Genomic DNA, 72,089 nt, shown 5'->3' with positions numbered 1-72,089 from the left:
AGTCGGTGGCGGCTCTGCCCTTCAATCCTCAACCAACGGCGGCAAACAAGAGAGCACTGTTTTCGATCACCGGGACTAAGAGACTGAAAAATGCAAGCTAAGCAGTCGTCAGGTAGATCCGAGATGAAATCAGATAATCCATCTATGCTACCTCGGTCAAGCTCTTCAGCTTCCTCAGCTTGCATCGGACAGATCAGAGCCGTTGGTTTCGATTTTAAACGTTGGCTATGGCTACAATCTCGACGGCTCATGAGTTTCGCCGTCGAAACTGATTGGCCCATCAACAACAACAAACTAAACCTAAAGAAGAAAAAAAAAAAAAGAAGGAAACAGCCACAGGGTTATTATCCTGGGCGAAACCGTAGAGGAATACTAAAGCAGAGGTCTAACTCAGTTCCGTTTTGTTCTTCTTGGAGATGTCCAGACCGATGGACTTCAAAATCTGATTTAACTTGGCTTTTCCTCAACTTTGTTTGCTTTTTCGTCTTCCTATTTTGAACAACAAAATAGCATTCCGGCTCCACTCTTAAGTTTTTATACGCCGTTCCCATGCTCATAATACTTTTGTTGAGCCCACTTCTTGATTTTCGTTGGTGATGGAGTCAAAGCTAAAGTCAAAGAAAATTAAAAATCAGAAAGCAAATTAAAGGGATTCAATAAAAAAAAAAAAAAACCTAAATCGGGCAGGGTGAGGTTAGGCACAGGAGATGCTTTCTTTCCAGCATTATCCTTAAATTTGTTTACTTATCTTAGAATGTAACCAATTTATATTTAGTACTATATACATATAAATTTTTTTTCATTTTGGACACGCTGTCTATATTAGATAGTGATAAGGTGACTGAGACGATGCTGATTAGTGTTAATGACGCCACCGAGCCAGAGGGAGCCAAGGGGTTGCTGCCATTGCCGTTGGACTGACAAGTGCGTTTTTTATGTTTATTAAAAGAGGAATTCATTTTTTATGATGTTTGTTTGTGAAAGAAAATTGATTGGATATGCAAATTTTGTGGTAAAATAATGCCCGTTGACATTAGTGATAATTACCACCACCAACGGTGATTTTGAGGTTTTGGCATTTAAAACGGAAAGCTTTGGTTTATTTGGTGGCTGAGCTTACGAAAACGAGTGGTTTATCCATTACGTGGGTTAAGGGCAAATATTGGACTTTGTCTTGATATTTTTTGGATTTGATCAAAAAATTCAAAATTAACGCATTACAAATTTGACGCTTAATGGCCTTCGTTTTTTCTTATAAAAAAGAAAAAAAAAAAAAAAAAAAACAAGATTCAACTCACTATAATGATCAATTATTTGATTAATGGTTTGACCATTCGCAATATTTTAAAAAATTTCTTGGCATGGACAAATTCACAGTTAAGGATTAAGAATTCTTTAATCTCATCAATGACAAGCTTGAATAATACAATTAGAATAGCTTTTGATGTGATCGAATATACGATACACTGACGTGTACTTCCCTTCTCATAATAACTAGTAATTGAGGTCCGGTTTCGTTTAATTTATTGTATTAATTTTTTATATTTTATTAAAATAATATTTGATTGAGTTAAAAATTAGAATAAGTGGGTAAATTTTTTTAAAATAGTTGAGAAAAGAAAGTAATTATGATATTAAATAAAAAATATTAATTATTAAATAAAAATGTAAAATATAATTTGTTAACAAAAATATTAAATAAAAATTGTCATCGAATTGATTTTCAAACAATCATTTAATAGAGGCATGAGAAAATAACAGCTCAACGAAAATCCAACATTTGATCCCAACTAGAAACACGTCAACAAGAAAAAAATTTAACTCCGACTAAAATTAAGAAAACTTGGCTCTCTTTTTACCACTATTACATTGGTGAAGCTCACTTAAGAACACGTGGCTCTCTCTCTCTCCATAAACCCCAAAAAATAAAAAACAGGTTGCAAGTATATAAATACTATGTTTGAATTGAAGAAAAAAAAAGTAATAGAAACAAAAAAATTATTTTGTTGTTTGAATAAATTTCTAATTAAAAAAAAATTCAATAATTTTTTATTTCTCTTATAATTTTTACTTTTTAACACCTTAATTTGAAGAAAAAATAAAAAAATTAAAGTTGAAAATTTTTTGTTTTTATGAAAAGGCTATTATATCAATATTTTATAAAGATAATTTTTTTTATAAGTATTTTATATAACATCACAATTTATAAAATATTTTATGATTTTTCAAGTTTTAATAATAAAACAAATCAAATTATTATTAAAATAAATTAAAATTTTGAATTAAACATAAAATTAAAAATAAATTAATAACTAATTAATATATCTTATCATATTAAACATATTCAATTTTATTTAAAAAAATTTGTTTATATAAGTTAAGTAGTATATAGATATATTTGTATATTATATGTTATTTTATTAAAAAAATATTATAATAATTTATTTTTTTCATTATTAATCCAAATAATGATTATTAATTTTATTTTTTATTAATTTTAATTGTTCAAAAAATAGATATATGTATAATTAAAAAAATTATTAATATTTATCCTAACAGATAATTTTATATAGGATATATTGATATGAATATAGATACCTCATAGGTTCGTGAATGTCTCGGTGGCACTCCCTCTTACACTATTTCCATTATTCAATTATTCATTGACAACCATGCCCAATATATATATATATATATATATATATTTATGATATTATTCTTGCAAAACAAGTAAGCTATTTTATTTATGTTTTATGTTTGGAGCGAGAAATTTTTTTTTCACTCGTAAGAATAAATAAAAAGGTCAATGGGATTTTAATTTAGTGATAAGGAAAATTTTTTTTCTTATATTTACATTTAAAGACGTCACGATTCTTTAAAAGAAATAAAATTTAATGATACTAAAATCTAATTTTAAAATTGAAAGTTTCAAATTTAAAATAAATTCAAAAGACAAATAAAACATTTAATATGAGTCCTTTTCATGTATTTATATTCGTTCAAGTACACTTTTTTTTTTTTTTATCAATTATTTGAAATTCAAAATTTGAAGTAGACTTTCTATTCTACCCAATTAGGAAGGGACCATGATCAAGCAAAAGCGGATCCATGGCCCAGCCCAACAACAACTAAAGGCCAAACTCTGTTAAATATTTTTCAAACCCGTGAAAATTCAAGACTACTTTCTTCCGCTCCTTAAAAATGAACTCACTGTTAAGTCGGTCCCCTCTGGCCCACATCCTACAAACGGCGCCGCTTCGACTTGATCCCTTCCAAAAAAAACAAAGAGGAGAAAAGTGAGCGGTACGGTGATCCTCAGTTCCTCAGCCACATTTCTTCACTCATGGCCGCTCCTCTGCTTCTTAAAGGCATCCCGCTGCTCCGGCTTCGGCTGCCACGGTACAACCGTCTCACCGTCGGAATCATATCTGCTCTGCGTCGTCCTTGGTGCGTCGCCGCGGACTCGGCTGGGCAAGAAGAGGAGGCATCCTCTGTGGAGAAGAGTAGTGCGGTGCTGAGCGTGAGGGACCCACCGAAATATCATAGGTGGGATGATCCTGATTACAGGAAATGGAAGGATAAGGAGGAAGAGATTCTTCGAGACATCGAGCCTATCATTTCGCTAGCTAAAGAGATTCTTCACTCTGATAGGTCAGTCTCTTAACCCTATTCCTTTTAAGTGCTATTTCTTTAGGCTCCATTTTCATGTAATATTTTTGTTAATTAGATTATACGTTTGAATATTTAATAATATCATTTCATTTATGCACAGAACATTTATGTTTGAAGTAGTAAAAGCAACTTGAATTTCTGAAATCCTAAAGTGGAGTGCAGGGCCTTATCCATGTTAGTATTAACTTCAAATTTCTAACAAATGTCAGATTATGCGATTTTCGGATTCTCTGACTCTTAGATCATGATAATTCAAATTTGTTAGTTATGTTGTTTTTATGATGAGACAAATTGTTGATTTAGTTCATTTTTACTGACTAGTAGTTTCCAATGTTGAGTTCTGGCATTGTTCAAAGGCTTGTAAGCTAGGATTGCATCAATAACTCGTGAAGATAATGTATTGAGCTTTGAGTTTAAAGGTTTTTGTTAGTATGGAATTTTGAAATTCCAAGTCCTTTGCTGATAGGAGAGGAATGAAAACTCGCATTTATCCTTTTGCATGATCAGGCTTGGCATGGTTTGGCTTTTCATTTACTGTAAGAACTTGTTTAATCTTGTGTGATAAGATCTTCTAATGCGTTCAAAATATTGCTTTTTATCGTCACTTACTTCACTGAAAGTTCTACTTCCTGATCATAATTAAAAGGATTTGTTTTAGAAGGAATATGGAGTCTACTGGTGTTAATAAAAGAGCACTTTAATGTTGCCTCTTCATCTTGCATGTCCCTTCAAAACCCTGCCACTAAATTCCCATTAATATCCCCCATTATCTTCTCTTATCAAGGGCAGAAGAACATGAAAGTAGAATGGGAACATGGTATTGGTTGGCTATACAGGCAATGTATTCAATTTTATACTTATGAATTTCCATCATTGTTAATGGATTTTGTATATATTAAATACAAAATTAGAAATAGGGGATACATGGAGTTCCTCTTTTACCCAAATTAGTAATAGAGAGAAAGAATAACATAAAAGAAACAAAAGAATTCTCTGTCTGGTTGTCTTATGAATTTTCTAGAACTAATTAGTTAGATTGGAGCTGCAGATATTTTCACATCTTGTGACAAATTGGGAAACCAAGTAAATATGCAACATTAGAACTCTCTAACTGTGTGTCAAGTTAAAACTTCAATGTGTTTGCTGACTCTTACGAAAGGAAAATGCTGTAATCTATGTTAACCATGTTCTGACATTCTTATGAAAAATATTCCCCAGAACATTGAGCTAACTAATTTTTTTAAAAATGACGAATGAAATTAAGTTTTGATTATACACCTGTGATTTATGCCACTGATAGAAAATCAATCTAACAGATAAATTTGAGATACTTTTTGGATGTAGCAGCTAATAAGTTGAGTCAATCAGTCTTTGCAGTGCAACAATGTTAATTTTAGTCAACTTTGTCATTATGATTCTTCTTTCTATTTATTTTTCCCAATGTTAGGTATATGGATGGGGAACGTTTAACTGTTGCAGATGAGGAAACTGTGGTAGAGAAGCTTCTTCGTCATCATCCACATTCTGAAGATAAAATTGGATGTGGACTTGATTCTATTATGGTGAGTTTTTGTTGGCATTATCTTTTCAGTGTTTTGGTTTAGTTGCTGCATGATCAAACATGTGTTATTGGTAAACTTCACAGTATTTCCATAGTCTGTCTGCTTTGTAGGCAAATTTAGAGGCTGCATATTTAGAAAAGAGTGAAGTTGATTGTTTCGTGTGTCTCGCTGTCAGAAATATTCTCCTACCTGCATTTGCTATGAATTTACCTGTATGACTAAATCTTTTGCAAATATTAGCCGTTTTTTCTGTTCCTTGCGGTCAACTGTTGTTTTCTACTTTGAGGCTCATTGATTCATTAATTATATTGTTTGTTTCACTTAAATATTTTTTTGTGTATAGTTGGTGCAACATCTGACAAATTGGGTGACATATGTGGAGAAATTGACTTTTCATGTTATGCATTTGTTTCTACCATGTTTTGGGCCTGAGTTTCATTTGCTATGAATTCATTATGTTTTACCCCTTGCTTCCTACTGACATGATCTCCAGTTCCTTTAACTTGTGTTTGAAAAACATGTCTTTTTGGCCGCCTTGCTCAGGTGAGTGGTGAATACATGCATCATGTATTATTTACATACTTTTGCATGCATGGCAGCTTAGAATTCTTACCATTTGGTTTGTGACTGCTTACTACATAAATCAAGCCCAAGCTAGAAGTCTAATAGTGTTTTTTTTTTTTTTACTTTTTGGTTGTCCACAACAGTGGCATCAATTTGTGAAGAGTTTAAGGATGGTTGTTGAAATATTTGTTTATGTCTGGATGATCATAGACCTTAAGGATCCTGAGAAGGGCTTCTTGTTACAATGTTACATGCTAAGTAGAATGAAATTTACCTGACAATATCAGGAAAAGGTATATTTCTTCTTAATAAATGTTAGAGCTAAAACTAAAGAAATAGCGTCTTGAAAAGCATGCACATGTACCAAGAAGCATATACAATGGTGGTTTTCTTTATTGTTCTTCCATGTCAGAGAAGCTTCCCAGCATTCTTGAGGCAAATGCTTGGTTTTGGGATGTGAAATTATTTCACAATTAACGCTCTGCTTTGCACCATTTCTAGCTGGTTAATTGCCTTACATGCTTCTATGTCTCTAATTTTACCTAGAGATGCAATTTCAGATTAGTGAAATTTTTTTTCTCTCTATTTCTAATTATAACTTACAGATATGGTCTGGGCTAATCTAGGTAGCATTTTGAGTGGCTTTAGCATACAAGGTAGGTTGCTCTTGTCACACTCACTTATCTAAGAAATACCCATTTGAGTAACACCATACAAATTAGGTTGCTCAAACTTTTCCTGCACTTAGAAATTTGACTAAAACCCCAAATCTTTTCAGCTTGAATGGGTGCCCTTTGGTCTCGGTTGAATCAGCAGCCTTTTGTGCTTGTATTTTTTTCTTAACACTTTATATTAGTTACTTTAGTCTGATTCTTTATCTCAATATTTAGAATTTGCTCATCTAAATTTTCTTTTACAATATTTTCTTTTCTTTATTCTTGTGTGTTAAAGTCTTCCTGCAGATGCATGTATGTCTATGTTGCATTTGTACGCGATTGTTGGCACATAGATCAACAGATGGAACCTTTTGACCGATGCCATTGTTTCCTCTATAGTTCTGAAATAGAATCTGCTTTTTTCTTTCTTTTAATCTGCCTGCTAATTTTGCTTGTCTTGCTAAAGAAAGTGAATGCGGTTTTATTGTTCAGTAGCTATTGTGGTTGGATGTGACTGAGTTAGCACAGTGTTGCCTTGCTTATACAGATCATTAACATGTTCAATGGATGTCTTTGGCATAAATTTGTATTGGCTTTTTAATTAATAATGTGCTTAATCTCCTTTGAAGGTTGATCGACATCCTCTATTTAGACACTCCAGGTGTCTCTTTGTTGTTAGAACTGATGGTGGATGGATAGATTTCTCATACCAAAAGTGTCTCCGAGCATACATTCGAGACAAGTACCCATCCCATGCAGAACGATTTATTAGAGAGCGTTTTAAGCGTGTTAGTGGCTAAAATGTGAAAACTTAATGTTAATGTTAGTGTTCAACTACGATTTTGGTGTCACTGGAGACGTTTAAATATTTCTTTCGGGTAGAGAGATTGTCATTTTGTGTCAGTGACCTATATATTGCCTTGATTTATAATTGTCAATGTTGTAGATGATTCTGGACTGGCGCTTCATGTTTGCTGAAAATGAGGACAAAGAAAATGGTTGAATTGAACCTCACATTGTTGACTTGCATCTATCTCCTTTGTTGTTGGCTTTATGTATGTTTTTTTATGTTTGAGGAACAAGCTTTTTTTCAGATCCTTAGACCGGGGCTTTCATATAAAGTTAGTAGGATCTTCAAAGCACTTTATTGTGGGTCCCGAACTTGTCACCAGAGCTTTTTACATAACAGAATCGTTTAATTTCTCTCCAAGAACTTTCTGGTATCTTGAATGTTAAACACCTAGAGTACATGTTAGAAGAAAAGAAGTGTGAACATGCATGAGAATCACACACTTCTACCCACTTGTAGCTGATATTCAGAATGCCATAATAGCATTCAACATGCATCATTGATCATGGCCTGATCAGATAATTGCTTCAGTATTCCTGCAAGTTTTTACGCTGCTAAGAACACATCAATGAGTTACCCAATTCATAATTTGGAGGTTGAAGAATGATGAATTTGTTTTTTGTTTTTAATAATATGATCTAGCGCTTCTTTTCTCTGATGGTCGCATCAGATGGTAACAAAGGTATTCAGTGCTCAACACATTTGGCATACAAGAAGAGATAGTTGAAATCACCACCACGTCACTGTTACTGAATAATTGATCGACTGTGTGATGGACCACTGAGTGCAATTGGCCTTAACCAAGGTGGTCTTCCGACTTCCCACTATGTAATAGTAGTGATTTAGAAGTTTGATCTTCTTACCAGTGATGACGGCAAAAAGACTAAGCTTTCTTTAGTGGTTGGAGGCCTGAAACTGGACCTGAACTAGTCAAAGCAGTCTAGCTCAGGTGGTCCGCTTGTCCAGTTGGTGTATTTGGTCCAAAGGGTAGATAACACCATTGCCCAACTCTGAATATTTGTCTGCTTGAATGTGGGCCGTTTATATGACGGGCAGACATGATTTTTTTTTTTTATCTTCATTAGGTGTTTCGAGTGGTCAAATCACGCACTTTTGAAACAAAATATAAAATCCCTATAGTCCAGTATAGCACGCCTTACTGCTTTTGAAGGAGCTTAGGTTTTTATATAGATAAAATATATTACTAGTATTTATTCAATAGTCTCAAGTCTCGAGCTGTTTTTCGATTTGATACTATTTTTCTCAACCAATAATGGTTTTGTAGATGAGTGTTGGAAGGGAATGACAACCTGACATCCACCATCTCTTTCAACCGGAACTGGATCCCAATCAGTTATTGTTTCTCGAATCGGCCTATAAACTGGGCTGCTTTGCTTTCTCTGCCCAACAAAACTGGCAGATTCATTATTGGACGAAGACTTATTCAGCGAAATTTATTTATTACCATCCTTAATCTGCAACGCATTCCCATTGGTCCCTTAACCCATCAAGCTATTGATGTTTTGGACTTTCAAAGCCCGTGAGAGTAAATGAGATTGGTCCGAATTACTTTTCTGTCTTTTTCAGTTTTGTTACTTCAGAACATTGTTTGCTGCTGGATTTGTAATGTCGATTGATAAATGCAAGTGGCATGATCAAAGCAAATACTACTCTGAAAAGTTCTTTTTTGGAATTCGTTTGGTTGATTGTAATGACTAGTAGTAGGTGGTGGATGGCTGACTGGCAAGAACGTTTGTTCTCATCAATATGAATTAATACTAAAATAATGTTTAAGTGAAGTGATGATCAAAGGGAATTCAGATCATGGGTAATGGAGCTCAACTATTGTAACTAAACAAACGTTTCCACCTCTTTGGACTTGGTGTTGGGATTTACCGTCAATAATGAAAAGCTTGTGCGAGCTATGCCGTGAATCATGATTAAGGGACAAGCATGATGATTAGACTCAGACTACATTGTGGCCTGTTATGGACCCCAGCGAACTGGGAGGTCCACTACACAGCTGGATGGAGAAAATCCATGTGGACCCTTGCTCCCCATTATGGTGGTTTCATGGTACAGATGGGAGCACAATAATTTGCTGAACACTCAAGGAAGATGATCAAAAGATCTTCTGCTAAACAGCCGTGAATTTTGTGATCCCTCAGCCTGCTCCAATCAGCCGATTGAGTCTATTGATGCATAGGTTTAAGGGTGCAAGCTAATGGGTTCATGAGTCCCAATAAAGGGTAGGCTTTGCTTTCCGTTGTGTTGGATTTGAAATGGAGGAAAAAAAGAGCCATACTTTCTGATTCTGAACTTTGGTGTGGGCTTGTCTGACTATAATCACGCTGGTGAAAATGAAACAATTAAGATTGAACCATCTGTTTGGTTTTTGGGAAACCTGAGAGAAAATACTAGGAAAAAAAAAAAGACAAGAAAAATACAAATTCGAGATGATCATGTAAAAGGAAAAGAGAAAAGGAGATTGCTGCAAATACAACATTAATATTACCACTTCTACATAACATAAAAGTGGTGACTGGTGACTATTAGCTGTAATACCATTTGCTCAGTTTCATGGTTTCAGTTTTAAGGGTACTTTTTTGTGGGTTACCTGTAGACAAACACAACCAACACTATATCTATTCCATTGTTTCCCATCTTCCATTGATTTCTCTCGTACTCTCACCTGTTTGCACTAACCCACCCACCCCTTTTTCAATTTTTTTTCCTTGAGGTCCTCTTAATAGCTCCATTTCTTGGGGATCGAGCCCGTAAAGAGGGAAAGGAATTAGCAGGAGTAAAAGAAATGCAAAGAAAGACTGCAACGTGTCACGGTTGATACCCCTACACGCGTCTCCAAGTTAAACAACAAAACCTGCCGCAATGGATTCGGTTTTCCACATTATTATAAGAGAATTAGAAAGAGGCATTTTCATTGCATGGCTGAATGAAAGTGAAGAAATTTTTGAGAAAATCTTGAATGACAAACGCAACAGGGTCTCACTCTCAACCTTTAGAACACCACTTTTCGTACCAAAAAGCAGGAATTGAGTTGTCCCGCTAGAGAGAAGTAAATTACATGGGGGACCCTTTTTTTATTTCCATTTCCATTTCTTTTATATGATCCTTAAGATTTTTGTTTGAGTCTCCAACAAAAAAAAAAAGAAATGCAAAAGAAATAATTAAATAAATAGGACATTGGCATTGAATTCCTGCTCCAAAAGAAGTGTGCTAGGACTAGATTAGAGTCCAGAGGCATGCCATGCCTTTTGTTGCTTTTCGGTGAGACTCTTCTACCAAGTTTGTAGAAGGATGGGATTCATATGTAGCATAAAACAGAACATAAAGTGCGTTGAAATTTTTGGAAAGTGAATGTGACAACTCGTTGTTCCTTTAGATTTTATGTGTTTTGTTTTGCCCTCTGATTGTTTGTTTTTCTCTACTCCACACCCATTTTACTGGAGACCATGAAAAAAAAAATGGAAAAAGGAACGAATTTTAAATTGGAAAAACTTACATGGAACAAAGAGCAATATGGGTTGTATCTAACTTTAACAGCAGGGTAACAAAAGCTGGTAATATTGTCTCTCACCAGAATTTCATTGGTATTTTGAGCTAACAGAGGGAAAAACAGTCAAATGGATAAAAAAGTAACCAATCAAACTGGCACATTCCAATCCAAGTAGAAACTTGGTTGGCATAGTTAGTAATGTTGACAGTTTTTCCATGCCATTTTCTTATCTTGGTTTAAAATGATGATATTAAGTCAAAACTACATTCAGATTCAACATCGGAAATGTGGAAATTAAAATGTATTTGTATCCATCAGCCTGCAACTACTTGTTTGATTTGAAAGATGTTCGCATTTTGTAGAATGGCAACTGTTGACCTACCGTAATAATCGTCTAAACTATGTATTAGCCGAACTTTTTTTTTTAATTTAAGAATAAGATTGAATATTGTTTTTTAACAAAAAAATCATTTATCGATCAATTTCCCTCCAATTATATCAGATAACAAAACAAATCAAGGAAAAAGCATCTATCATTTTTTTATTATTTTATTGACATCAATCATGCTGTCCACCATTATCATGATACAGTAATTGAATCTTATGGCTTTCTCCCACGATTTTTCCCTGTATAGCAATTTTCTCTTTATATTCAATGCTATGGTGGCCGTATTTATAGCCCAAAAGGAACAGCTATGGAGATGTATTGGGTAAAAACATGAAAGGAAACAAAGTTCATAGATCAAAATTCAGAAGCTAGTAGAATTCTAGCATCTATTTTAACCAAACAGGTAACAGACGCCGGCTGCATTGTTAATGATGAAACAATGATTTATGCCTTGTTATAGTACTATCTCACTTAGTAGTATTATTTTATTACTGAAAACTAGGGTGAAAATTTTGTGTTAAATTAAAATTAAGATATGTAAGGATGAAGAAAGGAAGTGAGTAAGGAGTGGGGAATAGGGAAGGCAAAAACACTCGAATCTGTCATGAATTCGTCGGGTTTTGATTTGATCCGATAGTTTAGGATCAGTTTTTTTTTTTTTGAAAATCGGGCATCGGTTCGAGTAGGGTAAAAAATTTTCGGGATCGGGTCGAGGTCGGGTTTTAGGCAAACCTGACCTTACCCGATCCGATATATATAAAAAAATTTATTTTTTTATTATTTTTTTAATTTTATATTTAATTATATGTATTTAATATTATATTTATATTTAAAATAATATTTAATTAATTTCAGGTCGGATCGGGTCGGATTTGATTTTATATAATGTCGGGTCAGGTCGGGTTCATGTATTAAAAATAAAAAAATTATCTGGTCGATACAGGTTCAGGTATTATATATTTAAATTTGGGTCGGGTTCGGGGCCAGCAAAAATCCGTCCCGTCCCGACCCGTTGCCATCACTAGTGGGGAAAGTGTAAAAATCATTACCAGTGGATCTGTGGAATGGAACCTGGAACCCGCTTTGAACCTTCGGATATGGGAATTTTTTGATAGAATTTTTATCCTCTCCAGTTGTCAATTTTATGAATTTTTTTCTGCAGCACAAAATAGTGTGACAACCTTTTTTCAGATTCCTTTCTCTTCCCCATAGATATAAAAAAAATGAAGAAAGAAGAAGAATGGTACAACAAAGTAAGTAGAAAAAGAAAATTTACTACTCTTGGATCCTGATTAATAATATCCCTTGTGGATGTTCTAAGTTAATTCCAACTTGTATCAAGATCTCTTGTGTATGTGTTGCACTTGAAGTAATAATCACAATAATATAGAAATAATAGATAACAATCAATAATATAAAAACACAGGAAAAATAAAACACATTAAAATTTATGTGAAAAATCCTTCAGTGTAGAGGAAAAAAAATCATGAACTATCAGAAAAATCTTCACTATCAAATAATAGGTATACAAAGTTCTTCTCTAGCTAAAATTATAGCTAAACAACAACTAGAAAAAATAATTGGAGAAATCTCACTAAATAAGTGACTCAATAAATACATCATGAATTTGTTACTAAAGAGCTTTAAATCCGATCTTTACCGTTCAGAATGTAGAACTCTGAATCATAAACCTTCTGATAAGGTTCCAACTCAATCAAACCACGGATCGACTTCCATTCAACTAACTTTCCCCTTTTCTTTTTCTCTTTACTTTTTTTTGGCTTTTCTTCTTTTTCTACTTGATTTTCGACTCACCCTTAAAATAACCCCACCTCTTTTTTATTAAGTAGCTAGAGCTCTGTGTAAAATGAAAACTTAAGGCCCATGGCCTTTACTTGGTCCAAAACTACTTACATGAGGTTGGACCTCATTTTCTTAACAATCTCTCCCTCCAACCACATTAGGAGGAGATTCATCACGATAGCAATTTCATTTGGAACTTACCTTGGCCAGAGAACTCATTTCGGTCAAGTTACTGCAGAGCTCAAGCTTTTTCCTGAGAAGTATCTTAGTCAACATATCTACTACATTCTTATCAGTATGGACTTTCTTCAACAGCATTTGATGTTCTTTAATCGCTGAACGTATCAATGATATCTAACATCAATGTGCTTTGTTCTAGCATGGTACATGGCATTCTTACTCAAATCTAAAGCACTCAGCTATCACAAGATACCACATATTTTTTTTATTCAACCCCAATTCAAAAAGAAAACATTTCATCCAAAGTATTTTTTTACATGCTTCGATTGCTGCAATATACTCAGTATCTGTAGTTGACAAAGCAACACGCTTCTGTAACTTAGATTGCCAAGATATAGCTTCTCTTACAAAAGTGAACAAATACCTTGAAGTAGATTTCCTACCATCAAGATCGTCTGTCATGTCAGCATCAGTAAATCCTTCTAGAACTGGTTGTGAAACTCCATAAGTCAAGCATATTTTTGAGGTACCCCTCAAATATCTAAAAATTCATTTCACTGCTTCCTAGTGAACCTTCTCCGGATTAGAAAAAAATCTACTCACTACATCAACTACATGAGCAATATCAGGCCTTGTACAAACCTTAAGATATATTAAAGAATCGACTGTAGAAGAATAAAGAATACTAGACATAGTTAGTTGCTCCTCCTTAGACACTGAACAAGATTTTTTACTTAAATAAAAATGGTTGGTAAGTGGACTGCTAACTGATTTAGCATGTTGCATGTTGAATTTATCAAGCACTCGTTCAACATATTTTTTCTGTGACAACCACAGCTTTTCAGCTTTTCTATCCCGGATAATGTCTATAGTAAGAATCTGCTTTGCTGGACCTAAATCTTTCATATCAAAGGACTTAGATAATTGTTATTTCAACCTGTAAACCATACTAGCATCTTGTCCTATAATCAACATATCATCAACATATAATAATAGAATAATGAAGTTACCATTAGAAAATTATTTAACATACACACAAGAATCCACTGTTGTTCTTGTAATACCTCAGCCCAAATAATAATTGGGCTAGACTAATACTAAAGCTCATCAGTTTATTAAGACATTATTTAGTAAAAAAAAATGGCTGAAGTATTAGATGAAAAAAAACATAACTATCATGAAACAAAAAGAAAATAGAGTTCTTCTTCTTTATCTTTCTTAAGGTTAGAGAATATAAAAAATCAAGTTACAGATTCACAATCAGAGGCTACAATCAAGTTAATCCCTTAAAGGTGAGTATATGCCCTCTTTTTATTTAAGAAGAAATATCAAGTTGACTGCTATTATTTGGAGTTGAAGTTTTGAGAGAAAAATCAAGAAAAATCATGAAATCTTTCATTAATCTTGATGATCTATTTGGGTAAATTATTGGACTTTGTTTATTTCATGTTCTTAAGATTTATTGGTGATTATTGAATGGAGTTTGAAGGCTAAAAGTAAGGATTTGAGTTTTTAAAGATTGAAAGAGAAATTCTATTTTTGAATGAGATGTTGTGATCTGTAATAATGAATTAAAATAGAATTTTGTATTAATGGATAGGTTATTGCTATGATTATTATATATCATTGGAAAGCATGTTGAATCTAGTTTCTAATGAAACAAACGAAAATCAAATTCGAGTTTTCTATAAAGAGTTTTCTAATTTTAACTTAAGGATATGCAGGTTGTAAGACAACAGCATCAGGGTTGAATTATGAAATTCTTCTTAATTTGTATACAAGGATTTATAGATTAAGCCATATATGTTTGGAAAACTTATTGATTCTACTTTCCAATGAAAGAAGCGGAATTGAATTTGGAGTTTTCTGTGAATAAATATATAATTTTTATTAGAAGGTATACAGGCTGTTTGGCAGCAGTATAAGAGGTGGATTTAAAAAATGGTTATAATTAATCTATAAGGAATTACGATGTGTGCTATATATGGTTAGAAAGCTTATCAAGTCTAGTTTCTAACGCATTAAAGAGATCATAATTCTGATTTGGATATGTTGAGATATGACTGTTTTAATGAAAAGAGGTCAGGCTGTGAGTATTAATTAGTTAAGTTAACCGTTGTGTAACTTAGTTGATTTTTGTATAAATGGTCTCAAAAAAGGGTTGATTAAATTTTGATCTGTTGAAATGATCTTGGATAGGCCATTAATTATTTTGAGGTAAAAACTAAGTGGTGGAATCGAAAAGAGGTAAGTAGAATCTCACATACTTTACCTATTTTTGAATCTATGTATATATATATGTTTCTAAATGAATAAATATTTTATTTCTTTATTTTCGATATATGAAAATAAGATCAAGCATATGATTATTTTATGTTTTTTCTATGTAAATGATGGATCATGCTTATGAATGAAATGAGAAAATTATTTATGTTTAAAGAATGATTTTGTGATAGCTACGTTTTTATATCCATGGGAAGTGGGATCATCGACACCAAAACTAGTTCTACGATCCTGGCTAACGAGTAATAGTAGTTAGCAAAGACATGATCATACGACCCTGGCTAACGGGTAATAATAGTTAGCGTAAGTCCTGGCTAATGGGTTATAATAGTTAGCAATGATCATGAGAATGAAATTATCGATACGACCAATATCACGGGTTATAGCAGTAATCGTAGCTAACGATAAATGAATGATAATGATGATTTATGATGATTTTAATTATTGATCCATGATTTGGTTTAATTATAATATTTGAATGATAGCATATTTTACAATGATTTATGAAGTGATATATTTTGACATTGATTTATGAATTTATGAAATATTTGACAAAACGATGATCTTGAAATGTTTTGATATTATGATTTGATGAATGTTTTGAATGATCTCTATGATGTGTAAAAAAATGATGCTTGATCTTGTAAGGTGTATGAGCCTATACTTACTAAGTTGTGGTTTGCTCATTCTCTTTTTACTTTTTCTTTACAGATGACTAAGTGATAAGTTTGGTTAGTCTTGTGTGAAGCTAGAAGATGAAATGGGAAAGATTATTTAATCATCAGAGAATATGTTAGTCAATGAGATTTTAAGAGGTAGTTTTATATTTTATATGATTTGTATTTGGATACATAAAGATGTATCATCAGTTAGATTAAAGATATGAATTTTACTTAGTAGATTGTTTTATTGAAGAATTTTAGAATATTTAAGAAAGAAGGCTTCGTATTACTTTGAGATTTTCTTTAAGGTAATATGGTCGTGTTACGTTTTGATCTCGGGGCGTGACAGTTCTTTTATAGCTATGATTTACCATAAAAGAATCAAACTTCTTATACCACTATCGCGGAGCTTGTTTCAAGCCATACAAGTTTTTTTTCAATTTGTAAACTAAGTGCTCTTTCTCTTTTACTTCAAAACTATCAGGCTGATTCATATAAATGTCCTCTTGTAAATCACCATGCAAAAATGTAGTTTTAACATCAAGTTGCTTAAGCTCAAGATTCAAACTAGTTGCTAATCTTAGTACCACTAAAATAGAACTTATCTTTACAACTGGAGCAAAGATCTCATCAAAATCGATGCTTGATTTTTGAAAAAAATCTTTTACTACTAATCGAGCTTTGTGCCTCACTAGTTTGTCACTATCTTTTTTTTTAACTTGAACACTCATTTATTCTTTAATGGCTTCTTTTCTTTTAAAAGTTTAACAAGATCATAAGTATCATTCTTTCGTAATGACTCTATCTTTTTTTTCATTACTTTTAACCAGTACTTTTTATCAGGAATAGTCTGCACATCTTGAAAGCTTTCTGGCTCTCATTCACTGGTAACTAAAATAAAATCTGAATTTGAATACCTGGTAGATGGTCTGTGCTATCTAGTAGATCTCATGGGTTGAGACTCTACATCACTTGATGCCGAAAGTAGCTCCTCATGCTCAACACTCTCAAGTAGAAAAGATTGATCCCTCTGCTCAAAACTAATTACATTTGGCTGATCACCAACTGTGGTTAGCTCATTCATATCTCCAAGTTTTGTTTCTTGCTCATTTTCACCATCTGTGACTCTTTCCTGTGAAATCTCTGTCGGTATTGAAACATCACACTTAACAGTAACTCGTGTAGTTTTTTCATTTTTCTCAAGGTTTGTTATGGTTTTTTTTCATGAAAGATTACATCTCTGCTTTTGATTGTCTTTTTTTTATTAGATCCCATACCTTGTAACCAAATTCTTTATCACCATATCTTACAAACACACACTGTGTGACTTTACTGTCAAGCTTTGATCTCTGTTTTTTTGACATATGTATGAATGCTTTACACCTAAAAACTTTTAAGTGAGAGTATGAAGTATCTTTTCCTATCCACACTCTTTCTAGAATGTCAAAGCCCAAATGAACTATGGTGACCTGTTAAGTAAGTAACAAGCTGTGTTGACTGCTTCACCCTATAATGGCTTTGGTAATTTTGTTATCCTCAACATACATCTGACTTTTGCTTTGGTAATTTTGTTATCCTCAACATACATCTGACTTTTTTCATAATGGTGTGATTCATTCTTTCAGCTATACAATTATGCTGCAGTGTTTCAGGTTCTATCATCTCATGCATGATCTCATACTTTAAACAATACTCTTTAAAACATTTAGATGTGTATTTCTTGCCATTATTAGTTCAAATACACTTTAAAGGTAACCTTGTCATCCTTTCAACCATAGTATGAAATTTTTAAAAATACTACAGTACCTGACTTTTGTATTTTAACATATATACCCAAGTCTTACGTAAAACATCATCAATAAAAGTAACAAAATATCTGCTACCACCTAATGACTCAACTTCAATGGGACCACATATGTCAAAATAAATTAATTCCAATCTATTTTCTTTTCTTTGAGAACTTTTACGAAAAAAAACTCTATGATACTTATTAAACAAACAATAATCACATGAATCGAGAGACATACCTTTGGTCAAGGGAATAAGAGATTACTTTACCAAAACTTATAACCTCTTTTCACTCATGTGTGCTAGTCTCCTGTGCCATAAGTTTGCTGAAGCATCATTTTCAACAACATTTATCTGGTTACCGTTTAATTGCATCCAGGTCTTATACATTGTGCAACATAATTTTTCTCTTGTAACTACCATAGATTTTTTGAGAAGCTTCCACTGTCTATTTTTTTGTCAGCTTTCATATCCCTCCTTATCAAGGACATTAATAACAAGCAAGTTCATTCTCATATCTGAAATGTGTCTGACATCCTTCAAAGTCAACATGCAACCTGTACTAGTTTGTATAATAATATCACCAATCTCAATAATCTGTGACACATTCTTATTTTTCATCTTGGTACAACCAAAGTCTCCCACTTTGTAAGTTGTAAACAACTCTCTCTTAGGAACACAATGACATACCACTCCTGTGTCAACTATCCACTCAACGTCAGGATCACTAACATGATTACAATCATCATGTGTATAAATCAAAGTAACTGAATCACTATCTGAATTCACTGTTACAACATTGTCATCACCTGAACTTTTGTCTTTCTCATCTTTTTGCTCTTGCTTCAAGATTTTACAGTTTTATTTTATATGACCTACCTTACCACAATAGAAACACTTTACTTTACTTTTAGACTTGGATTTATGTTTAGACTTACCATGATTTTTTTAGTCCTGATCTCTATCGATGTTTTTACCTCTGTTTTCTGTGACCAAAGCTTGATTCTCAGGGTCTACATCTTTTCGCCTTACTTTTTCATTAAGTATAATGTCCTTTATCATCTCCAATGTCACCTTATAATCAGAAGTTGAATTAAAAATAATCACAACTAGAGTATTTCAATTGTCTGATAATGAACCTAAAATAAATAACGCTTTCATTTCATCGTCCATCTTAAGCTCTATAGTAATCATCCGATTAAATATATCTTAAAAATCACTCAAGTACTCTATAACAGATCGTCCATCCTTGTACTGTAAAGTTGTAAGCTTTTTAACAAGCATAACTTTATTCATACATATTTTTCTTTCATACAATGCTGTCAATTTTTTTCAAACAATGTGAGCATCTGACTCTTGTGCTACATGATGGAACACGCTGATATCAATCTATTTTTTTATTGTAGCCAGCGTCTTTCTACCTAACTTTTTGTAGCTTTCATATTTGATATCTGCTGGTTTGACCAAATCACCCAATACTGGCTCATACAAATCTTTACAGTATAGATGATCATCCTTCATAGGCTTTTAAATTGAATAATTCGATGCTGTCAATTTTATCATGAAACATGTATCACCCTCCATGATCTCAAACATAATTTACTTCTATCCCGGGTTACTTCTGTATTGATGTCTCAAAATAACCATTGCTCTGATACCACTTGTTGCGCTTGAAGCAATAATCATAACAATACAGAAGCAATAGACAACAATCAATAATAAAAAAACGTAAGAAAAATAAAGCACACCAAGATTTACGTGAAAAATCCTTCAGTATAGAGGAAAAAAAATCATGGATCACCAGAAAAATCTTTACTATCAAATAATAGGTATACAAAGTTTTTCTCTAGTTAAAACTAGAGCTAAACAATAACTAGAAAAAATAATTGAAGAAATCTCGCCAAATAAGTGATTCAACAAATACACCCTGGATTTGTTCTTAGAGAGCTTCAAATCCGATCTTCACCGTACACAATGTAAAACTCTGAATTATAAACTTCTTGACAATGTTCCAACTCAATCGGACCACGGATCGACTTCTATTCAACTAACTCTCCCTTCTCTTTTTTTTCTCTACTTTTTTTAACTTTTTTTCTTTTTCTACTTGATTTTCAACTCACCTTTAAAACAATCCCACATCTTTTTTATTAAATAGCTAGAGCTCTGTATAAAATAAAAAAATCAAAGCTCATAATTTTTATTCGATCCAAAATCACTTACATAAAATTGGATCCTATTTTCCTAAAAGGATGTTCATCATAAAAGATGTTACTAGTACCATATTTAAGAAACCAATAACAGCATTTAATTAAGGATTTATTGTGCTGCCTTTATTGATTTGATTACTTTTTTTTTTTTTTGAGTTGGAAAAAGCTCTCATCAGTTCTTTTGCTTTCTGTCTTTGGGTTTGGGGCACTGCATCCAAGGTTATTTTCTAGTGTTGGGTTATACCATCCTTCACTCCTTTCTTTCCCTCTTCCTCGCAGATACAATGACCAAAACTATAACTCTTTATTATCCTAGTCTATTAAAAAAACATAAGTAATTAAAAATTAAAAATTCAACTTTATGCATTACAAGCAAAAATATTTTTAAGATGCATTCCAAGATTGCCTCAATAGTTGGTGGATTTTAAACTCTGATCTCTCATCTCAATATTGAAGAAGAAAAAAGGAAAAAAAAAAAAGAATATCTTCCCCGCGGCTCATTAAGACCTCTAAACAAGGGCACTGCACAATACAAATTCTGATGCATAAATGATGTCAAAAATCAGAAGAAAAAAAAAGGAAAAAAGGAAAATCCATTGCCATTGGACGGGGGAAGGGGGAAAGGGGAAGAGGGTTGAGTTGTTTTAATAGGGTCCAGAGATATAAGGTACAGAATGTCACGTGTCGAGTAATTGTGTTGCATGGCCCATGATTCGGGTCTGTGTCGATAGACACCAGACTTCCAAATTAAATAACAATCCCCCACCCAAAATAAAAATTTCTACAACAAAAGACTAACCCAGTTTGCTGCGGTAGAGCAAACCCACAAAAGAAAAACCCTTCCTTTGGCTACAGGTCACTCCCCCCAATCCTCTACTCTTTCAAGGAGAGAGAGAGAGAGAGAGATGCCTCAAGCTGAGTCTTTTGGCCTCTCTTTCTTCATCTTCTTCTTTGTTCTATAATGAAACCAAGTTCTGATAAACTATTCTTTGGTGGAGAAAAATGGCTTTGAACTCTTCATTTGTTTTCGATGCTCTTTATTGTTCAGAAGGGAATTGGGAGGAAGGGGCTAGAGAAGGGTACTTTGTTGAAGTGGAAGAAGAAAGTTGTTATAATAATGGGATTAATAAATCAAACCCTTTTCCAATCTTGTTAGAACAAGGCTTATTCTGGGAAGATGATGAACTTTCCTCTTTACTTTCCAAGGAACAGCAAAATCAACTGCATGATAGCCTTCAAACCAATGGGGATCTAGCTGACGCTCGCCGTGAAGCTGTGGAATGGATGTTGAAAGTCAATGCTCACTATTCCTTCTCTGCTCTCACTGCTGTTCTTGCTGTCAACTATCTTGATAGATTCTTGTTTAGCTTCAGGTTCCAAACTGAGAAGCCAGGGATGACTCAACTAGCTGCTGTAGCTTGTCTTTCTCTTGCAGCCAAAGTTGAAGAAACCCAAGTGCCTCTCCTACTGGACTTACAAGTATGTTACCATGTTAGCTAAGTTTGCTGTAGTTTTTTTTTTATTTGTCATTTGATTCGGCTTATTAATGTTGTGTTTTTGTTGATCTGTTATAGGTGGAGGAGAGCAGGTATGTGTTTGAGGCCAAAACTATCCAAAGAATGGAGATTTTGGTACTCTCCACCCTTCAATGGAAGATGAACCCTGTAACCCCACTTTCATTTCTTGATTACATTGCAAGGAGGCTTGGATTAAAGCACCATTTTTGTTGGGCATTTCTTAGGAGATGTGACCGCATTCTGCTCTCAGTCATTTCAGGTTAGCACCAAAACAAAAACCCTTCCTTCATTTATCAAATTGTTAATTGGATTTGAATTGGTTGCTCTCTGTAATCTGTATTGAAGAAATAAGATCAATTCTACTGTTTTCTCAAAATCTCATCTTTTTCGTAATTCCTGTTAAATTCATTGGCAGATTCTAGGTTTATGTGCTATCTTCCTTCTGTATTGGCCACTGCTACAATTCTGCGCGTCGTGGATAGTGTAGAACCTAATCTTAGAGTAGAATACCAAAACCAGCTATTAGGCATCCTGGGAATTGATCAGGTATTGTTTTAAGGTCTTCATTTTCTTTCTTATTCCTAATTCTAGTTCTCTAGCTTTTTCCAATGTTAAATTTGAAATTTTCATCCTGCTTCTTAAATCTCGATTCATGTTTGGAACAGGACAAGGTAGATGAATGCTGTAAGTTGATAATAGAATTGGCAACAACAAGAGTTGAAGGCAACCAATCAAAGAAACGCAGGTTTAGCTCCATTCCGGGAAGCCCAAATGCCGTAATGGATGTGTCGTTTAGTTCTGATAGCTCGAACGATTCCTGGGCAGTTGCATCATCTGTGTCTTCTTCACCTGAGCCTCTATCCAAGAGGAGCAGAACTCAGCAAGACCAGCTTCGGGAAAGGCTAAGCCATGCTCCTTCAGACTTTCTCAGCATTCCCCGCTAAATTCCGCTTTTTCCCTCTCCTGGACTATAAATTAGTCTTTGTAATAATGTTGCTGTTCTTTTTTATATGATGCAAGTTAAATTGCTTACCATCTCTGCATTTTCCAACCAAAACCCCAATTGAGACAGATCTTCAGTTTCTGATTCTCAATTGTCTCTTTAGGGTGATTGGCGAGGAAATTTGGAAGCAGAGATGGTTTGCATTTTATCCGGAAGAAAGTAAAAAACAAATATGAACATAGCATGATAGCCATGCAGAGTTCTTGCATTAATGCTTAAGCCTTTTCTATTTTATGAACATAATGATAATTTCAGTCGTCCAATAAAACTTAAAAAAATGTCATATTTATTTTATACTGTCCACATTGTTCTTATTTCTTAGACATGATTGAACTACATACGAAGGTGTAAATATATGAATACATGCATAATATCCTTTTGTACGTATTTGTATTTAAATACACTGGCGATATCAAATGGGTTGAGTGGAGAGCAGAAACCACGGAGGCGGGAGGATTGAAAGTACATATAAGAAGAGTTTTTGTTTGCATGTGAAAGGAGGAGGAACATGTTGTCGGCCACTGGCAATTTTTGGAGCAGATTTTGTGACTATAATTTTGAGGTTTGACCTCGTTGGAAGGGCTCATCTTTGTTTGAAATTTTAGCCCTGGTGACCACCTGATTGAGGTTGGAGTCAGCTAACAGCTGTAAAATACCCTCAGCCATGATTTTTAATGTTCTTTTCCTGGGTTTATGATCAAAACTATTGCATTGAAAAAGTGACAATAGGCTTCGCCATGTTTACCATGGAGTAGAATTGTAGAAAGTGTACTGATCCAGCATCATTTTTGGTCAGCAAATGGAGATGATGGGAACTTTGGGATCTCGACCGCACACCTAAAGCATAAGTTTTCAAGTGCCAAATTTGATAGCGGAGGCAGATGGGGACTCCAACCCTCCAAGGCAAAGTCAATGAAAGCTACCCTTTGGACAAAGAAAGACATGGAGGAGACTCCGTCAATAATCAATGTGCATGTGTATGATATATCCCCTTATAACCTCGACAAAGAAATGAGTAAACAACTTGAGCACTTCCATTATCAAGTTACAATGACAATTCATGATAAAATACCCTTTAGATTAAGATTTTTCCAACCCAAAGTCTTGCTTCTGGTAGTCAAAAATTTCCTTTATCTCAATCAAAAACCCATTGGGCTAAATCGATCATAGTTCAAAGTTGTTGAAGATGCAGAAAAAGACAGCAGCAAGAAGGCTTTGCATGTGCTTTCTACCGCTTCAAACTATAGGGGGAAATCATGACTTGGCTTTATTCTCAAACTTGTCATACTATAATATTCACAGCTCTCTAGATTTCTTACTAAATTGCTTAATCTGCTATAACTGACTTATATTATTAGATCTAATAATTGTTTTATGCACCGTGAATTTCGGTTTATATATAATATAAAGTTGGTTCATTTCCGCCCATATTGACCGTGTCATTAGTTCTTGCTCGTGTGTATTAGTGGTCCTACTAACCATTTGTATTACTAAAACACAAATCATATATGAACTTGTGTCGATCAGTTTATTCCGTATCCTTTTGACCAAAAGTCTTAACAAAATGATGAAATAATAGTATAGTAGCTGATTATAATGAATACTTTGAGATTTTGTACATTTATGGATCATCAAAAAGTGTATTGTCTATGTCATATTAGTTATTCAAACAAGCATTATAAGGGGATAATGTACTACTATTTTGAATGATTTTCATGAAAATTGGATAGTGACTAATCATTTTAGGTGTTTATAATGTAAGATAATGTCTTTTTAAGCCGTGATACATGCTTGAAGCCAGGGTGCACATGCTTGAAGCCAGGGTGCATTCTCCACTGATTTGAGTAGGGAAGGCTGTGAAGGAAGGAATTAGGAAAAAGAGGAGAGATGGCTAGAAAGATAGTAGAGGGATTAAAAGAAGGCATAAGAGAAGATTAAAAGGTGTTTAGATACAAAATTAGATGCACCAAAAACACACTAAAAAAAGGGGCAAAAAGTTGAAAGGTGGAGAATGTTGAAATTGGGGGACAATATCTTTTGATTTTGGTTGTCATGTCTTTGTTCAACTTTTGTTCTTTGCTTTTGGTAGTTAGCATTGTAGACTCTAGATAGTAGTTCAACCCAAAAAGAAAAGGTTGTGTTTTGAAAAAGAAAAGGAAGACAATGATAAGATATTGTTTTGTGATCATGAAAAGCAACATGCCGGTAAAGTATTAAATTCGTAATTTTAGTGATCAAAATTTAAATTTTAACAATCTCAAATAAAAGAGAGAGAGAGAGAGAGAGAGAAAATTGGTGCCAGTGAACATCTTCTCTTCTTTTATGGACATTGTCATCTACTGTAACTTTTAAACTCCTCAAAGCTTAATCTCATCCTTCTTGACGTATTGAGCATTAATGAGTTAATTTTTAAAACCTACAAACCCGGGCTTTATTCACTGTGGAAGCAGCGTCACTTCCATGTTAGGTAAACTGATCATTCCCTTTCATCAAAGCTTAGACATTGACTCATCACTTTCCACTGGCATTTGCCTGCCTACAGATTATGGTCATCTCCAGGCCATGCACATTAGTGATGGTGGGGCTAAGCCTGAACAGGCATTTATTTATTCCTTTTCCTTTCTCGCCAAAACTTTCAATGTTGATTAGTATTTTTTTTCTCAAGTAACCTAGCTAATAAAAAAAAAGAACAAAGTCTTGAAATTTAGTTGGAGATGTACTAAAAGAAAATTCAAGTAGTAATGAGTAAATGCAGTGGAGAATAAAGATTGTCAAAGTTAGGAAAAAAATTGGAGGTATATGCGGGATATTTTCAAGTCTGGCAACCAAAAAAGTTAAAAACAAACAATTTGTTGTTAGACTTGGTTAACTCTAATAATATTTAATGCCCTATGGTTTGGCTCCGAAAAAACAGACCAAAAAAAAAAAATGGATTCTGTACTTGATGGCTTCAAGAACGCTGGATGAAACTGTAAATCTGCAAGCACATGCAGCCAGCATCTAATGTTCTTATCAGTCCCTTGAAAGAGCTTGTCAATTCTAGGCTTGGCTCTCTGTTTTTTGGAATTAATTTTTCCCTGATTCGTTGCTAAGTCAATAATTCACTGTATATGTCGATTATAATAGAACAAACTCTTAAAGCGGACGGCTGATTATTTCATTATTTGCAGAAATCATTGTAAACAAAGGTCACAATGATTTAAACCAGCTACTGTGTAAAAAGTTACCATTAGTGTGTCCAAAGGTTAATAGAAGACCTAATTCTTTAGACACTTTATGCAAAATGTGCGTTCAGGGTATGGTCGAAATTGGGGGACCTCAAAACCTTAGCCAAAAAATATTGAATGAATCAAGCCAAAATCCTGGATTCAAACACTAAAGTAGACAAGATCAGAAATGGACACATTAACCACACTAGCGCCAAAACTTAAATGTTATCATTATCATGCTGCAGCTGCTGTAGACAGCATTCCAAAATAATCAAAGAATTTGTACCAGTAATGAGGCAATGTTTGAAAATCAGGGAAAATATGTATATGTATATGTAAATATATGTGTGTATGTATATGTATATGTTATAACATCCCTTAAAACCCCCCAAAAAAGGAAAAAAATAGATATATACGTAGAGAGAGAGAGAGAGAGAGAGAGAGGGGGGGGGGGAAGGGACCCTTGGCTGAAGAATGACAGTGTATATATTGGAGCAGGCCCACTCTAGTAGGATTTAAATTCATTTTACCTTGATTTGAATGAGAGTTGGGGAATGGAACACTCTGGTTTATCATGTAGCTCAGGGGATACACATTCCATTCGTGACTGGTATAATTGTGGAGGATGCTTGACAATTCCATCCTGAACCAGAGATTTGGGATATATTTTGTCTTTGTTTTTTGAGCTAGAGGGGCAGGGCAGGCTACAGAAAGCTGAAAGAAAATTGAATATGGCAATGGGCCGCCGCAAAAAGAGTATCCGATGGGTTGGTGGGCTGGGCTACGGGGTGTCCGATTTTAGGTGTCACAATCTCAGGAAATGCCAAGCTTAAAATTCATCATCTCTGACGGGTAAGTGACAACACTGCATTTAGGACTGTTTGTATGTTAATCAACTATCCGTCCTGGATGGAGGGGACAAATATATAGTGAGACAATCCATTAGGCCAGGCCCGTACACGTGGTCCATTGGAAACATCTTTTCTATCTGTCATGGTCCAAACCTTCTTTTCTTTTTTTTTTTTCCTACCGTTGAGAGGTTGGTTGGGTCAGGCGCTAAATGGAAAAAAGAGAGAGATGATTCGAAGTTAGAACAGTGATTAATTAATTATTAACATATTCTTAAAAAAAATTTTATTTATAATAGGTTATGTCATTTGGATTTTTTTTTTTTTTTTAGGATTCATGTTGGATACTACGAGATAGATGTGAATACAAAGATATAAATGTTCAACTCTCTAAATATATGAAATTTTTTAAAAAAATTAAATATATTATATCAAATATCTACATCATATTTTCGCCCTTAAGTTGGAGTAACAATAATTGGGGCAATTAATGACTAACAATCTAGTTTTTCAACTGAGAACATAAATGACCATTGAATTAATCAGCATGTCAGGGAAAACAACAAAAGAAAAGCCAATGGAGACAATTAATGTTAGAAAGATTGTGACTCTACGATAACTGGGTACAGTGGTCCGAACGCGGGGTAGTGATGGGCTTCTTCTTGTAGCTGCAAAATTCACTCTGATTTTCTTACCAGTGGGCAGTGCGGGTCTTATTAGGGTATCATTTTAGCTAATTCAAGCTAGATGTAAATGACCTACAGGCCTCTCATGTGTTCCTTTATGCATGAAGAAAGAAAGGGACATTGGTTGATTTTTAGGTCTCCAGACATTAGCCATTAGGGGTTCACGGCACCTAAATCATTAAATATTGGCGGCAAAACCAACCAATCACTACTCACTAGGGCTATTCCAAGATATATATCCATAGGTCTATTTTGGCAAACCTATACTGTCAACCCTATATTTTAGATTCAGAGAAGATTGGAATTGTTCTTGGAGTTCAGGGCAATGATAGGGTACGGGCATCATTGTATTTTGGCTGCATCTGAACCAGAGGATGATAACAAGTTCCAAATAAATATCCATCAAATTATAACATGATAAATTGCTTAACTTCCGACCCAAGTAGCAAATATCAGCATCTCTCAGAAGTGGATCTGTTTCGATTTGCTCAGTTTCAGTTAGTATGCGAACTAGTTAGAGAACCTTCATCTAGACCAATCCAATGTAAACTTCAGGCCAAGCCATGAATTAAAAAATTTCAGACAGATGAAGTTTGGGTTGCTGTTGAAATTTGCATACTTGGGTTCAAAGCTTGGGTTGGACCGTGTCCGATCGATGAGGCTTCATTCCTACTCTTTCAAATTTATTGTAACTGATAATAATATCATAATACCAAGCACAGAACATTAATAACTAAATTAAATTATTACTAGTAATTAATCATTTTATTAGCTAGCTTTATTTTTGTTTATATTACTAAGATGCCAAAGTCCAAACGAACTCTTCGGCCCAATTGTGTGGACGTGCAACAGGTCCGAAGGGTTTGTGTCTATACATGTTGTGTGATAGTTGGGCTTATACCCCGACCCTTTCTAGTCCATGTTAGGCTTAGACATATGCACCTGTAGGCTATAGCCTATAACACATTTGATAAGGTAAAAGTTTCAATCCCAGCCCAGACCTCGAATGCCTTCAACGTATCTTCTCCCAACTTTAGTTTTATGGGCAAGCATAAGTTTCACCTTTAGCCCAACGCTATAAATCCAGAATGAAATAATCAAAGTTCCAAATCCTAACAAGGAAAAGAATAGCACTAGGGTCTTGCCAAACCAGAAGGGCTTCACTGAGTAGTGATAAAAAAGTGTGTCAGATTGACATTTCACAAATCACACCTTGAGTCCAAAACAACATTTTTGTCATGGAAAAAGCCCAAAATAACACAAGACCTTGAGTCCTTTTCGCTCGGGTTTCAGATATTCAGATGCGATACTGATGGCAACAACTGTAAATATTTGGTATTTACATTATATCTCTTACGTATGTTGTTGGAAAAGGAGTCAGGATCGACTCCCTACTTCTGTACATGCGTAGGTTTTGAAGGAAAGTATGAAATATTGGCTTTTATTATGATTTGCTTAAGAAATAGTGGATCCATTTTTTAATTAAAAAATTGTGAATATCATTCATAAAAAATCATGTCGTTTGTTGATAAGATAAAAATCAAAGTCGTTTTATTTTATAAAAATTTGACAGTTTTGACGATATATTTTCTTTTAAAGCAATGATATTCTAGAGAACAATAATTAAACAACTTATCAAAATCACTCTTCTAACTACAAACTTATTAAAATCACACCATGTTGATTAAAATTTGTATGTGACTTCATACAAATATTTTGTTGAGAAATTTGAAAAGAAAAAAAAAACACTTTTAGCGTGTGTGAAAGAAATGTCTTGCGTTTATTTGGTTTTATAAACAGTTGATTAATTGTTTTTGTTTAAAGGAAAAAGGTTATACGTACCTATCTAATGACAATGCAACTCAGCTGTCATTATATTATATACGTTAAAACAACTTGGAATCCATTAAATCCCCCCGTGATTTATGAAGCCTTGACTGCTTGACAATTGCGCGTTCTTGTATCATGTTTCCACTAGTTTGAGTGCTCTAAGGTTAATCTATGATTATTTGGTGGAAAAATACTGCTCACTGAGTCCTGCCGACTGTTCCACACTGTACAATCTTTATGCTTTCTAGTTTTCTACAAGGGCCGAGGTTGATAAGCCCACCAACCACGACGGCATTTTGGAATTAAAAAACAAGTAATGAATTGACTGGCATTGGCTCAATTTCGAACCAACGTTAAATACGCTTTCTCATTTTCTGAAAACTTTTTGAAAACAAATACATATATTTGTCTACACAACTGGTGAAGTATCATTAGCATATTTAAATCATAAAAATGAATAGTTACATTAAAGCCTTCTTAGAAAATCCCACATGGGTGACTACAAGACGGAATGTTTTAGAATAAAAGGAAAGAAAACCAATTTAAACCACGTAAGAAGCAACCATCTTTGCTTTCAACATGGTCCTGACTTCTGAGAGATAAATAATTGACAGACAGAAAGTTCAACCCCCCTTTTGCGAACTGTACGCAGCAAAGTCCATTACCGGATGCTTTCCTTCATTCTCTTGGCTCTTCTGGCTCACGCCTTACCAATCAAATGTCAAAATCTACAACAACAAAATTTGAAGATATTTATCCTGGCCGGACAAAGCAACATGGCCGGTCGTGGAGGTGTGACCAATGACACTTCAAAGGGCATTCGGACTTGGGACGGCCTAGTTCCTCCACAGTGCGAACCTAACCCTTCAATCTTCAGGTTGAGTGCGGACCTGGAATGGGTTCAAGCCCGTGAGCCAATCCATGCTGACATTGATGCCAAGAAGACAGATGGGATTGGACCTGGAATGTCATTTGCTAATGCTGTGATGAGCAAGGACCCCAACTTTGGGTCGGTGGGATTGGTTCCTTGTGCCGTTGGAGGGACCACTATAAGCAAATGGCAGAAAGGGGAGTTTCTGTATGAGCAATTGGTGAAGAGAGCACAGATGGCGCTGAACAGTGGGGGAGTATACCAAGCGATGCTTTGGTATCAAGGGGAGAGTGATACAATAAATCAAGAACATGCTGAATTGTATAAAGGTAGATTAAAGAGGTTTTTCAATAATATACGTTCTGATCTGAATGCACCTATGCTCCCAATATTCCAGGTACAATTTGTTTGATTGTTCCTTTTCTTCATTAATTTGATTTTCTTCAATTTTGTCGCGTAGAATTAATGATCTCATTTTGCTTTTGCTGTTCAATGATCAGTTTTATTCGAAAACTAGATCAAAAGTTTTGATTAGGCCCTAGATAAAGATTATTGCATTGATAGATTGATTATTCGGTATCATGTCAACTCTCAAAAGAAATGGCTCTTTTTTCAGAATTAAAAGTGTCATATATTTGCACAAATTTTATAGAATTGGTTGGTTTCCCTAGCTTCTTAGAAGTTTAAAATCTTACACAAGTTGGCAGAACTCACCTGATGGATCCTTTATTTCTTTATTCTTTTGGATCAGATTTGCATCACTGGCAAAAATAATACTAAGCATTGTTGACTTGAATTGACCTTAAAATTGAATCATCACTTGTCGGTTCTCCAAGAACAAGCATTTCAGATTTAAGGTTGAAGGAAAGTCCAAACATAACCGGCAACTCGCTTATGCGACAAAGATACGACTGCTATTTAAGAAACTTGCAAAATAATTCGTAAATGTCAACTGCTTCAGATGACTAAAAGTTAAAACTAGGCAGAATAGTTGGAGGGCACATGCAATTGGTTAACTTTCACATTTCCAGCTGTCGGTGGAGATTAATGTAATACAAGTTGGCAAAATTTAAGTTATAAATTTGTTCATTCTAGGAGCACTGAGAAGGGAAATTGGTGAATAAACTTGGACTGGTTTTTGCTGATACAACAACACATCTAAGGCTGATTAAGAAAACAAATTCCTGCTTTTGTAAATGAGCAAACATGCGACTTAAAAACTTACAAGCTTGATTAACATTGGTAGTTTCTTTGATAGGTGGCTTTAGCATCAGGAGAGAGACCTTACATAGAGGAAGTGAGAGAAGCCCAGTTAGAGATAGGCCTTCCAAATGTGAAATGCGTGGACGCCAAGGGATTACCATTCGAACCAGATGGGCTACATCTCACCACTCCAGCCCAGGTGAGACTCGGGGAGATGTTGGCAGATGCATTCCTTCAGTCTATACCCAGTCCATCACCCAGCAACGATGCTCCAACTAATTCGTCTAATTTTGTTCCGTATTTTTTGATAACTGCTCAAATTTTCAGATGTCTCTGGATGATCGTTGCTTTCGGATAGGGATAGGCTCTGACTATTGGATTGTTTCTCTGTATTCATACTAACATAGGATAAGAATGAAAAAAAGGGATTTATATGAACTAGGAATCAGAGATTCAGCAATTGTTGCTGGAATCGATGTTGAGCTTATCATTTGATGATTAAAATGGACAGTTACTTGACTTCAAAATTCAACATCAAAATTCATCAACAGTAATAGTCCAATGTGAATAACCTGACTATTGAAAGACTGAGAACCTACTTCGTGTAAAGTCATATTGCACCAAAGTTTGAATTCTTTTAGCAATGGAACTGGTTCTTTGTATTTTTTCAGTGTAGATAAAGTGCATCCAAATGCCAAACTGTTCTGTTTTGCTTCTTAATTGTTTGTTTGCATCTTTAGGTCCTAGAAATTTGGCTTTCCACGGAACTTCAGACGCTCAATTTGCTATGTTTCTAATTAACCTTCGATTGAAAACTTATCCTGAAATTTTAACAGATATTTCATCCTTTTATGATTCGAAGTCCCATTCGAATTCAATTTTGTTAAAGGAAGCATCGTTACTCTGATATTTTTCCATTAACTTTACTTTTAAAAATGGTGTTTGATTTCTTATGCATCTCCAGAAGATTTTTTGTTTAAAGAGGTCTTTGATATTTTTGTAAGTCGGTTTAAAAACACAGACATAAGCAACTATAAAGAAGTTGCCATGGTTTGTCTGGTTGGTTGGTGTGCTTAATGGTCAGGTACTGCCGAGGTTATTGTATAAGAGTGAATAGATAGTAATACTCAACAAATTTTGCACTACTCAAAAACCACTTAATGGTCAAGATAGGTTTCATCGAACCACTTTTTGATGGGCAATAAAAGGACAACTAAATCAACTTATATAAAGTGAAGTTGCAAGTAGAATTCTCATTTTTCCTGGAAATATTTTTCCTGGAAAGCCATGATGCTTCCTAAATTCCACATTCAGATAAGTTAATATAATTAATTTGAGTATATGATTTTGACATTTCTCGGATCTGATAAAACTATCTAGCAAGCTTCGACAAAAGTAAAAAAATTAATAAAGAAATATTCAAACAATAATTTTAAAGAAAAAGAAAGAATCAAAATAATAATTAGATAAGACTAATTATTATATAACAAAGAAGGTAAAAAATTGGAGAGAGCTGCGGCCCTGCCTGTCCCCTTCAGGGCCGCCTCTGCTTCAGTTATGAGGTACTTCACCTCTCAGGTCATCTTCAATTTACAGTCAAAATATTCTAGTTGTGTTTATAAAATATCTTAAGACTTAAACCTCTATTATTTTTTGCCCCGTCTAATTTCGCAATTTTATGTGAAAAAAAATTAAAACTGGTTAAAAGGTTACGAGAATTCTCATTTTCATCCTTCGCAACCATTATCAAGATCAATAACCCAAGTTGCTACTTTATCTATCAGTGTGCGAAATTGCGTCACTCAACTGACCATGGTCTCACATCGGGCATGCATATCCATCTTTAATTGTCAAAATTCCGTCGAATTTATTACTCCTTTAAATTACAAGCCGACCTTTAATTTTTTAGTACCTTCACTGAATATATCTTACCTGCATCAAGAAATCGTTGTTACATAATTCTAATAGCAGTCTAGTGACGGAAACATGTTCATGTTGATACATTGTTCTTAATGCTGGTCCTTGCCCATTCAATTTTAGTTGTAGGGGATAGCCCTGCTCAGGACATATTTATCCTAGCAGGACAGAGTAAGATGGCAGGAAGGGGTGGTATTGCAAATGGCAAATGGGACGGAATCGTCCCGCCAGAGTGCCAACCCAACCCTTGGATTCTCCGGCTCACTGCAAACCTCACTTGGGAAGAAGCACGTGACCCTTTCCATGCTGACATTGACGTGGGCAGGATTTGTGGGGTTGGACCCGGAATGGCATTTGCCAATGAGATTCTAACTCATGGCTCGGGGATTGGCGGTGGTGGTGGAACGATTCGGGCCATTTTACGGTATCAAGGAGAGAGTGACGCTAGTACTAAGGAGAATGCTGAGACATATAAAGGGAAGTTAGGGAAGCTCATTCTGGACTTTCGCTCTGATCTTAACCTACCCTTCTCCGCCTTTTATCCAGGTTTTTAGTTTTATTTATTAATTCGCTCCAATTGTTCACTTATATTTGTCAGTAGCTTTATTCTTCTGCCTCTAATATCGGCTGTCCTCAGGCTCAACGAGTTGAGACTTCTAATCTATCACCCCCTCAACAGGGGTGAGAAAAAAATCAAAAATTGATTTGAAATGTAATATTAAGTTTAGTTTGAATCGAATTTTAAATTAAAAAAAAAACTGAATCAAATAACATATTTTTAAAATTTTTATAAATAAAAATAATAATTTTATATCAAAATTTATTTAAATATATTAAAATTTAAAATTAAAATAACATATAAAAAATAAAATTTAAAATTTAAAAATCGATAAATCAAACTAAATCAAATCAATAATTTCGATTCAATTTAATTTAAATTAATTTAAATTTAAATGCAGATCAAATTTTAAAATTTTAAAATATTATATAATATATTAAAAAATCAAATAGAATCTCATTCGAATAATATCAACTCTACTTCTAAGTCGGTTTTGCCATCCAGAAATTGTTAGCCAATCCCGAATATAACTCCTTTCTTTGAAGGTTTCAGTTTCGGTATCAATGCTGTAATCCCGAACATGAGAATATTTCTTGACAGTCCCCTTGGCAGCATTAATTACTTGAGAAACAGAAGGTCCCTATTGGACCATATTCTTTGACCTATAAAACAAATTCACACATATTAGGATAAATTATTTTCCAGATCGGGGGCTTGGATCTTTGCAGCTTGTTTGTTTAAAACACTATCAAGTAGAATGCGATTAAGTGAAGGTGAAGAAAAGCTTTCCATTTGAACCAGGGGATGTATCTAGAATAAAATTTGTCAGTTTTTGACAAACACTTATTGGTCAAAATAATTCAGGGATGTAGAATAAGTATTTCACTACAAATTTTTTAGTAGAAAACCCTGACTCAGTGGTTGCAGAATTAGCATTAATTGCAGTATAAATTCTTAAAGTAGAAAACATTGAATTTAACATATCCTAGTGCATAAGCATTCAGGTGGCACTTGCATCCGGGTCAGGAGAATTTGTAGAAACAGTGAGAAAAGCTCAAATGGAGATGAAGCTGCCCAATGTCAAGTGTGTGGACGCCAAGGGATTAGCTCTTAAAGCAGATCATCTTCACCTTACCACAATACCTGAGGCCAAGGTGGGCTAATGTTGGCTCATGCTAATCACTACGAAAAATTTCCAGCAAAATAGGATGAATATTATGTTGTTACAGTGGAATTCAGTTATCCAATATCGTGGAAAATTTTGCCACATCCTTTGACTAATTGGGAAGAATCCAAAAGATACCTTCGCCCCTTATTAATTGATCTGTTTCCTTATCTTGTTTCGTCTTTTCATTTTGCTGTAACCTTTAACAGATATTTAATAGCAAATAATAATAATAAAAAAAACTAAATCTCATCCACATAAAAGAAGTTTTAAAGTTTCTCCAACCGAGGTAATTAATAAATTAATAAAATGAGACATAATTTTAAGACTTGTTTGAACGAGATATTTCTAAAAGAAAATTCATTTCAATCAAAATATTCGAAATTGAAGGCGGGTCGATAACAACCAGCATACCAAAGACGGGATTTTATTTTTTATTGTTTTTTGAATACAAACGGCCCTCTCTGATTATTCAAAGGTGAAAAGCATGAGAGACGGAAGAAAATATATAGAAAAAGGCTGTTGGCTTGGAAATTTTATAAATACTTTAATCGAAGGTAGATTTGGTGCAAGATTCTTCCAGGAATCTTGATTAGAAAGGAAAAGACTGGAGAAAAACTGGGTAATTGAGAGGAAAAAGAATACCTACCCTCTTTGTCTTGTGGTCCAAGATTCGGCTCTTCTTTGGAATTTTTTTGATTAGCAGCCGACATGACAATAGAAAAATATGCTGATTGAAGGTGAAATTCTACTACGATATTGAAAACAACAGCAAGAAAAACAGTTGTATTTGATTGGACTCATGGGTCTTGGATGTATGATACTGATACTGCCAGTTAAGAGGATACTTTTCCGGATGCTATTGAATTGATAAGGGGAGACTTACGTAATGAAGATGCAATTAGTTTTTGCTCCTACTCGCCTTAAAATCATATAACCATATCATTTTTTTTTTTAATTTTTTTTCTTATTTTTTGTTAATTTTTTAATATTAAAAGTGAAACGCACTTTAAATCAATTTTTTTTTTATTTTTTTACTTTAAAAAGGATAAAAATACTATATTTATAAATAATTACTGTATAATCCATATATTCATTAATTTATTATATAAATTTTGCTTAATTTGATTTTTCTTTTACTCTCATTCAAGGTGTCACGTTGACGCCTTGTATTTTTTTATTTTTTTTTTACTTTTTTTGTAATTTTTTTTAGATAAATTTGTTTAAAAGTCAACCCAATTGAAGTGTTGACGCCTTAATTTTTTTATTTTTTAATTATATAAATTTTATAATAAAAAGAGTCAATAAATAAGCAAATAATTGGTATCTTATATGTTTTAATCCTGCTCAATTTGATCACAGGTTTTATTTTTGTTTTTCAATTTTTTTAAAAATTTTTTTGTTTTTAATTTATTTTTAATTAGATAATTTTTGTAAAAAATAATGTTAATTAAGGTGCCGCATCTCATGTATTTATTTCTCTTCATATTATTTATTTATTATTTTTTAATTAAATTAATTTTATAACAAAGTGAGACACTTAATAAGAATAATAAGATAATTAGTTTTTGATAGAACTCAATTTGATATGATCATTATTGAAAAAATAGATATCAAATCAATTCAAGTTGATTTTTTAATAGAAATCAAGGACAAATCAAAAATACATTTAGTTCTATACCCCAAGCCATCCTATAGTATACAAATGTATATATTTTATTATTTATTTAATTTTATATTTTTATATATTCATTTTTTTTATTTAAAATTTGATATTAAGTAGGTGCTACACATAAAAAAATTATTTTATATTTTATATTTTGTGAGAATAAAATGCCAATTTAAGTATTCATGTTCACTTTCATTTGGATTTTTTTTTATTTTTTACTTTTTTTTAAATTAGATAATTAAAAAGAAACATGAGTAAGAATGAAAAAATAAAAAAAATAAAAATTGACATGCAACAATGCGTGGACACCTTACCTAGTGGCATGTAATTATTGGACAAGTTCAAAAGTGAAATCTACAAATTCATAGATAAATCAACTAATTTATAAATGAAGTGTTACAATCAAACTAATAATTATATGTCATGTACCAAGCTGTTGTCGGGGCTTTGAAAGGGGAGCTTGCTGCTACGGCTGTAAATGCCCCGATGGTCCCTGCTCAGGTACCATCTCAAAATTTGTTATTATTGTATATACTTCTTATCGCATAATGATAGTGATTGGTTTATGCTGTTCGTTTCATAGTGTTGATAATTGATTACTTAAATGCATTAGGTTAAAAGTCTCTAATCAAATCACAATAATAGAAGTAAAATCAAATAATAAATTAAACACATAAAAAATAATAATTTAATGTAATTCGATCTAATCAATCTACGTCAACAGATAAGAAATAAGATCTATTAATTGTAGAGAATTACAAATATACATCAAATCATCAACCTCACTCAATAATCAATACTCATAAGACACTCTCAATCTCTTCTAGTCCTATGAAATATTCTAAATCCAAACAAACACAAACCCAAACCCTTAAACCTTAAACCCTCGAAACTCTAAAATTTCAAAATCTTAAAATTCGAGACCTTAAAACCTAAACTCCTAAAATTTTAAATTCTCGAAACCTTGAATTTTTTAACCAAAACCCTAAAAACCAAATTCTTGAACCCTGAAATCCTTAAATATGACCCTAAATCTTAAAAATTCATTAAAATCTTAAATCTAAGCTAAACCTTAAAATCAACACACAACACCAAATCATCACCAAATCGTAAATCCCCGATTTAAACCCATACTAAAACAATTCAAAAAGTTTAAGGATACGTGTGAAAATCTTATGTGAAGTAATTTTTTCTTAAATATCACCTAGAATATGGGTATTTAAGAAATTTTATTAAGTTTGCATACAAGTCTTTAACTCACAATAATAATGTAATTAAAATAAAAAAAAATAAAAATGAGATTTTAAATATAAATAATCGCATCTAAACTCTATCTAGGAGTTAAAAAATCTGGATAATCTCACTATGTTTAAAAATCCAATTTAAAAATGACATCTCATCATTAGGTATATTATCCATTGGTATATTTATTTATTTATTATTACCTACTTTTATTTTACAAGTTTATGTTTTTTATTATTGTTTATTAGTTAATTGTAGCATCACTAAATTTTGCATAAGATGTTTTTGTAAAAAGTATTATTTAAAAATATATATTTTTAAATAAAACTAAATTAATATTTTAAGAGAAATAAATTTTGATACTCTACTAAAATATTAAAGAATTATCAATAATTATCATTTATGAAGAACGTTATTTTTATTTTAAAAAATGTTATGATAAATCTTAAGTGAAAAGAGTTATTTTAAATTATATTTAGATGTTAAAAAATTTTAAAATAATTCTTTAATTTAAAATTTTTCTTGATATTTCTAAATTAAAAACTTTAATAAAATTACATGCTTTTTTAAAAAAATAACAAAGGTAATTATTATTTAATTTCAAATAGAAAGTATTTTATCAAATACAAAAAATAACGTATGATTAATTAGTACTAATTTATGAACATTGTGAAAGTGCTAATCTTTTTCTATGAATAATCAATTTTCGAATCCAAATCTATTTTCGTAAATAAAAAACTATCGTTTAGATAAACTTTAAATATGTTTTTTTTATTGTTATGTTAAAAAATAAATTTTTAAATGAATAATCAAACCTTAAAAAATATCGATATTAATTTTTTTATTATTTTTATGATTTTAAAAATTTTTTATCTAGTGATACCTAAACCATTATAACAATGCACAATGTAGAAACATGTCTATCAAAATTTATTTTCTGGAAGTTGATCTTGGATTTCGCGACCTCATCAAGATAAATGCATTTTGTTGTATATTTGCCTATTACATTATGCAGGTCTTAACCCGTGCTCTAAGGTAATGCAGAAACAATTAGTACAACATTTTCCAAGCAGAACGTGTGGCCTTTGACTAAATTTGGAATCTCGAGTTTCAAGTCCCTAGGGCCATTTGTAGCTGTCATTTTAGCATGTGGAATCTGGAGACAAAGTAGTCAAATGTGGCAAATTTGGATCTTTGATGAAAAACATAAATTTTCTTTTGTTTTGTTTGATGGATTTGATAGAGGCCAGCAAGGGGTGGAAGAAACTGGGGGCACTCAAGAGGCGCCAAAATAAGAGAGGAGGCACTTGTAACGCAATTTCGCAGCAGGAATTGCCACCGCATGCCAAACGTGAAACGTGTCCCAAAGTCGGTTGTAGATACTAAATAATAGTAAATAGCAAATTTCCTGCTATTAGCACATAGAATAGAATTACGGAGCAGAGAGTCCATATTCTAGTTTTGATTGATCTCTTCTTTCAGTTAAAGCTTGCAACATGAACACCAAGGTATGTACTCCGCTCTCCTCCTTTAATTTTCCTTTGAATTTTACCTGATATTTGGTTAACACTGAGGCTCTCACCATACTCTTTTAGCAGGGAACTGAAAGGATAAATGAACAGGGAGCAATCGAAACCAAGGTAGAGACTGTAGATATACAATCACAACCAGGGGAAAACAAAGAACCCAGGATGGAAAACGTGGGAGTGGTTCACTTGACTCGTGATTGGCGTAATTCTGACGAAAAAGGTGGTGTTCTGGCTGTTGCATCTGATGCAACAGGGAAAGCCTTTCAGTCTGCTAAGGATGCCATTTCAGGCCGTGGTCACGGCAGCAACAAGCAAGTAACTACATATTTCCACTTAGGCTATCAATACTGTATGCCTTTTGATGTTAATAAATAATTTTCAATGTTTCAAACTTGGTTTTTCTTAGTGGCTCTTTTCACTGGGGTCATAGCCGACAAAACCAGTACATGGCAACTTTTGAAAGCAAGACGAATAATTAAGGTTCATTTTTGGCTGTCCCATTCAAGATCCCCATCAAGATTTAATTCCATTCATCTTTACTTTAGAGTCAAAAAGAATTGCTACTTTAAAGGGGAAAAAGATTTTCTCATAAGCACAAAGATCATAAGGCAATTGTGGACAAAAGTCCAAAGCATCAACCTGTTATTGATTGATTGATATTTGACACTAGCAATTCCAGTCTTAAAGATGAAGATCCTAATTTATTATTCAAGCATTTAAATTGCACAGTGCTTCACTTAATTAGGACCAAACAAGAGATACTTTGAAGCACCAAAAAGAAAGGCCCTCTCCGGCCCGCTAGAACTAAATACAAATGCAATTCGAAAACATTTACCAGATACCAACCTCCATGAACCCATCCTCAGTAGCACAGCCCCTAAACATCCCGGTGGTGTTAAACCCACAAGCCACCTCACCATTCTTTGACACAGCAATCAGTCCAGCTTTGCCTTCATCCAACCTATTCTTTATCACATAATCCACCGCCTCATGCAGATTCAACCCTTTGTATTCCATCACTGCTGCTACTTCCCTTGCCAGGGTGCTCCTGATGATTGCCTCTCCTTCCCCAGTGCATGACACCCCGCACAAGTCACATGCGTAGGTCCCTGCACCAATAAGGGGCGAGTCACCAATCCTTCCTATCATCTTGTTCATTAGTCCACCGGTGGAGGTGGCTGCAGCGCACCGACCCTCCTTGTCAACCACCACGCACCCAACTGTCTCTGGGGCGTAGAAGCTGATAGGAAGCCCGTTCATCTGCAAAGGACTGTCCATAGCAGCGCCGGCACCGCAGGTACCAATCGTAGGGATACGGTAATCAAACTGGTCAAAAAACAAAACCAAAAAAGTTTAAGCTTGGTCCCACCACGTGATTTGCTGCATCAACGTCAATTCAAGGAAAGTGATGCAAAACGTACCAGGATTGAGTTTGCTTCTTTTGCCAACTTAAGCATCCCCACATTATCTTCCGTAACGAAGTATTCATTGTCCACCAACTCCACGCCCTGCACAACATCCAACCCATTAAATTAAAATAAAAAAAATTTAGGTACTCAACTGAAGAATCTAAGCTCTAATGTCAAGTGTCAGAACATGGAAGCGTGTGGCCAGTTTATTCAACACGTGCATAAAAGAATCTAAGATTCTTAAAAAAAAAACTAGTGTGGTTTGGAGTTTGGACCATGGAGGCTAAACTGGTAAAAACAAACCTGTTTCCTGGCAAACTCTTCGGCACCCGAGAAGGCAAGATAAGAATGTGGTGATTTGTCCATGACAAGACGGGCAAGAGAGACAGGGTTCTTAACCGCGGTTAAGCCTGAAACGGCACCGCATCTCCTCTTTGGGCCGTCCATAATGCTGGCTTCCATTTCCACCGTTCCATTCTCTGTAAGGGCAGATCCACGCCCCGAGTTGAACAGAGGATCTGTTTCCAGTTCTCTCACCTAACAAAACGAAACCTAAATTTTATAATTCCAGAAGAAAACGACGGAAGTAAAAAAGAAATGATAATAAAAAAACCGTCTTCATCAATATATATACTCATATCGTCACCGTTTTCAATTTTCAACAATAAAAAAATGTGAAATGTGATGTCTTCGTATTTTCTTCTTCGTTAAAATTATAATCTCCAATTATTATATTTTTAACAAAGTGCCATGATCAAAGCAAGAAAATTTGTCCTTTTTACAACATTATACGATTTTTTATTAACTGAATGAGGGATGAAAGATGGTGACGGAACCAAAGGAGAGGGGGAGAAAGAAAAGGGGACATACGACAAGTTCAACGACATCAATGGCGGGGAGATTAGAGCGGAGAGCAGAGATTCCAATGTCAAGGCAATGAGCGAGGAGTCTCTTAGCCTCCTCTTGTCTTTCTTTAGGGAGATTTGGGTCCACACCAGCGCCACCGTGCACTGCGATAGCCCAGCCTCCCATATTTTTCTGTCTGTCTGCACTAACTTTGGCTGTAGCCCTGCCTCTCGCTCTCGCTGGCCTTTTAAGCCCTCTGTGCTTAGTGAAAATCTAAAAGCTATGGACCCTTTTATAGACTTTAACGGACTTGAAACCACTCTCTGTTAGATTTAAATCTGAGTTTTAAAATTCGGTAGAATCAGGGTATGAGGAATCTATCTCTTTTTCTGTAATTTCTTTTCTTTTCTTTTTTTTTTTTCTCTCTGGTGCCACTTGCTTTCATAAAGGGCAATGTCATTTACACCGCTTTGTGGCAGAGCATGGGACACTGTCGTTTTTATAAAAGCAGTTCTTTCCTTAAATTTTGTTTTTTTTACAACCCGACTTTTCCGAATTTACGGTCTTGCCTCTCACGTTATTTTATTTGTATAACGAGAGATTCAAACATTAATTAAAAAAACATGTTTTCATACTCTTTTTGTTTGTTTTATTTTGAAAAGATTCATTTTTTCTTTGTCTGTGTTTGGAGTAAATACGACAACATTTTATTTAATTTACGCAAACAGCACCTAATCAAAAAAGAAAAGTGAGAGATCATATATTTATTCAAAGTTGGTCTTGGATTTTGTCATGTTTTAACATGGTCTTTTTGAATAGATTCTTGCAGGGATATCAACTTCCTCCCAATGTTTAGCCTACGATGATTGAACTTAGGCTAATAAAATATATATGGCCAAAGTGAAATGAATAAAAATTGTAAGTAATGTGGCAGTGCTAATTTTCCTAAAGTTAGGCTAATTAATTAATGTTTTTTTGTTTTTTTATGTATGGTTTGCATCACCTCAAGGTTGGAACTGAGAATACATAGTTTTCAGAAATCAAATATGGAAGTAATTAGAAAATAATTGGTATAAAATGTCGCCACCACAATATTAGCAAAATTTACTATTAATGGATTTGATTTGAATTTATGGCTTCTTCTTTTTTCCTTTTGAGTAAAATTCTTATGGTCCTTAATATTACCATTTAAAGGGTCGTACCTCTATCCATTTAATGTATGTTGGTTGCGTATTGGCATGTATAAAACTTTTGTTAGAGGAAAAAAAATCAAATTTTATTACAATCTTGAATTTTAATTAAGTTAATATAAATACCACTTAAATAAAATTATGTATTAATAGACTAATAAGAGATTAATATACAAGTAGCAGGTTCGAGAAGGCTTGCTTGCATTGCTTAAGCAAGTTTGCTACTTCTACTCCAATTTTCGTTTCTTTTGTCTACTAACCTGTTTTTCCTGTCCAAATTGAATAAAGAAGACTACTTTGTCAGAAATTTAAGAAATTTTTAAGAGGGAAAGGTTTGTTCCGAGTTAAAAGGCCGGCCATTTGGATTTAGCGGGGGGCGCAGACTGCGATTTCTGAGTTTAAAAATAGAGCTTTCCGCCAACAAGAAGCACCAGAAAAAAGCCCCAGTTTTAGGTTCAAACATAATTGTCAAGTGGTGTAACTTGACCTTACCCCACGTTCTCTAATTACGTTGAAGCCAACTTGCTGGGTTCAGGGTAGCTGGACATAGGCGGCGGATAAACAAATAGAAAAGTAAAAGGCTGCGGGTCCCCAGGGTCACCGGCTCCGGGAACTGGGGTTTCTATTGAAAAAAAAAAAATCATGCTATATATATCATCATCATCATCATCATCTGATAATGAAGAAAAGATTGGTGATCGGTTAGATTTGCAAAAGATTGATAGATTATATCATATAACTTTTCAAATTAAACGTTTGCTTAAAAAAAAAAAATACAGATCAAAGTTTGCATTTGACTGCCCAGACCAGAAGCAAACAGGCGGGAACGGCACGTCAGCCACAGATAATGTTTCAGTGTTCATTTTAGATTTCTCACTCATATTGATCCTGCTGATTAAACGTGATTCATAGATATCAAGATTTTTGGTTGACACTCATGCAATCGACGGATAAAGTATTAAAATTTTAATTTTAGTTATTAAATTTTAATTTTTGATAATTTTAAATATTAAAAATTTATTAATAACTCATCCAATATTACACGATTTTCTACACATATATACTTAAAAAGTATTAAAGTGGGACAAGTCATTTACATTTACTAGTAATTGTTAAATCAATTTTACTATTTTTGATTTAAAATTTTTTTAAAATTTTATTATATTTATAAGCATAATTACCTTAATAATATTTTTTACGCTTCAAAGTTATATTTTCTTCTTTTTTATTATTTTTATTTTTTAAATTTTCTAACATATGCTAGAATAAATTAGCTTTTATGAGGTTGTGAAGATTCAATGTGTGACCACCTATTTATTGACAAATCATATAAGGCCCGTTTGAAAGATGGATTTCACATGCCCTTTTTGAGTAAGCCATTTTAGCCATTTGTTTTTTTCTTTTTGTTTTCCACTTTTATGGAATATAATAGGAATGCACACTACCCTTGCAAACTAGAATTTTAGCTACTTTGCATGGATGGATGGAATTGGCCACTTTAATTTTAGTGCTAAAAAAATATTATTTACCATTTGTAATAAAAATATATGTTAATTAACAAGGTCTTATTTGAAATGTGATCAGTGGAAAAAAAAATCGTAGATATTATTCTTGAAATATATAAATTCACGTTTCCATGCCCATACACAAACTCGAATGTCATACATATGCTCCCAACCGGAAATCTTTGCTCAACTGTCACCAAACTGTTCATTTTGAGATAAATTCAAAGTGCCATATAAATAAACCATCATCACCGATTGACTAATGCCTTCCCCAAGCTAAACCTACAACCGACCACACATATATCCTATAATTAGGAAGCTACCATTGGGGTGTGGCGTGAAATTGGTGTCCCCTGGTGGCACACAACTGTTTTTGCAGTAATAGTTAATGGAGTATTTAGGGAGTGACTCAAAGCACAGTCAAGTTTCTTGGATGTTTAGAGTTCACGTGGGCCAACAACTCAAGGTTCAAGACCATCAGGACCTCAAGAACACTGGGTTTGTTTTGTTTTAAAGTCCACGTGCTTGGTTTTTTTGTAAAAAAATTTGTTGGTCTACGGCTATTTCTAGAAAATTACATGAAAAAGACATTTTAAAATTTAACCACTCTGTCAGCTTCTCAAGATTCGTAAAACACGGAATCTTTGGCTAAAACTTACTGCAAAGGTCAATCTGTGGCGTGATGAGGCGACCCATGACACCAAAAGAGGCAATTTATTCGGATATATATATTATACATATGCAACAAATTAGAAGTATTGAAATGGGAAAAAATATAATGCTAGCCAAACGTAAAAACTGATACGGATACAAGTGTAAAGTTTGATGGCGATTTATACTGAACATTCATGAACCATCCTTCGATTTAAGACCACATAATGCCTTGGAGAACGACCTCAGCTTTCTATATTCAACAACTTTTTTATAATAATAGTATCATAAATCATGAAACCCAAGATTACGGAAAATTTGAAGAATTTAAAATAAAAAAGACTTAAAAGATCACTTTACATGTATAGTGAGAAGAATTTTCATCGCTCCGTTTAGATACTTCACTACTGTTTAGGTATGCTTGCGAGGTGACAACCCTCTTATTGTGTAACCAAAGAGAGTTTTGTCATATGGTTAATATGCTTTGCATAAACATATGTTGCATATGTTAAAATTAAAGCAGGTCAATTTTGAGTTCATGAAAATGGGTTACTATGCAGATCGCATTTCCAAAAGCCTGTTTAAATGGAGCCAATGTTAAAAGAGGCGTGAGGCTATGGTAATGACCAAACAAGGAGGGCAAACCCGTCAAAAGGAATGGATTTTGGTGGCCGTCACATCTTGCCACACTCTCATGGAATCTTCAAGATACTTTGTTTTTTTCTCTGCTTTCACTCTCCAACAGAAAGGACAGAACATTGTGCGCTCCAAAAGATTCGCATCACGGGTTGGTTGTCAGTCGGGATCTCCACTCCCCTTTGGACCATTGGCTGGAAAATGATTCCAACTTCATAAAGTAAGTCTGAGTTTCAACAGCCTAACAGGGCCCATCCCGTATGTGCGTTGCCTCACTGTTAGTTTTGACTCTTGCAGTAATTTCGTTTCAGACTTCAATTGGCTAATCTCCAAACTTGACAATTCAGACATTGCTTTTTTCTTAATGATCTCATTAATGACATTTTAACATACGGTCATCCTACTTTTAACAAGATCAAACACGACCTCAAATTTGACAATCCTCCTAAAGTGTTTGTAACAGTCGTGTAATCTGTTAGATAAATTATTAAAATATTAATTTAATAATTAAAATTTAACACCCAACCATCCTGCATGTAAAAAAAAAAAAAAGTTTTTGCTGATTCTAATTGCCAAAATTTTCATTAGACTAAACATGCCCTCAATGAATCCTATGAGAAAAAAGTCTCCTACAGTAAAATGGTTTGGTTCTAAGTATGTTTTGCACAAAACCCAATGTTGATGTTAAATTGATGGATCACAATGGCTGTCTGAAAAGCTAGGCCACCACTAGTACCGATCACTTTTTTTCATCCAATTAGAGTCGAATAAGCACCATAGCAATTGACATCTCATGAGAAGTTATATGATTGAAAAGAGGTGGTTCTTACTTGATTTTCAGGGATAATCAAGTTTTCAAATGTGTGAAAGTCGTGATTGAAAATATTGATGTAAATCCAAAATGCTTTAATTTTAAGTTGTCTCTATTGGCCGTCATTTGTGTTGTACATATTAAGTTGTCTCTATTGGCTGTCATTTGTGGTGTATATATATTATCAAAGAATGAATTTTTTTAAAGTGTTCTAAAATGATTTTTATGAAAACAAATTTTATAATCTACAGAATATACATTCGTTATGAAGAATGATGTTCGGATGTTCATAAATAACTAGGAAAGAAAAATAAGCAAATTGATTCAAATCTCATATGAAGAAAATTCTAATGACCAAATTTAAAAGCAATTTGTCAAAAATTTACTTTAGATGTTTGAATATTACAAGATGAGGAATCAAATGCCTTACAAATGTCTCATTCTACGAAAAAATTTACTTGTGACATTCGGATGTTACAACTCGAGCATTCAAATGCTTTTATTAAAAATTCAAAAATCTTGTATATTGGATATAATATTTAATTCCAAAAATTATGATTTTTCATCTAAGTGATAGTTTTTCATAAGCAAGTGTTCCGAACTTTATAAATATTTTCATTAATATTCATTTTAACACAACTTTACATACAATATGGAAGGATTAAATTATTCTTTCATTCTCGTTTTATGATTTTTTGTTCAAATGTATTACAAAAAAAGTTAGAATACAATTTTTTTTATTTAAATATTATACAACGCTGATAACATTTTCACGAGTCAATTGCATCTAACAGTGGAAAACAATATCCTTAAGATGAACTTTTCAAGTGCCTTATTATTATTGTTATTATTATAATTTGTTTGCATTAGTCAATATCACATCCTAGAATTTGATTAGGTTTTGTCAACATGGAGTCTCGTCCGATGGAATCATCTCAAAATAATATCAAGGTCCTACGGTATGGGAGAGAGCTGTTTGTTATTTGTTATAGAATTAAATAACAAGTTTTGATTTGATCAAAAATAAAAAATTCTGATATTATGAATTGCCACGTAATCTTGATGTGGAATAACTGCAACCACAAAATTTAAATTAAAATCAGATTTATCAACGGGGAAACTTAAGAATAGGGCAAATTTATATGTCCAAAGCGATAAAAAAAAAAAAAAAAAAGAAGCCCTTAATGGGCTTTTTCTGTCATGGGCTCAAACTATTTTCGTCAATGGAACAAGTTATAAACTTCTTTTTGACCTGAGATAGGCTGAGCCCAACTTGTCTGACAGCAAGGCCCAAGTTAGAAACTGAAATTAATCGGTCCAAAGTTGAAGCTTAAATTTTAGGATCAGCAGGTTTTGTATATAATTTAAGCCCATATTGAAAATTCTGACCCAAATACTCATTACAAAGCCACTTCTTTGTCGTGGATGAATGTTAAAACAAAATCATTATAATTTTTAATTCAAAAATTAATTCAATCAATTTATATAATTATTTTTAAAAATGTTATATTAAATAAATTTGGTATTTAAATTACATTACTTATATTTTTATTTCTAGATTATGATTTTTTTGTAAAATATAATTATAATCTTCACTTATATAAAGTTTTTGGTTCGGCTCGACTAATACAAGCTACCTACTCTTTTTCCTTAAAATTTTTTTTCTAGTTCCCGTTCTATATGTGATAAGCAAATTCTTTTTCATTTGCTATCATGGTAGCAAATTTAATTATTACTTATATCCAATTAATCCATAATAAAAAAACTTGATATTTGTTTCATGATAAGTTGATAACCAATAACATTCTAGCAGTTTGTAGATTATAAGAAAAAAAATTATGGGTTGAGTTCGTGTAAAATTGCAGTTTCTTTTCCCATTCAGCTTCTTCTCTAGTGTTCAGACCTCGTAAATAAAGTTATTAATGATTTGTATGTAAATCTATAGTGTTTATGCCGAGCATCGATCTGGGGGTAGTTTTGAAATTATAAGAAAGAAAAAAGAGCGGTTAGAAGAAAAAATAAAGAACATTCCCTGCGTTTGCACTCTGATGTATAAATCGGAGATCGATATAAAAAAGATTGGAAGGAGAGAAGAGTAAAAAAGTATTAGTAGAAAGGGAATGAAATGATAGTACCTGAGTGCTTCTATTTATAGGTGAAAGGGGATGGGTCCATGAGACATAATGTGATGTAGCCGAGCTAACGTGGCACTGAGCATATTAGGTCAGTATGATATGTCAAGTTAGTCCAAAAATTCAAAATAAGTTTAACTATCTGCTGATAACCTCTAATGAGATAAAATGCCACAATACCCTTTAAACTTAAAAATTCCTTTTACATATAGCATAATAAAAAACTTGGGGAAAATGTTTTCATAGAAAGAAAAGTTTAGGGCAATTTGGATTGATATTTATAAATTTCAGGGGGAGACTCTAATTCTTGTAACTCAATTTCAATAGTTGAAAACATTTTATATGATGGCCTATTAATCTACATGAATGATTAAATTTCGTCTAGTCATTTACTTGAAAATTTTGATTAAGAAATTAACAAAGATTTTGGGTTAACTTATCAAAATTATTGCCATCCCATGTGAAATGTATAAGTGGAGCAAACATTTTTTCACATGACCCTATTTTTCATCAACTATGATTGCTTTATTACATTAACACCCCAATACGTAACAAATTCTTAAAGATTACATATTAAGCATATGTTTTTGTTAGAGCAAACACTGAAAAATTAGAATTACTACTTCTTGTAAATATTAAATTTTAAGAAAAGTTTCCAAGACGTGTAACAATGTCATTTTTCTTAAGGTTTTATTTGCCCATATCATATTATTTACTTAATAGGTGTACAAAAGTGTTATAGGCAATAAATCTTGAGGATATAATGAAGCCTAGTGACTGACTTTGTTTTGCACTGATGAAATCAATCCACCGAGCAAGCACCAACGTATCATAAGATCACTGAACTTCTATAAAGATTTTTTGCAACAAAACTTTTATAAAAGAAATATGGAGTTTGAAGAAAGAGAGAAAGTTATAAGAATTATTTCTATATGTTTTCAGAAAACTAGAAGAGCCTTTTATAAATAGATAAGTATCCATTTCTACAAACATGACTGTTTATTTTGAATAGACAAAAATTATATATTTTTAAATAGTTGAAACTATTCATTTTAAACAGACTTATCTGTCTGTTTTGAACAGACTTAACTATTTATCTTTATTTTTTTTCGAATGTAGGATTACTTTTTATATTTTATTTTGACAATCTCTAACAATCTCACACCATTTTAAAACAATCTAAATTTATGATGACCTTGAAAATCAATTGTATAAATGAAGGTATTTTCTAATTTGAACCTTCATTTAGTGAAAAAAAATTAAAGTTAACCAAAATCGCATCCCAAACTATGCTTCGAACTAGCTATTCCATTTGGTTAACCTAACTTGTCTCACACAATGATTTCAATACCCAATGAATGCTTGGCATCTGATGACACATTTATGACCATGTGTTTGCATCATCTTTTCATGAGTGTTATTAGAGCCAAGCTCTTAAGTTCCTAGAAGTGGTAACACTTCACACTCACATAGGTAGCTCCTATCAAGAGTGTTCTCATAACTATAACACTTTAACATATTTATGTTATGGGTCTATTAAGAGTATATTACTCATATTTCTTTATCATTATGGGTACCTAACACTTTATCTAAAATGGCATTAAACATTATTATAGTACTAGCAGTCATATACAAATATGCACTTTGTCTTATTGAATTCAATACTTGATGTTATACCAAGCGTTGAGTCGAGTTTCTATCATGGATGACTTTACTTCGTGAGCTTGAGCCCCATTCCTATTAAGGTCTTTTTCACCAAATCTTCAGCAAGATTTTTTGTTAAAAGATCCTTCAAGTTTTACTTAACTTCACATAATTTATAGTGATCACTCTATCTGAAATTAATTGTCAAACATAGCTATGTCTTAATCCAATATGTCTATACTTTTCATTATATACTTTGCTATATGCCTTTGCTAAAGTTGTTTCACCATCACATCGAATAGAAATTGAAGAAATTGGTTTAAGCCATAAAGGTACCTTATATAATAAATTTATTAGCCATTCAATTTCTTTAGCTATTGCGGCTAATGTAACAAACTTGGCTACCTTGGTGAAATATGTTATGCATATTTGTTTCTTGGAACCCCAAGAAATGACACCCCCATCAAGTATAAAGATCCACGTGTTTGTAGAAACATGATTTTCCATATTCATAATCCAACTAGCACCAAAATATCCTTTTATAACTTAAGGATGTCCAATGTAACACAATCCATAATTGATTGTTTTCTTTAAATATCAAAATACTCTTTTAACTACTTACCAATGTAAGTTACTTGGATTACTTGTCTACATACTTAACTTTCCAACAGCAAATGCTATATTTAGCCTTGTACAAGTCATTGCATACATCAAACAATCAATTACTCTTGCATATAACAATTATTCGATTGTTTTACCAGTATTAGATACTAATTTCAATTGAAAATCCATGGGTGTAGATAATGGAATACAATCGAAAAGATCAAACTTTTTAAGTATTTTTTCAATATAATGCAATTGTGACAAGGTTATGTCACTATCATTCTGGATTATTCTAATTCCAAGAATAACATTTGTTACATCTATATCTTTTATTAAAAAGTTATTTGATAAAAAATTCTTTGTTTCTTTAACTTATTCTAAATTAGTGTCAAATATTTCACATATAAGCAAATTGTGACTCCTTTGTCATTTTCAAATTTCCTATATATGCACTTATCTGACTCATTAATTCTAAAACCATTAGTAAGAACGATTTCATCAAACTTTTGGTGTCATTGTTTTGGTGCTTACTTAAGTCCATACAAGAATTTTACAAGCTTACAAACCTTATGTTTTTGATCTGGAATGATAAATCTTTTTAGTTGTTTCATATATACTTACTATTTTAATTCACCATTTAAAAATTTTGTCTTTACATCCATTTGATATATAATCAAATTATAAATTGAGACAAGTGAAATTAGAAGCCTAATTATAACAATTCTAGCTACTGAAGCATAAGTATCATAGTAGTCTATCCATTACTTTGGTGTAAATCCGTTGGCTACTAACCTTGCTTTAAATTTATCTATAGTTTCATCCACTTTCATTTTCTTTTTGAAAATCCATTTACAACTTATTGGATTAGAATCAGGTGAAAAGTCAACCAAAATTCAAGTGTTATTTTCTATTTTTGAGTCTAGTTTATCATTTATTGCTTCTCTTTAAAAAGTAGAATATTGAGACTTCATTGCCTTTTCATTTGTAACAGGATTAGGCTACATATTAAAACAATAAGAAATTTTATTATTTATGCTTTCACCAGTCCCTTCGAAAAAGAACATAAAGAAATCTGGTCCAAAATCTCTTGCGTTTCTAACGCTTTTGCTTGTCCTTATTTTTTAATAAGATTCATCACTAAGTTCAGTTTGTTCTAATGGATTTGAAATTTCTTCTCCATTGGATAAATTTTTTATAGTTGTCTCAAAATAGATTTAAATATATTTTCATCAAAAATTACATCTTTTGATTTAATAATAGTGTTAATTGAAATTGAATCATTTGGTGTAATACCTATACTCTTTACTATTTTGTATATATATATATATATATATATATATTATAAATATGCATTATATTCCTCTTTCACCCAACTTTTTTATTTTGAATTTTGAAATTTTAACTATAGTTCTATATATATATATTACAAATATGCATTATATTCCTCTTTCACCCAACTTTTTTATTTTGAATTTTGAAATTTTAACTATAGTTCTACATCTTTAAACTTTTAAATAATTAAGATTTGGTTTTTTTTTTCTTTTATTGCTTATATGGGGTTATTTTTGTTTCTTTGTTAGGAATTCTATTTAGTATATGACAAGCTGTTAATAAAGCTTCACCCCAAAATCCTTGTCCAATACTAAAAAATGATAATATTGCATTTACCATTTCTGTTAAGACCCTGTTATTTTTTTCAGCTATACCATTTTGTTACGGTGTATAAAGAGCAGTAATTTGGTGAATTATGTTGGTGAATTCGACCTTAAATACTTGATAAAAGATTCACACTGAAGTTCAATTTTAGATTTATATATTTTAAACTTATCAAGTACTTCATTTTTTAAATATAATAGATAAAACATAATAATATCTAGTATAATCTTTTATAAATGTGATAAAATATTTCTTTTCAGATAATGTAGGAGTGCTATGTATATTTCTTTTAACTCAAGTAATTTTATCTTTTTTTTAACCTTAAAAAAAAAATTTCTGGTAATCTTAGTCAACATGCATGTATTATATTTATTAATATCTTGAATAAATTCAAGAATTAACAAAAACTTACTCATATCATACAATTTTTTATAATTTAAATGACCTAATCTATAATGCCATAAATATGAAGATTCAACCATGTAAGCAAAAATAACATTCTTATTTTTATTAATAATATTAAGTTTGAACATTCCCTCATACATATACCATTTTCGAACAAAATTTTTTTTCTTAGACAGAATAAATTTATCTGCTTTAAATACAAGTTTAAAACCAAACTTGTTCAATAGACTTTCAAACACTAAGTTTTTCCTAACTTCTGGTACATAATAAATATCATTCACAATTAGAGTTTTTCCAAAAGTGAATTTAAGGTCAACAGTCTATTTACCTTTGCTTGTTGCTATAGAAGAAATTTTCATATAGAAAACACTGCCATATCCAATTGATTTAAATGTTGTGAATAAGTTTTTGTCTTTGCACACATGTTTTATTGCCCCAAAATCAACCTACCAAGATTTTTCATTTTCAAGTATATTGATCTCGAAAATCATAGCAAAATTTTTTTTAGAAGTATTCCCTTATGATGAATCATTTTTCTTCTATAACAATCGATATTTTTTCTTAAAATGTCATAGCTTACCACAATGATAACATGAGCCTTTTTTATTCTTTTTGAAGTGAGGTCCATTAGCAATCTGCTTGAACTTGAACTTTTTTTTGTCAAGCTTTGTAGTCTATCTTTCCTCCAAAATATGAACTTTGACATCACCAGAACTGAAATTTTGTTCTTACTTTTTGTATTTCTCTTGAATTCAAAGATGATTAGCTAAAGTCTCAAGAGTTATTTCCTCTTTTTTATGTTTCAAACTTTTTTTAAAGTCCTTCCATGATAGATGAAGTTTGTCTATTATAGAGGACATAATAATTGTTTTATCCATACATATATTATATTGTTTAATAAATTAAGCATTCTTTTAATTTCACATAGTTGTTCAATCACTGAATGTCCATTAACCATATGATAATTATTGAAATGAATAACGAGAAATTTCTTACTTGTTGCATTCTCGATCATATACCTGGTCTCCAATTTATCCCATAACTCATTTGTAGTAGTCTCATTTTGGTAAGGATTAAATAGGCTATCAGATAAGTCGTTCAATATATAGCCTTTACACATATAGTCTGCATGATCCCATTTTTACCTCTTTCTTGTTGTAGCAACATATTCTTCTGTTTCATTTTCTTCTGGCCTAGGAATAGTCAAAACATATACGACCTTTAATGTTGAAAGTAGAAAATGCATCTTCTTTTGCTATATTTAAAAATTGTCCCCATCAAAATGATTCAATTTGACAAAACTAGAAGCTAATTTCCTAAGTGTTGCTTCATAGTCATTATTGAACTAAACATTGAAAAACTGAAATTATTATTTTTGGTAAATCCAAAATTTTAAAGAAAGACTTTAAGGCGTGTAATGGTGCCACTTTATTTAATGTCTTATTTGCCTTCACTGTATTATTTACTTAGTAAATGTACAAAAGGATTATAGGTAATAAATTTTGATGATACAATAAAATCTAATGACTGACTGCGTTTTACACTGACGAAATCAATCCACTGAGCAATCACTGGCGTATCACAAGATCATTGAACTTTTATAAAAAAAATATGGAGTTTAGGAAAAATGGGAGAGTTTTAAAAATTATTTTTATATGTTTTTGAAAAATTAGAGGAGTTTTTTTATAAACAGATAAGTGTCATTTCTTACAAATATGACTGTTTATTTTGAATAGACAAAAATTATATGTTTTTAAATAGTTGAAACTGTTCATTTTGAATAAATTTATAAGTCTACTTTAAATAAATTTAATTATTTATCTTTATTATTTTTTTAAAATATGGAATTATTTTTTATATTTTATTTTAAAATTCTCTAATAGGTTTTGCAAGAAAACATGAATATGCAAACATGGAAAGATCATGGTAACACAAGGAATTATCTGGTTGATAAAAAAGGGAGAAGTTTCTTTCTTTGTTAGCTTGGATTTGATTTCTTTTAAAAAATATTTTAAAAATAAAATTTTAAATGCATTGAATCGATGTATCCCTAACGGTATTAAAATATATATTTATATATATATATATATATATATATAGATTTATTGGAGCAAAATCAATCCCACTTACAAAATTATTTGCATTTAGTTGTATCCCACTTGCCGAGTAAAGGTGTCCCTTGTTTAAGTGAAGAATTATCAATAATTAAGAGAAGACCAAAAAACAAATTATTAAAAAATAAAAGAGATGGTAGTTTTGACTTTTATGGTGTAGTCAATTTCTCAATGTGGTCCCTTTCTGCTTATGTATCCAATTTCGGAATTTCATATTTATAACAAATTTTCTTTATTCTTGTTTTGTCTCTTAGTTTGTGTCCATATTGTGAAAACCACAGTACACACTAGAAAAGAAAAAAGCAGTCGGTGGTCTGAGTCATATATTTCCACATTGTTTTCATGCAAAAATCAATGAAGAAATCAAGTGCTTTAAAAATTATACCATAACCAATAATTTTACTATGAATTTTGGTGATAAATATTTTAAAACACCCTTTAAAATTTGTTAAATTATTATTTATAAAAATAATTTTTGTTAAATGTAATGATTAATAATGGTTGAATTTGGGGCTATGTCGTCATGTCAACATTTGAGAAATTTGTGCTTTGTTGTAAAAGATTTGGGGGCGGCTGGAAATTGGAATGTAGGGAGTTTCTCACTAATCTAGCTGTAGCTGGCAACTGAGAATTGAAGGAAAGACAAGTCTTGATTGAGCAATAAATGTGGTTACCATTCAAACAGACGCCAGTCAATTTCAGATTGTTTTGAATTTAAGTCAGTGCAGAAATTTAATTTGTGGATTAGTTAAAGAATGATGCTGACAGCAAAAAAGGTTGGTGGGTTGATACTGGATTAATAGGTATGGTAATTTTTGTATTTATATAATATAAAATATTAATAATTTATATATTGTATATAAAAATTATATTTTATAATTTATATTAATATAAAATATACAATGTTTTTTTATTAAATTTATAAATTATTTTTATTAAAATTTTAAATTATATTATTTTTATGTTATCTCATCAAATCATGTTTTAAATTGCATCAATGATGAATTCTTATGCTTCGGATTGATATTAAAATTTTTTAATTTTTTAATATAGTTTCTAGAAATAAGAGTTACCATGAAATTATCATGATAAGATTAAAAATTTAATAGATAATAAATGAAATAATTTTTTATATTTTTGAGAACCGTGCTAATTTCATGGTGTAATTAAAAATTTAACAAATAATAGTGAATTTTTTTTTTATTAATTCAAAAGCCTTCGATAAATGGATATTGGGAGTCCAGTCTTTTCCTTGTACCTAGACAAATTTTAGGCAGTTGCATGAAAATTACAAGTGCTAGCTAACTATAAAATAACATTTATGAGATCAATAAATGTCGAATTCATCTCTATGTGACTATGTGTCAATATAAGTTTTGAATATTATATTTTATCAATTAATAGTTTTGAAGATTTTGGAACTCCTAAAGGTATTTTACTACTTGTTATGGTTGAAGTTTTTAGTTTTTAAATATTATTATTTTTAAGAGAAGCATGTGAATTTCGATAATCAAACAAAAACAAAACAGCAAAATAATTATTTCAAAACATATGAAATTTTCTGAATGTTTAAATTTTTTTTATATGATTTCATAATTGAGAGAGATGAGATTGATCCACAAATAGAAAGAGTATACATACCATATCGATGGATTAAATGGAGTAATTTGTGAGATTAGGATTTTTTTTTTTTATAATCGTCAGCTCTCAATGATATCTTCAAATCTTGTTTGTTTTAATTTTTCTTAGAAAATTTTAAGCTGCATTATTTAAAGTAGGTGAAGATCGAACTTATTTTAGTATTAATTGATTTAATCTTTGCAAGTTAGATTACCATTTCATGTAAATTGTTTTTGTACAATGAAATGCTAACAAGGAATCTGAATATATCACAATTGACAAGTCTTTCGGCCAAAGGGTTAAACAAAAAAAACTGGTAAGAAAGAAGAGACACCAAAGGCAAGAGAAAAAGGAGCAATGTTGGGCCAGTTTTGTGTTGCTGGATGGTTAGTTCAGTTGTTATCGTATCTTGTTTGTGAATGGAGTAGGGACCATTTTACAACTGGCTTTCTCCATTTAAATGGAGCAGATCGCATCCCATCTCATCCCCGACTGCTCCCAAGAATGAAGAATCCAAACGGAATTTTGCACGCAATCAGTACAACAGTTAAACCTTTAGCCGTACTTGCCGCTCCACCCCACTACAGAAACCGCGACAACACACAGTCCCCTCTCTCTCTCTTAGACGTCACGACTCATGTGATCGCATCGTACGATGGATGCATGCAGCGGAAAATCATGGCTACATGGGACCCCCCCGAATCCCAACACTTTGATTCTCTTTGGAACTCGGGGTTAGTGCCTTCTAGCTGGCATCCCTTCCACGTGGCCTCCCTATTCAAATGCCTTGCTTCCCCATTCTGCCGTCCCGTCCGGTCCCTTCCCTTCCCTTCCCATCAAACAAAGAAAAAAAGAAAACTACTGTGTCTTCACACAAAACCATACTTGCCACGTTCCCAACAAAGAAGCCCTCCCCCACCCTTAATTGATCACACGTGGCGCAATATGCTACCGAAGCGTTTCGATCATCAATGTGGTGTCCACGTGGAGCTTGTTGGGTCCCACCCTTTTGCCAACGACCCAGCTTGGCAGGAAAGGAACCGGCCCTTTCCGTAGCCGAAGGGCACTCGATTTTTATCAAGTTTTGTCCAGCCAGCCATACCAATAATTCAAGAGAGAGAATCCAGCATACGGGTCCAGCTTCAAAGCTCAATCATATTTTGGTCAAAAGCCACGTTTTTTTTTTAATAAAAATATCTTTCGCTCCGTTAGTGTTGTTTTTCTTTTTATTTTTTTTGGTCGAGGAAAGGAATGATTGAGATTAACTTGATTAATCAGACTCCTAAGTTTTGCGGTCAACTAGGTTTAGTGGAATGATAAGTGGTGTTTTTTGCCTCTCAAACTCAGAGGGAGCCAGCTTTGATTTGATCACACTTTTACGTGATTTGTGGCCTAATTTTTTTATAGCCTAAACTTTATATAGCCCATAATTTGTCTTTTAAATACTTAGTTGTCATCCAACTTATGATAATGCTTGTATCATATCAAGCATGAAATATCAACAAAATTTTGCTTTTCCTTTTTTTTTTTTTTTTAATTTTTGATAAGAAATACAATTTAAAAACCAAAAATTAATTATGAGCATTAAAACTAAAATTTTAATTCATTAAATATTATTTTTAATAATAATTATACAAATTAATTAAATTAGATATTCGTTATTTTTTTTTTACTTATTTAAAAGTACTAAATAGAATACTATGAAAATATTGATGAATGATTATGCTTTTGCATTTCAAGATCCAACTTCCATCCCTATCTCAATTAGCCTTTTAATTATTATAAGCACCACACTAACTTAACATTGAATTGGACTGAATATTATTAGGAAGAAAACCCAATGCGAAGGCAAAATTACTTTGAATGGGCAAATTAGCAGTGCATAATAAATATATGGATATGTGTAAATATTTTGCTTTTAGTAGTCAATTAATTATGCATATGATATGACTCGTCACGTTCAATTAAATAGCCTGTCCATTTGTTTTTTCCTATTCATAAATTAACAAATTTAAGTTTACCTTCGACTAATTGATGTTTCTCGATTTGCAAATTTGCCTTTAAATCAGCAATTCCATTTCTTTTAGAGGCAACTAAGTAAATGATACAATATAGTAATTTTGAAGAGTGATTTTAGATGTTCTATAGACATATTGTAACGGCAAATTCATTGTTATTTGACTCCTGTCTATCATATAGATATATGAGACTCTTATGCCTTCTTGGCAATTAAAATTTATATTTTAGTTTGTATTTTCTTTGTAAAAAATAATAAAAAAATTAAAAACAAATGACAAAAATATCAGTTGCAAGTTTAACGTATGAACCCCCTGCTTTGGATGCCCTGCACATTCTTTTCTCTCAGCTTTGATGAGTAATGGCAGTAGATTCTTTGATTCAAGGCAGAGCACAGTCATATTATCATGACATCTTATCTTCAACAATTAATAATAATACAATTACAACTTTTTTTTTTTTGCTTTGGGGTCTGGACGAAGGACCATTGCACTTGATCGAGAGAATCTCTGCAGTCTTAAGCTTTGTTGCACCTAACCTCCATTTTATTTTCTCTCTCATGCATGTAATCTTTCGGCAACCCAATCTCTTATTTTTAATGCAGCTCAATAAAAATACTTCCAGGCTGATCCCCCACTTGCGGTTTATTGGAACTGAAAAGTGGGAGCTTTGTGTTTTAATTTCTAAAGTAATCCAGGGCTCTGTTTCCACGAAACATCCTACAACTTTCTGTACCCATGTGCCCTTCTTCAGTCAATATTAAGCCCAATCCAATCACATTCGTAAACCATATTTCTAAATCCCAGGATTTGATCCGAATTTTGGTGTACTTTAAAAGGTAAGACATTCAGAAAAAGGGACACTGCCATCCTTTGTCCCATTTAAATAATAATAAAAAACCTCAGCTGCATACTAACAACATATGGCATAATTGTGAGAATCCAAAGCATAATTTTGGTTGCTTAAAGGCAAGCCAGTAGCGTGCCACAACTTTGGGTCCATTCTCACCTCTCTCTTACACCTTAAAATGGCTACTGAAAAATCTGTTAATCCTCTCCGCAAAATACAAAGTAACTACTGAATATTTTTCCGGGAATGTTTAGATTTTTAATTTGATTTTCTATGAAAGTAAAATAAAAGAGTTGGTGTTCTGAACAAATAAATAAATAAAAAATAGGGACTTCACGTGAGGTGCGAACAAATGGTGGGTCGAGTTAGGAATTATAGAAGCGTGGGGATACGGTTAGGGGTATAAACGAGTCGAGTCGAGTCGAATAGTGAGAAGTTCGAGTTTGAGTTCGACTCACAACTCGGGGTTCGATATTCGATTTGAGTTCGATTGAGTTTTATTTTTCAAGCTCGAGTTCGATTCATGATCGAATTCGAGCTACTCGAATTCGTTCGATTAAGCTCGATTAATATATAAAAATAAGCTCGATTCGTATACTCGACAATAGTTCGATTATTCATGCTCGAATTCGAACTCGAACTCGAACTCGAAATATTTTATTAATTAAAATAATAAAAATATATTTAAATATAAAAGCTCGATTAAGCTCGTGAGCTATTCGAGTCAGATATAAGAATACTCGAATTCGATTCGATTGATAAGTCGAATTACTCGAGTTCGAGTTCGACTCGACAATAATCGAATCGAATTCGAATTTTTTTCGAATCAAACCCGAATAATTTATAAATACTAATGTATTATTTATACTTCTAGGTAGGTTAAAGGATAGGGATTAGGTTAACGAGGAGCGGGACTTTTGTTTAGGACTTCTTGTGGGAAGTGGGTTTTATGTATGGCCTGGAAGAGTTTTAGGCAGCTGTCTCCCGCGTTACTCACCTCGTTGCTCAACATGGATCATTTTCCCTGTTCCCTGTTTTTCTCTTTTTTTTTTCGTTAATTTTTTCCCATTTGATATTTAAAGTAGTTTGCTTTATTAAAAATGATTGGCTTTGGTTTTCTTCTTTTATTCATTTTCACTATTAGTAGTTGAAAATTTTAGTGAACAAGAGCAAAAGAGTCCCCAAAGCGGTCCCAGACTCGTTGTTGCCTTATGGCTACTGATCGTGGAGCGTTCATAGGAAACTCTGGCATTTCGAAGGGCCAAACAATAATGTTGGTTGAAAAATGGAACAAGTTTAAGTTCGGCTAAACTACATTACCCTGGAACCAAAACCAAAGCAAAACACGTCTGCATACATAATTGAAATCATGGGGCTTGATTAAATTATCTTCCGTGCCAAAATATTGCCCCTAATTTGATGTTAACCCAAACTTAATTGAGATACTTTTGGCAGAGTCAGAAACCTGGAAAGAGAGTTATACCTAATTTTGGGTACGATTTAGATAAAAAGAAATCTATAGATAAGAAAAGGAGCAAATAGGAATAAATTAAGCTGGTAAGACGCTGGAGTCGGTTTTGGCAGTTTTAGAAAGTAAAGAGAAAAAAGGGGTGGAAATCCGAGCGTAACAGGCACGTGGCGGGGGTTGGGAGCAGGCAGTTAGGGGAGATATTACAATAAGAAGGGCATTTGGCGTTTGGGTTTATGACAGGCTGGACTGACACAATTGTAGTTCTGTTTGTTCCCCCGATTCTGCTAGTTAACTTTGTCGTTTCTGTGCCAGCTCAGATCTCCCGCATGGCCCTTTCTCTTCCCCTTATCATTTTATAACATTTTATTATCAGATGCTCTCCAGCCTGGCTTAGTCAAAGTCATCCCCTTCTTCCCAACTCTACCACTTATTTCTTTCATAATTAGATAAGGTCAAATTTTAACTTCCAAAACGGTCGTTTTAACTGCTTTTAATTGCCCAGATTTTGTAGATATTTCCAGCTTTTTCACCGTTTAACTTCTTTAACTTAGGATGCATTTGAATTAGCTGGCAGCGTCAGTGCCATGCGAAAATAGGTTTCGATCGCACTAAATTTATGTTTGGATGGTAATGATGTAGCGTGATTGAATTTAATCCACCATATTGGAACTCTTTTTTAAACTAACCTTTAACAGTAAAGTTTATTACTTTAACCGCAATTTTCTTCTCCTTTAGGCTCTCTCTCTCTCTTTTTTTTTAACATTATTATCACAATAATTTTTGTTCTTTCATTCTTTTTATTCTGTATTTTATTTATTTTTTGTTTTTTATATGACTTAAAATTTTAATTATTATTTTAATAATAAATTTTTATTAAATATTTAAAATAAATTTTCATACATAAAATCTTAATCATTATTTTAGTATAATTTAATATATATCAATATTTTGATTCAATAAATTTTAAAGATTTTATATATTAAATAAAATTAAAATATATACATAAATTAATTTATTATTATATTTTAAATTAAAAAATTTATTAAAAAATTTTTATTTTTATTATAATTTATTTCATCATTATTTTTATTTTAAATCAAACACATGTCATCTAGTTTGTTTTAATTTTTTTAAAATAATTAATCTAACTTCTAATCAACTTTTATTTTAAATGTCATTAAAATTAATTTTACCATCATAATTGCTAGCGTGAACTTGAAGAATCAGTAAGTTGGGAACAGCACGTAATCTATATTTTAGAAGGGGAGGGGGGTTGATAATCATACGTGTAAGTTAAAGAGGCGAGAAGCTAACGCGTAGTCATATTGACAACTTTATACTAGTAACCGCCCTGCCTGGAGAATCCTCGACTCTCAACGGCTATGGCCGGTGACTACTCACTACTACCCATTCAACAAGTCATCCTTATCTCCTTCCATATATATACGAATACCCTTGCCCAGTCCCTTTATTATTCTGTTCTCTTTAACAAAAGGCGAGGCTTCGCCTACACAACCGTCGTAACAATCCCTCCGCAACCCTCTCAAAAACCTTCCATCTCTTATCTGTACAAAAAGGATAGTAGTTTAGGTTAATTTTTTTTTTGGGGGGGGTTTGTTTGGTAATCAGTTTTTAGAGTTAGTTTTCTTTCTTTTTAATTCCAATGGCTTCTACAAAGAAAGATGTGGATCGGATCAAAGGTCCATGGAGTCCAGAAGAAGACGAGGCTTTACAGCGGCTGGTTCAAACGTACGGACCCAGGAACTGGTCTTTAATAAGCAAATCGATACCGGGTCGATCGGGAAAGTCTTGTAGGCTTCGATGGTGTAACCAGCTTTCCCCTGACGTTGAACACCGACCCTTTACTCCCGAAGAAGATGATACCATAATCCGAGCCCATGCCCGATTCGGTAACAAATGGGCTACCATCGCTCGACTCCTTAATGGTCGTACCGATAACGCGATTAAGAATCACTGGAACTCGACTCTCAAGCGAAAATGCTCTTCGATGATTGATGATTTGAACGATGATTCACCACAACCGCTTAAAAGATCGGCCAGTCTTGGCACAGGTAATAATGTGTCGGCTCTTTACTTGAACCCAAGTAGCCCTTCGGGATCCGATTTGAGTGACTCGAGTTTGCCCGCTGCCTCACCGGTTTACAGACCGTTAGCAAGAACTGGTTCTTTGGCCCCTTCTAGTCAGCATGTGGAAACGGCTTCATCGACAACCGATCCACCTACCATACTCAGCCTCTCGCTGCCCGGGTCGGATTTGTGTGAAATATCGGATAGGGGACCCGTATCGACAACCGGCTCCAACCCTGTTTCAATCCCAACCCAGGTGGCAGAAAAGGTAGAACCACCAGCCCCAGCTCCTGCACCAGTTCCAGTTGTGCAGTTGCAGCAAGTGGGGGCGCAAAACAGGGAGTTTGGGATGGAGAGGCAGTTTTTCAGTGCTGAGTTTTTGGCAGTTATGCAAGAAATGATAAGAAAAGAAGTGAGAAACTACATGTCTGGGATTGAAAAAAATGGTCTTTGTTTGCAAACTGAAGCTATCAGAAATGCTGTTGTTAAGCGTATTGGAATTAGCAATATCGAGTAGACAACAACAAGAATCAGCAGAAGCTAAAAAAGAAGTCCTTTGTTTCGTTTTTCGGTTTCTTCAGTCTGTTTTATTTGTTGTTTTAGTTATTCCATCGGTGGTTATAGAAATAATAATTTTGTTAGTGTACAGAGGGATAAAAATGGGGAAATCAAGAAATGAGTGGATGTCGCCGATTAGAAGGGTGGAAGGAGGTTACCAGGTTGGAATTGGAAGAGGAAAAAAAAACCTAAAAAATGGAAATGAAAAAAAAAAAGATTTTCCCATCAACTGATTTTGCAGATATTTGTTTTGTTTTTCAAACAATGCGTTCAAGGAAATTATTATGAATTTTAAAAGTTTGCAAAAGTCTGGGTGGGTTAATAATCTGCGGACAGAAAGGACAGAAACCGTTTTCCTTTGGTGTTGGAGTTTTGTTATAAAGCGAAACCAAAAAGAGCATAATGGTCTGTGTTTCTGTTTGGTAGTTAAGTATATTAAGCGGTGTCTTTGAAGATTTTAGGCATGTGACACAAAACCTTTTGATACTTATCAATATTAGGCCACCAACAAGATAACCGTCCTCTTACCAAGGAAACAAATTGAGACATGTTTTCTTATTGGTCTTTTCTGCTTTTTGAGTCTTAATGGTAAGACTTTTGTTTCTTGATTCCAAATAAAAACTAAATCTCTTAAGCAGCTAATGCTTGTCAAATTGATGTCTGAGGACAAAGCATCGTAATTTACTTATTTATGTATGGGCGTTCTCTTAAGCACCTAATGCTTATTAAATTGATGTCTTATTGATATACAGTTTCTCTTATTATGTTATGGGGATAAAATTAGAGAAGCTAGCCTTGACATCCCCGTGATAATTTAGAAAAATTTTTACGACAGTATACCCATGACCAACTGCTGGCATCTCCTTCTCTCGGTACTTACCAAAGGATTATAGCAGATGTCATTGACAGATACCGTAACCATGAAATTGTTTGGTAAGCTAAGAGTTTGGGTTTAGCAAGGGTTCAATGGTATTTTTAGTGTACAAAATGATTTGATATGTTTTTCTTTTTTTTAATCTGCTGTATATTGCTTAAGACTTTAGGCCCGAACTTGGAACATAGCTACATATGCTATTTGGTACACAGGCTCCATGAATTCCACAGGATTTAGACATCGCTTGCCATGTGACAGATCAAATCCCCTTTTGCTCTTCAAGAGTGTATAGTCAAAGGCTACATCAAAATCAAGTGTCAATCTTCTCCGGGTTCCTCTACCAAAATCAGTTGATCTGAACTCCACTTCATCGGAAGATATAAAGTTGAACACTGCAATTCTGCTATCATTGTATCTTGTTCTTCCTTGTTGGTGGTCCAAGAGCATTGAATCGGGCCAGTGGACGCTGGATGTCTCTGGACCGTCCAAGACAAGACGAAGAACGTAATCCTAGTCAAACATTAGCTTGTAGTTACCTCGCTTTGGCTTCGTGCCGATAGAAGCCTTTTGTATCCCGTGAGTGGTTGCTCAGGGAGAAGTGTATCAGTTGGTGAATCAAAGCTTTTCCAAAGATTAACATTGACCCGAGTTTGGTACCTGAATCAAGGAGATTTAACTATGACCAGGAATATGTAACTGTGTTCTTGCTTGATCAAATTATGAATTGACCCATATTAGTGATGGAATAAAATAATATCAAATAATATTCAAATTGAATATGTCACACAATAAAAAAAAAATCAAATTATCATTTTTTTCGTGAATCTAGTAAAAATTAAATAAATAAAGCTAACAAATAAATCACTAAATCACAAGCATAGGGATACAAGCAATTTACGTAGAAAACCTCCTTAAAACAAGGAGTGAAAATCATAAGTTATAACAAATAATTTTCACTATCAAAATAATGAGAATATAAGGTTCTCTCTAGCTAGAATTGAAGATATACAACCACAATATCTCAAGGTTAAAGAATATTGGTAAAGAAACAATCTTACAAGAAAAAATTGGAGAAGTCTTAACAAATTTAGAGATTAACAAATACCCATGAAATTGTAGGTAAAAAACTCAAAACTTGATATTCACCATCCAGACTGAAGAATAATGAGTTATGAACACACTGATACAAATTTCAACTCAATCGGATAATAGATTGACCTCGATCAAACTACTTGACCATAATTGCACAAAACTCTTTTTTTTTTTTTTTTCTCTATTTTGCCGCCACACTCTTTTGTTTATTTTTTCAGCCATATAAGGGTTTAAAATCTTACAACGAAGCATGAAATGACTAAAAATTCCTTGGTGAATGGGCTTTAGTTTTAAGCCACCTCTATGTAGAGGAAACCAAGCCCAACAAATCTCCTCTTTTTCGACTATGTGGAGGGAATAACCATTCTGATGATCAAACGATAAACTTCAAGCTTTTTCCTTGGTAGTGTCTTTGTTAACATATCAGAACCATTGTGATCAATATCAATCTTCTTAAGTTCAAACAAGTTATCATTGAGAGCATCTCTTAACTAATGGTACCTTATATTAATATGCTTTAATCTTAAATAAAAAGTAAAATTCTTACCAAAGTGAATTGCGTTTTGATTGTCACAAAATATCACTTAATGTTGTTGCTTGAAATCAAGTTCTTGTATGAACTTTTTCATCCACAACAACTCTTTACATGCTTTAGTGGCTGTAGCATGCTCAGCCTTTATTGTAGAAAGTGCAACGTATTTCTGTAGTTTCAATTGCTACGATATAGCTCCACATGAGAATGTAATCAAATAACCCAAAGTAGACTTTCAGGAATTAACATCTTTTGTCATATTTGAATCAATGTAGTTATCTAGCACTGGTTTCTCACTTTTAAAAGTGAGTCTCAAGTAAAAAATGCCTCATAGATATCTCATAATCCACTTAACTGTATTTTAATGCTTTCTTCTTAGATTTAATAGAAAGCGACTAACAATACCAATTGTATGGGCTATGTCTAGCTTAGTACACATTATTGCATACATCAAACTTTCTACTGCTGAAGCATATGGAACTTTTTTCATGTCTTCTTTCTTTTTAGCTGTAAAAGGGCTCTAATTAATACTTAGCTCAAAGTGTGTAGCAAGAGGAGAGCTAACCACTTTAGCTTGATCCATAATAAACTTTTCAAGCACCTTTTCAATATAGTGCTTCCATGACATGTACAATTTTTTGATTGTTTTGTCTCAATAAATTCAATTTTTAAAAATTTATTGTGCTGGTCTCAAGTCCTTTATAGTAAAAGATCTACTCAATTGTTTCTTTAGCTATCAATTCTAGAAGCATTCTTATTAACAATCAACATATCATCTACATAAAGCAATAATATGATAACATCATCATAAGAGAATTTTTGCATAAACACACAATGGTTAAAAATAGTTCTTCGATAGCTTTGCTTACTTATAATTGACCCAAACTACTTATACCACTCTCGGTGTTTGCTTCAACCTATAAAGACTTTTTTTTAGCTTGTACGCAAAATCCTCTTTTCCTTTTACTATGAAACCCTCTAGCTACTCCATGTAAATATCTTTGTCCAAGTCACCATGGAAAAAAAGTAGTTTTGACAACTATCTACTTAATATTCAAATCAAGACTAGTTGCTAAACTCAGAACCATACGAATAGATGACATCTTAACAACAAAAGAAAAGATTTCATTAAAGTCAATACTTTTCTTTTGATTGAATCCCTTGATAACTAATCTAGTTTGGAAACATAACTGTGAAGTGTGTTCTTCTTGCTTCACTCTATATACCCATATATTTTTCAAAGATTTTTTTCTTAGGCAGTTTCACCAAATTAAAAGTATTATTCTTATACAAAGACTTCATCTCATCTTGCATGGCATCAACCCACTCTTTCTTATGTTTACCTTTAATGACCTATGCATAACATTCAAGTTCTGCTACATCAATTAGTAGCATACACTCATCATTAGAATACCACGTGAAAGGTTGTCGATCTCTAGTAGACTTTCTAAGTAAAACTTCTGGTAAAACCTCTAATTGAACATCTGATATTGGTGATTGTTCATGGGTATCATCATCCACCTCAATCTGTGTAAAACTAGTATAAAGATCACTTGTATTATGTTGGTTATCCTTAATATTTTCAACCTCTATAGGCATATGTGTTAGAAGAACTAGATTTAAGTCAATCAAACCATCGCTACATCGTGGAACTAATGTATCATTCTTATGAATATCTTGTATGGTTAGGTTTTCAACAAAAACAATATCCCTACTTCTCATAAGTTTTTTTTGTACTGGATTATAAAACTTGTAGCCAAACTTATCCTGATTATAACCAAAGACATTTACTATCTAGTCTTGATATCAAGCTTGGACCTCTTATCTTTGAGAATATGCACAAAAGCTTTGCATTCGAAGGTGTACAAATAAACATATGACACATCCTTGCCTGATCAAACTCTATTTGGAATATCAAAATCTAGATGAACATATGGTGAGAGATTTAAAATATGTACAGCTATACTTAAAGTCTTATCGCAAAAAGATTTTAATAATTGTTCTTGTGAAAGAAAATATCTTACTCTTTTCATTAGTGTTTTGTTTATCTACTCAATTAACCTATTCAACTGAAGACTTTTAAGAGATGACCTTTGATGTTTAATACCTTGTTGTCTGCAATACTCATCAAAGGGTCCAGTGTACTCACCCTTATTATCAGTCTTTACACATCTTAATTTCAACCGTTTTTGTCTTTCAACTAGAGCATGAAATTATTTAAACATATCTAACACTTAATTTTTTTATTTTAAGGTATAAGCCCATATTTTCTTTGAATGATCATCTATAACAGTCACAAAATAAATTGAACCATTAAGTATTTTTTGTTTTCATAAGACCATAAACATCAAAATATACTAAATCGGGTATACTTGATTTTTTTTATGGAGGGAATGTCTTGAATGCAACTCTAGTTTGTTTCCTTGCCAAGCAATGATCACACTTATTTAAAGATATATTCTTCACCCTAGAAAGAAGATTTTTCTTGGTCAAAACCTTTAAACCTTTCTCACTCATGTGACTAAGTCGCTTGTGCCAAAGCTTAGTTGTATCATCATTATCTACTGCATTGATAATGGAATCACATACCTTTGCCTGTATTAAATACAATGAGAAGAGCTTCGTACCCTTAGCTACAACCATAGAACCTTTAGTAAGCTTCAACTGACCATAATAAAAAGTGTTACGAAACCTTTCATCATCAAATTTTTCTGCAAAAATTAAATTCATGTGAATACCAAGAATATATTTAACATTTTTCAATACCAACGTGGTGCTATTATTGGTCTTTAAAAACACATCTCCCATATCAATGACTTTAGTTGAGTCATCATTACTCATTTTAACACTCATAAAATCACCAGGTGTGTAAGATGCAAAGTAATCTTTTCGATATGTAACATGAATTGTGGCACCGGTATCAATTACCCAACTAGTCTCACGGTGTGTAAAATTAACAACATCATCATTATATAAAAAAAGAAAGTTATTTGTGACAATAGCAACTTTATCAGCATTATTACCATCACCATTCTTTTTTTTTTTTATCTTTGTCACTATTGTTATCAATTTTCAACTTTCAACAGTATTTCCTTATATGCCTTTTTAAACCATAATAATGACTCTTAATATTGACAAATCTGTTTGACTTACTCTTGCTTAAGTTGTTATTCTTCAGACCTCTATTTTTACTTATTTTCTTATTTTCTATGACTAAGACATTAGATTGTAAAGAAAAACTCTATGACTTTCTTCTCATCTCTTCATTTAAAACACCATTCTTAACCAAATTTATAGTAATAATACCATTTGAAATTGAGTTGGATAATGTTATTCTAAACGTCTCCTATGAATTTGATAATGTACTAAAAAGTCATAAGCCCTGTATTTCATCTTTAAACTTAAGATTCATGCTAGTTAACTGATTAATAATACCTTGATATGCATCTAAGTGATTTGTCATAGGAGTGCCACCTTGATATTTCAAACTCATCAACTATTTAATTAAAAACATTTTATTATTCTCAATTTTTCAAGCATTCAACTCTTCAAGCTTGCTTCAAAGAGTGCGTGCATGTGTTTCTCCATTAACATGGTTTAAAGCATTATCATCTACCTATTGTTTAATATCAACATGTACTTGTCAATGAAACAAATTTTATTCTACATCTATTTTATTTTCAAACTTTTCAGTGGCAAACATAGACAAATAATAATCCTTCATATAAAGCAAGTCTTTCATATTCTCTTTTTGCACATAATAATTTCAACCATTCAAATTAATCATTCTACTTATATTGGCTTTCATTATTCAACACAAGGCACAAATCAAATAACCTAAACTTTGATACTATTTTGATGGGATAAAATAACCTTAAACAATATTCAAATCGAATATGTCACGCAACAAAAAAAATAAAATTATCCTTCTCTTGTGTGAATCTAGCAAGAATTAACAATATAGAGCTAACAAATAAATTACAAAATCACAAGTACAAGGACACAAGCAATTTAAATGAAAAATCTCCCAAAAATGAGGAGTAAAAACCACAGGCAATAACAAATAATCTCTATTATAAAAATAATAAGAATAAAAAATTTTCTCTAGCTAGAACTAGAGGTATATAATCAAAATATCTCAAGATTAAATAATTTTGATAAAGAAACAATCTTACAAGAAAAAATTAGAGAAGTCTCAGTAAATTTAAGAATCAACAAATATCCATGAAATCGGTAGGTAAAAAATTTGAAATCCGATCTCTACCATTAAGATTGAAGAACAATAAGTCATCAACACACTGATAAAATTTTAATTCTATCAGATAACGGATTAACTTCAATCAAACTACTTGATTGAAACTGCACAAAATCTTTTTTTCTCATTTTTTTCTTTATTTTACCACCACACTCTCTTGTTTCTTTTTTCAACCATATAAGGATTTAAAACACTATAACCAAGCACTAAATAACTCAAAAGTTTTTGGTAAATAAGCTTTAGTTTTAAACCACCTTCACATGAAGGAAATCAAGCCCAACAATCAGTTGTTATAATATTAACACTTTAATTTGAGCATGGAGAGCTTTGAGTGCCTTCCATTTACAGCTGAATCCCGGTTTGCCATCCAAACTATAATTGCCATCCCTCCTAAAAGTCTTTGTTCTTTGAAAAAGGAAGAAAAACAAAATGAATAGAGAAGCTGGGAAAGCAACCAAACTATTGAGTGAATTGGCTTAGACAGAAAAAGGTGTGTGTTCACTGTTTGTCATTGCTGTATCGCAAGTTACGTGCCGATGGCTACACCTCGCAAAAGAACGAAAATAAATAAATAAATAAAGCTGAAACATATCCTCCCACCGACGCACAATTTCAAAGTCCTCGTGGGTCATAAAAAATGTATGCAAAGTAAGACAACGTCCACATATCTCACAAAAATAGAAAGACGTATTTTGCATATATATATATATTCATCTTAATTTGTCAAAAACTTTGTTTAATTAATAAGAAAATGTCTGGAGCCGTTGCTACTAATCTTAACAACAAATTCATGGATTAGAACATTCTTCCAGGGCTACAATTTGGCACACTAAGGCTACTTAACAATATCGATGACGGGCACAGGCTAATTGCAGGGGGACGTCTGGGCTACAGCCGCAGGGGTATTGGGCCAGAAGGCTACACCAGATCGTAGGCATAAAACGGGGCGATTTCCTTGTTGACTATTTACTAAACTTTAATTTCTACATTAGATTGCAAATAGGGTCATAGATCCTTCAATTCTGCAGCCCAAAGCCAGTTAGCTGGGCTTACTCCCGTGATCTTTGAGGTACAGTCAAACTTTTTTTTTTTAAGCGAATCTGAAATTGGAAACCTTTGCAGTTGCATATCTTCAAGCTTAACTTACTTACATTGGTGTAGTTTGGAAACAGTCCATAATCATAGCGGTCGAATTCAGAATGACGGAATTTTATAAAACAGCCTCGGATTCATTAGAACGAAAGATCAAACTCGCCAAAGGACCGATCTGTGTGATTCTTCATCTTATATCCTGGAATACAAGAACGTTCTTTACCATACTTAGGAAGTAGGTGCACAGACTGTTTGGTGCACACCTTCCAAGGGCTAGGCATGCCTTTGAGAAGGGTTGCCGTGGAAGAATCCATGTTCCCTCCCCTTTCACTTATACTATATGGTCCAACATTGCCCTCCAAATTGACTTCCCTCTGATTTTTGATTTACTTATTAGACGAAGATCTTAAGTATTACAAGGAATCTGGTTGTGTGTAATGAAATTCAATAAAATTCTTCCAACATAATATGTGCCATTACTATTATAGTGGCTATAACAGGAAAATGCCGACCAACCCACAATTATTAATGCTCAAATTAATAAATATAAATGGGAGTAGCAACATCACATCATCATATATGACAAGTATATCTAATAAGATGTGAGGATGAATAGTAGTATTTTTTTTTTTGTAGTTGCAAGTTTAATTTTTTTGTAAA

The 72,089-nt window shown here is 32.9% G+C and overlaps 6 protein-coding genes and 2 pseudogenes across 8 annotated transcripts in view; 6 read left to right on the top strand and 2 right to left on the bottom strand.

Annotated features, from left to right (window-relative positions):
- Nucleotides 1-783, bottom strand: part of LOC111312583 (F-box protein At1g47056-like) — a 2,301-nt gene extending 1,518 nt beyond the window's left edge. Inside the window, exon 1 of the mRNA XM_089767269.1 lies at nucleotides 1-783. This exon is cut by the window's left edge and continues 1,518 nt beyond it. Within this exon, the coding sequence (XP_089623395.1) occupies nucleotides 1-281 (281 nt within the window). The 5' untranslated portion in view covers nucleotides 282-783.
- Nucleotides 784-3,032: 2,249 nt separating this feature from the next.
- Nucleotides 3,033-7,487, top strand: LOC111312582 (DCL-like protein). The gene is made up of 3 exons (XM_022912976.2): nucleotides 3,033-3,651; nucleotides 5,120-5,234; nucleotides 7,084-7,487. The coding sequence occupies exons 1-3, from the start codon at nucleotides 3,344-3,346 to the stop codon at nucleotides 7,252-7,254; spliced, it is 594 nt and encodes a 197-aa protein (XP_022768711.2). The 5' UTR covers nucleotides 3,033-3,343; the 3' UTR covers nucleotides 7,255-7,487.
- A 13,431-nt stretch (nucleotides 7,488-20,918) lies between these two features.
- On the top strand, nucleotides 20,919-22,955 carry LOC111311355 (cyclin-D3-2-like). Its single transcript, XM_022910730.2, has 4 exons — nucleotides 20,919-21,611; nucleotides 21,707-21,908; nucleotides 22,065-22,195; nucleotides 22,315-22,955. Exons 1-4 carry the CDS (start codon nucleotides 21,135-21,137, stop codon nucleotides 22,591-22,593), a joined length of 1,089 nt encoding a protein of 362 aa, XP_022766465.1. The 5' UTR covers nucleotides 20,919-21,134; the 3' UTR covers nucleotides 22,594-22,955.
- A 6,732-nt stretch (nucleotides 22,956-29,687) lies between these two features.
- Nucleotides 29,688-32,024, top strand: LOC111311354 (putative carbohydrate esterase At4g34215). Its single transcript, XM_022910729.2, has 2 exons — nucleotides 29,688-30,493; nucleotides 31,355-32,024. The coding sequence occupies exons 1-2, from the start codon at nucleotides 29,894-29,896 to the stop codon at nucleotides 31,655-31,657; spliced, it is 903 nt and encodes a 300-aa protein (XP_022766464.2). The 5' UTR covers nucleotides 29,688-29,893; the 3' UTR covers nucleotides 31,658-32,024.
- A 1,103-nt stretch (nucleotides 32,025-33,127) lies between these two features.
- LOC111311353 (putative carbohydrate esterase At4g34215 pseudogene) lies at nucleotides 33,128-33,770 on the top strand (annotated as a pseudogene).
- A 5,009-nt stretch (nucleotides 33,771-38,779) lies between these two features.
- Nucleotides 38,780-39,771, top strand: LOC149520578 (uncharacterized). 2 transcript variants are annotated; one of them, XM_089767251.1, is made up of 2 exons: nucleotides 38,780-39,359; nucleotides 39,447-39,771. In XM_089767251.1, exons 1-2 carry the CDS (start codon nucleotides 39,348-39,350, stop codon nucleotides 39,753-39,755), a joined length of 321 nt encoding a protein of 106 aa, XP_089623377.1. In that variant the 5' UTR covers nucleotides 38,780-39,347; the 3' UTR covers nucleotides 39,756-39,771. The 2 variants fall into 2 exon arrangements, with proteins under 2 accessions (XP_089623377.1, XP_089623383.1); XM_089767257.1 differs by having other exon boundaries at nucleotides 38,783-39,359; nucleotides 39,450-39,771.
- A 213-nt stretch (nucleotides 39,772-39,984) lies between these two features.
- On the bottom strand, nucleotides 39,985-41,899 carry LOC111311352 (putative isoaspartyl peptidase/L-asparaginase 2). Its single transcript, XM_022910727.2, has 4 exons — nucleotides 41,660-41,899; nucleotides 41,093-41,326; nucleotides 40,802-40,888; nucleotides 39,985-40,706 (listed from the first exon to the last, which is right to left on the bottom strand). Exons 1-4 carry the CDS (start codon nucleotides 41,819-41,821, stop codon nucleotides 40,212-40,214), a joined length of 978 nt encoding a protein of 325 aa, XP_022766462.1. The 5' UTR covers nucleotides 41,822-41,899; the 3' UTR covers nucleotides 39,985-40,211.
- Nucleotides 41,900-62,225: 20,326 nt separating this feature from the next.
- LOC111312581 (transcription factor MYB44 pseudogene) lies at nucleotides 62,226-63,667 on the top strand (annotated as a pseudogene). Its single transcript, XR_016345950.1, has one exon. The product of XR_016345950.1 is annotated as a transcription factor MYB44 pseudogene (transcript).
- Nucleotides 63,668-72,089: the final 8,422 nt, after the last annotated feature.

Source organism: Durio zibethinus, chromosome 1 (assembly GCF_047325235.1).
Source record: "Durio zibethinus cultivar Kanyao isolate XHJ-2024 chromosome 1, ASM4732523v1, whole genome shotgun sequence".
NCBI classification, from domain to species: domain Eukaryota; kingdom Viridiplantae; phylum Streptophyta; class Magnoliopsida; order Malvales; family Malvaceae; genus Durio; species Durio zibethinus.
The sequence above is the reverse complement of the archived record's forward strand: the minus strand, read 5'-3'. Positions and strand labels throughout refer to the sequence as shown.

Coding starts and splice junctions, on each gene's coding strand:
- LOC111312582 (XM_022912976.2), top strand. CDS start 3,344: ATGGCCGCTCCTCTGCTTCTTAAAGGCATCCCGCTGCTCCGGCTTCGG. Junction 3,652..5,119: donor GAGATTCTTCACTCTGATAG/GTCAGTCTCTTA, acceptor TCCCAATGTTAG/GTATATGGATGGGGAACGTT. Junction 5,235..7,083: donor GTGGACTTGATTCTATTATG/GTGAGTTTTTGT, acceptor TCTCCTTTGAAG/GTTGATCGACATCCTCTATT.
- LOC111311355 (XM_022910730.2), top strand. CDS start 21,135: ATGGCTTTGAACTCTTCATTTGTTTTCGATGCTCTTTATTGTTCAGAA. Junction 21,909..22,064: donor TCTGCTCTCAGTCATTTCAG/GTTAGCACCAAA, acceptor ATTCATTGGCAG/ATTCTAGGTTTATGTGCTAT. Junction 22,196..22,314: donor GCATCCTGGGAATTGATCAG/GTATTGTTTTAA, acceptor TGTTTGGAACAG/GACAAGGTAGATGAATGCTG.
- LOC111311354 (XM_022910729.2), top strand. CDS start 29,894: ATGCTTTCCTTCATTCTCTTGGCTCTTCTGGCTCACGCCTTACCAATC. Junction 30,494..31,354: donor CTATGCTCCCAATATTCCAG/GTACAATTTGTT, acceptor TTTCTTTGATAG/GTGGCTTTAGCATCAGGAGA.
- LOC111311352 (XM_022910727.2), bottom strand. CDS start 41,821: ATGGGAGGCTGGGCTATCGCAGTGCACGGTGGCGCTGGTGTGGACCCA. Junction 40,889..41,092: donor AAGAGTTTGCCAGGAAACAG/GTTTGTTTTTAC, acceptor GATGTTGTGCAG/GGCGTGGAGTTGGTGGACAA. Junction 40,707..40,801: donor AAGAAGCAAACTCAATCCTG/GTACGTTTTGCA, acceptor TTTTTTGACCAG/TTTGATTACCGTATCCCTAC.